The 72,089-nt window shown below is 30.3% G+C and overlaps 1 protein-coding gene and 1 non-coding gene across 2 annotated transcripts; both read right to left on the reverse strand.

Moving 5' to 3' along the window:
- Positions 1 to 16,967: 16,967 nt before the first annotated feature.
- Positions 16,968 to 17,073, reverse strand: LOC149518020 (small nucleolar RNA R71). Its single transcript, XR_016343883.1, has one exon. It is a non-coding gene; the product is annotated as a small nucleolar RNA R71 (small nucleolar RNA).
- Positions 17,074 to 24,412: 7,339 nt separating this feature from the next.
- On the reverse strand, positions 24,413 to 32,532 carry FAS1 (chromatin assembly factor-1 (FASCIATA1) (FAS1)). The gene is made up of 12 exons (XM_089763614.1): positions 31,790 to 32,532; positions 31,593 to 31,692; positions 29,672 to 29,819; positions 29,470 to 29,593; positions 28,908 to 29,269; positions 28,500 to 28,817; positions 26,632 to 26,713; positions 26,427 to 26,564; positions 25,897 to 26,307; positions 25,546 to 25,686; positions 24,857 to 24,902; positions 24,413 to 24,771 (listed from the first exon to the last, which is right to left on the reverse strand). The coding sequence occupies exons 1-12, from the start codon at positions 32,273 to 32,275 to the stop codon at positions 24,614 to 24,616; spliced, it is 2,514 nt and encodes an 837-aa protein (XP_089619740.1). The 5' UTR covers positions 32,276 to 32,532; the 3' UTR covers positions 24,413 to 24,613.
- Between the last annotated feature and the right edge of the window lie 39,557 nt (positions 32,533 to 72,089).

A 72,089-nucleotide genomic window follows, 5' to 3' on the forward strand; every position in this document is an offset into this window, starting at 1 on the left:
TAGAAGTTTCAACCAAGTAATGGGGAATGCTTGTCTAAATGCCTCCTACGGCTTTTCCACAAACATTCAATCATTCATTTAGCTAAGACATTTATCAAACACATAGAAATCTATGTCATGAAGGCATTTTATTATTAAAGGATTTTCATCAAACATGTATTAAACTACTAAAAATGAAAGAATTAGAAACATACATATTAACCAAACACTACACACAATCCATAAAAGTAGTAAACTAGCATGCAAATAAAATTTAATACAACCAAATCTCATCAACATACATCAATCAAAGCAAGCGAAACATAGAAATAAACCAAAGGGAGGTTTGGCCAACCTCTAAAAGCTCTCCAACGGTAGATATTTTGCTATTCCTTAATCTATCTTGCTCCAAACTAGCACTATTAATTTAGTTGGTTGCATTTATTAGATCAAGCATGGATTTATGGAGGAAAACAACCATGGAAAGGGTTTTTCCTCTTTGAAAAATCACAAAATCAAAGAAAACTAATATGGAAAATTATAGAAACTAACATGAAAATGCATGAAAGGTATAGTAAGATTATAACATCCAAAGCTTTTCAAAAAGTTTCTCTCTTTTTTTTTTCTTCCCTTTCACACAACCAATGTTGCTACCTCCTTCTCTCATTTTTAACCCTAAATGATGAATATAAAAGCCATAAAAATGCAAACTAGCCCTTGATCATTTTTTTCATCCAAGGGCTCTTACCCTCCCCTAAGTTTATTCATCAAGCAAACACCTTTCACCCTTGGATCTAGTCTCTTGAAAGATCAATGACTCGCACAAAAATTAGATAATAGTGCAGCTGTAGCCATGAAAAAAGTCCATTTTATCCTCATTAAAAGTTTAATCTCTTGCATGGTTTTCTTAGAAACCTATGATCCTATCTTTTTTTTATGATTTTATTACACCAAAAATCATGAAATACTAGTAATACCTAATTGAAGTTTTTTGCAAAAAATCAACCTCGAAAAAGGTCAAATTATGAAAATACCCATAAAAGGTAGTTTGGTAATTTTAGACTTTTCGAGGCGTAATCAAGGTTTTTAATGCGTCAAAATTCAGGAAATAATATTAAAATATGATTTGGAGCTTTTCATGAAAAATTAACTTCAAAAAGATCAAATTACAACAATACCCCTAAATGACATTTTGATAATTCCATACCTTTTGAGGTGCAATCAAGGTTTTTAATACATAAAAATTCATGAAATAATATTAAAACATGATCTAGTGTTTTTCGCAAAAAACCAACCTTAAAAAGGTTAAATTATAAAAATACCCTTAAAAAGTATTTTAGTAATTTTGCACATTCTGAGGTGCAATCAAAGTTTTTAATGCATTAAAATCATAAATTTCAATTGCAAGCCTTGTTAATCATATTATGTTATGAATTCTAAAGATTGATCCAAGTTCAATTTGAATAATTTTGACCAAGATGACTCTGTTTGGCCAAGTTTGATAAAGTTTGACAATGAGGCATTCATGTCAATTTGATCCTAATTTAGTATTGAAAATTCATCAATATTAAATAAATAATGGATTTTAACTAAGTCAGACTTTAAAAACCTCACAACTAGGTGAAATTTGTCCAGACAAAATTAGGTATCTACATCCACTATTTACAAAGAATGATAAGGGCTGTTCAACTTCAGCTTTAAACCCAACCTTTTTTACTAAACACATACCACTCATGGATGAACCTTTTTTCGTAGAGCCTAAACGTAGACTATCCATGGTGGCTTTTTATCCTTTGGTATTGCCCACTAATTTGAGTTCATTTAGGATTACATTACTAAATGTGAGGCACCTAATCTTTGAACTATCTATCAAGCATCACCATTTTGTTCTTCCTATTTGGAAAGTGGTGAAAAGGAAGAAGTTAAAGTGGGTAGATACAAGAATGAAATGTAGTGTAATTATCTAACACCATGTACAATCAAGCTACTGATTTTAAACAAACATTTCTTGGGAAGCAATCCAAGCTTTTTTTTTTTTGTTACTTTTATGCTTTTCCTTATTTTCATTTGCTTAATGTGTTGTTTCCTTTGTTTTGTAGGTATTTTCTTTTTTTAATAGGTAGTAATAAAAACAGCAATTGTGAACTTCAATGACATATCCATAAAGATAAGAGAGTTTCATTCACCCTCTTTTGTGTTTTATTTCTTACTACTTACACATTAAGGATTGTGTGTCTTTCAAGTTTGGGGCTATAAAAGAATTTGCTTAAAATTTTCTAAAATTTTTAAAAAAGTTGCTTGAAATGTGCTTAAATGTTTTTGCTTAAGTTATTACTATGTTTTTTTTTTACCAATTCTTCATAAATCTAATAATAAATAGAGATTGAAAATGAATATAGCTTTAGGAAATAGTGAGTATTGTGCGAAATATAAGATGATTCCTTGGATTAGTAATTTTTTTATTATGAGTTTTAATTTGTTCGTTGTATTTAATCATTGAGTTGTATTTTTTATCAAGTACATGATTATATGAGCATAAATATTTTTTGCATTGGTCTTTAAATTAGTGTTTCATGTTCTAAAATTTGTTTTGATCATCCTCGAGGTGAAATCCTAGAAGACACAGGATGAGGGAAATGATAGAGGCTATCCTTAAATAAATTGAGCCTTTCAAGCCTAATTTGATTTAATTCTTCCATAGTCACCTTTTTTAGCCTAAGAGTTCTTTTCTTTGTTATGAAACCACATTAATAAACCAAGCCTTGACCTTATATTTTCCATCTTTTAATCCCTTACCCTATGTGCATTAGGACGTTCATGCATTATCTTTGAGTTTTGTATCATTTGGGAAAAAAGAGAAAGAGAGGAGGAAAAAAAAAGAAGCATGCTAAAAATAGCTTGTGTTCCAAAAAAATTGAAAAAGAAAAAGAAAAGAAAGAATATTGAAGAAAAAAAATAAAATGGTGTAAAAAAAAAGGATATGCAAAATACAAAGTTTGGGGTGATTCTTTAAACAAACTCTACTTTTCCCCTAAAAGCTCATTTTTGAATGATCCTAGAAAATGTAATGGATAGTTATGGTAATTGAGCCTAAAATTCCTTTTATCATACCTTGATCCTAACCTTTGATGACTAGCTTATTAAAGTGCTAATTGATCTTTGGTTAATGTCTATCTATATTAGTGAAGAGAAATAAAAGAAATAAAATATGAAACATGTCCACTCTTTATTGATTTTTTGTTCAAAATTTCATGTTTTGCATAATCATCCTTAGATTCCATACAATGATATGAGATAGATACACAATGGAACTCATATTAAAAAGGATCTTATTCTAGGAAGATTCTTATAGATTAGTCGATGCTTATGATTTTTCAATAGCTATATTTGTTAGGAATCCATGAAGAATATTGTGTTGAATTGGTCATTAAAAGTATGTGATGATTCTTGCACAAAATTGTCTTGCTTAAGGATGAGTAAAGATTTAAGTTTGGGGGTGTGATAATTCTATAATTTTATAGAATTATCATATGAGTTTCTAGTGCAATTTTGCTTGTTTCTTGAGATTTTCATGAAAAATATACTCTTAATTCTATAATTTTCTTGAGGATGAATTTACTTGCCTTAGATCATGTTTAAAGCCAATTTGAGTAATGGAAAAACAAGTAACTGACTGCCTTTAATTAAGAGTGTATCGCTATTAATTTTAGGAGTTCAAGTTACCTACTGGATGTATAGCAATTGACTGCTATTTGCATGATAGTCGATTTCCTAACAACTTAGAAGCTCATTTCATGTACTAGATAACACATCAATCGATTCTCTTTCCTAGTCAATAGCTTAAATTGAGTTGGTCATTGATCTTGAGCTGCAATTAAGCAAGACATGGATGAAATCAAGTATATCTATGAGAGTTCAAAGTTGAATCTAAGTGAGCAAGGCCCTAAAGACTTTATTAAGCTGAAAGAAGAATGAAAAGAATGAAAGAAAAGTGTTTACAAGATCAAAAAATGATAGGCGACAACTGTGTGGTTTTGTGAGCTGAATGGGAGCTTAGAATTGGATGAAATTTGGCCAAGAAATAATGAGTTAAGTGGCCATTTTTCTTGCAAATTTTATAAGTACTTTAAATTTCTTACAAATTTAAAGTTTTCTTAATGCAATTTACATTTTTACTTGATTTTCTATTCAATTTCTTGCATTTTCCATTAAGTTCTCAAATCTGTTTGGCAGTTTTCTCTTCTAACACTGTTTCAATTTTCTCATTCGATCTTCAAGTTCTTGATATTAATTTTTGCTAAATTTTTTTATTGCATAATCTAAATTCATAGCACTCCAATTCTAGAAAACTTCATCATAAGATTCAATTTATATATATATATATATTTGCTAAAAATCCTACAAGTTGCAATCTGGTTGCTAGCAAAACATAAGAGAAAATGGCTGTGACAACGCTTGTGGTGGCTTCATCTCCATGCTAGGTAGCAATCTATTGCTCTTTCTTTATTCTTACTTGTTATTTCATGTGTTTAGATGTAGATTTACCCTTTCTTGCACTTTAATTCATTCTTTTACATATTGTTTGGCTAGTTTAAATGTTCATTCCTTTGTTTTCTCTGTTTTAGATTATGAAAGTTAATTAAGTTCATTGAGCTTGTTTTGTGTATTTTGAGCTTATTCTTTTTACTCATTTTGAAGTTCACTTATTGTTTTAGATGCCTTTAGTTCCATTTCAGTTCATTCTTCCATTTGAGTTCTAGATCTAGGATTTATGATGCATTGATTTCAAATTCTATCTTTAGATTTAATTTTTGATTTGATTTTAGTTTTTTTTTTCATGCATTTTACTTGATTTCAAGTTAGATCTAGGGTAGTTTACTATTCTCTAATGAGTTTTATTTTAAAACGTATAAGCCTTATGTTCGATATTATTCATTTCATATTTTTTTTCTAGTTTGATATTCACACTAGTAGTAGTTTTGTATTTTTTGTTTTTATAATGTGTTTCACAACTATTTTCTTTAGCTTAAGAGTATTTTAGCTTATATTTTCGTGTTTGATAGAGCTAAATATAGTTTGAGTAAGTTGTCTCTTAATATTTAGACCTAGGTAAATACCAAATCAATCCTTGAGGGAACGATACTTAACTCATAACTTTATTACTTGATACAGTTTATAATTTTGCAGCATACCAGGGGCCATGTGCAATAAAGAGAGAGAAGATTTGAAGGAATTTTGATCACTTTTAAATTCCCCTTGAAATGCCACCTAAATTTTGAAATCCTCACTTATTTTTAGCCAAACTTGTAAATTTATTTTTGGAATTTTAAAAACCTTGATTGAAATGAAATTCCTCTTTTAAATACCACATCCAAACATATCCTTAAATTCTCAATTTGATGATTCAAACTTTTTCTATCTCAAATTAAATGTCTACATTTCTTTTTTTATTCTTTCAAACTAACATTTATTTTTCCAAAATAAAAAGCATTTTTGTAGGCTTTTATGCTTAGTTTATGTAATTTTTTATATTTGTTGTTCTTTGGAAAATTAATAAAAGTGGAAAAAAGAAACAACAAATAATTCCACATGAAAAATAGATTGTCACTAGTTGTAGTTTGCTCAGTTCTATAGCATTAAGGGTTAATTCTAACTAATTAAGTATAAGAATGGAAAATTTAGAGTAAAAGAGTCCCAATTCAAGTTTGCTTGTAAAGCATGTCGAAAGGTAATTGATATTCTGTAAGCACACAAATCGTACGAGTTGTAAATTAATATCATTCCCACAGAAATTGGAAATAGAGTGATTCAAATACTGAAATTGGCTCACTTTTCTTATACTTGGAGAAATCAGAATAAAGATGTAATTACTTATTAAGTACTCAAAATAATCTAAACAATGCAATTAAGCTTATAAACATGGAATAGCAATGAATTGATATGAATTTAAACCTAAACTAATGCAAACAACAAGTGAATAGATAAATTAAGATGCAAACAACTTGAATTAAACTCAACTAAAACCTACCAGCAAATTAAACTTGAAAACTAAGCTTGCAAAATCAAATTAAACTTCCATTAACAAAACTGAGATGAATTAATCTAAATTAAACTAGATAGCATGCAATAAACAAGATAAGACTGAATCTAATCATGCAAGAATGATTTAAACATGTATGAATGCTAACATGCAATAAATAACAACCTCTAATGTAATTATATGTAAAACCAGCAACTAATGACTTATATAGTAACTAGATTAAATAACTGAACCTGTAAACCTATGCAAGATTACCAAATTAAATTTACCAGCTTTAATTAAATCAATTAGATTACTTATTAAACCTAACAGTATGCAACCAACACAAATTAAATTTATCTAACCCGAATTAATTCCTAAAACATGCAAATTAAACCAATTGAACAACTATTGAATTAAATTAACCTTAAGAACATGTAGCTAAATAAAAAATGGAGCAACTAAATCAATACCAAACTAAGGTGTATAAATTAAATCTAGTACGATGAATGATACCATGAAATTATGAAGTTACGATGAAACCAGAAGGTCAATTACTATAAACTAAGCAAGATTAAACCAAAATGGACATCAACTTAAATAAAAGCCAAGAACAAAATTAAATGTAAACAAGAACCATCAAACCATAAAGCTTGTATTAAGGATAATAAACCAGCAAACAATTATCATAAAAATAAAAGAACCGAATTGAAAAATAGAACTGAATTAAACTAAAAACTTAAATAAACTAGAATTAAAGTAAAGAAAAGTTTAAACAAAAAGAAGATGAAGAACTATAAAGATTTGTCTATCAACCTAACCATGGTCTTCTTAAAGCCTAAAGCTAGCTATTTATACACAAAAAACTCTAAGATAGGTTTAGCCAACTTGGATTTTTGAAGTAGCAAACTTTTTGGTTTAAATAAAATGAACTTCTTGAATGAAAGAGCCCTTTTTAAACTTAATATTGATTGAATGGAAGTGGAACTCTTTAAAAGAACTCTTCTAGACCAAATCTTGACTTCTAGATAGTAAGTAGCTACTACCTTTTCTTTTCTTGATATGTTGTACTTCTTTAAAAAGAGAAGAGAAGAAAAGAGATTTCTTTGAAACAAAAAAAGATGGTTTTGTTTTAATGTTTTACATACCTTCTAAAAGTTCTCCATGTAGCATGTATCTTGGCATCTTCTTACATGTCATGATTTAGAGAGTTCTTCGAGAGTTTTCTTTCACTTGGGAATCTTAAAAGAAAAATCTAATTTCTCTTATGCAACCCCATTTCTATTCAACCTTTATATCTATGCAAGTCTTACTCTGATTCGAAATAAGTGCAATCCAAGCATAAATAAGAATTCCAAATCAGGGTAGGAAATCCAAAGGTTGCTTGGTTTTTTCCAATATGAACAAAATTGCCAAGACATCATGCTGCATAAACCTATAAGTCATCTTTCTTGGCCAATGAGAAAAAACTTGTTGTCATTGATAGCACCTAAATATATATTATTTTTACATGTTAAAATGGATGCAAAATTTAAAATTTTGTTGATTTTTAGTGCCTTAATGCCTATTTTGTGATTTTTAGGCTTTCAAGCTTATAATGAGGAAAACATGCAATCCATACATGAAAGAGATAATTGACTATGCAAGATCAAGGGTTGGCCAAACCTTATTGGTGCAATTCTTTTAACTATGTAACAAAAAAAGAGTTTTACTTGCACATTGCTCTCCCTTCTATTCAGCCAAAGAGATTTAATCCATGAGTGACTCTTTTACTTAGGCATGAAGTAATTTCGATTGCATAAGAACTCCACATGCATCCGGTTAACTCACTTCCAAAAAGAGATCAAGTACACATGATATTTAAAGAATTTCAAGCTACCATGGATTCTTACATGATTAGCCAAAGGTGTTTTTATCCAAGAAGAACTCTTTTTTATTATTCTTCAAAGATTAAACATGCTAAAAAACTCTATTCATTAGGCCATTTCAAATGAAAGAAAGGATAAAGCTTAGTTTGGAAGCTTAAGGACTCTCTAAATCCTTATCATATTTGACAAAGAGTGTTTGTGTTTATGATGACTCTTTGTTCAAACATTTAAAGAGTTTTTATAAAAAAAAAAAAAAGACTTTGCAAGATAATTATCAAGATAATTGAAGGAAAAATCAATCTAGTCTTAAAACCCTAAGCTTTAGTAGAACCTATCATAGAGCTATGATCAAGATTAAAGCTAAGCATGATCCAACAGACATGATGAAAGCCAAATAACCCCATTCGACCAAACACTCTTAAGATTGAAGAGTCCACCCTTTTCATGCAACTTTGAAGATCAAGATAGCTTTCATCCATTAGTATTTGAATTTAAATTAAAATCTTGAAAATTTATCCCCCTTGACCAAATCCCTCACTGTAAATAAAGAGGCCATTCACCCCCATTCCATGATCCCTCATCTCATTCTTCCCTTCTCTCTTTAGTTTTTGAGTTTTTTTCCTTTTAGTTTAAGGTAATGCTTAGGTGACAGGTTTGCCAATAACCAAAGTTTTATTCTTCAAATTATTTCAATCAAAAAAGTAATTTTTCAAGATTTTTTTTTTTTCATTATTCTAGTTCCAAATCTTATTTTTACTCTCTTAATTTCAACAAAGCATTCTATTTATTTTAAAGTTTGATTTACAATCTCTTATACTTTCTACAAGTTTCAACCACTAGTCTTTTGGATGATGTACAAGTTTATTTTTATGCAAGCATTGTTTTAAGATTTTTACATACATTCGACAATCTCATTCTTTCTTGTTTTCAAGTTTTAACTTCTTCTTCTTTTAGATTTACTTTCTAGCTATTTTTTTTACTTTTGAAATGATAGTTGATGAAGTCGACATTCAAGCCTATATTGCCTTTAATATTTTCTTTTCTTTACTTTACAATCAAACTCAAGTTTTCATTTGTTTAGATATAGGAATCTAAGATCTTGCCATTAGTACTTGAAGAGCAACCCAACATTACAATCCATAATCCCATGAGAAGTGATGCTGGAATACTTTGTTAGCCTTGAATTGATCTTTATTTTGAAATGAAAAAATATTAAAGCTAAATAAACTTGACCAAGATTTTGAAAAAGGATTTATTTAGTGCACGTTCTTAAGTTTTATATTCTGGTACTAAATAAATAATATGATTTTCAAAGTTTAAACAAACCTTTCTTGGTGTCATATTTCTCAAACCAAATCTATCTTTAAAAATTATTTATTTGAGCTTAAATGAAAGTCCAATTGTTGTTTTTAAAGTGAACTTATTCATTTTGGACTTAATATAATTTTGATAATATTGGTTTTGAGAAATAGATTAACTTAAGAAAGCTATTTTATGAGAACAAAGTTTTCCAACATTGAACTTGTTTTATTTTTCTGTATTAATTCACAGAGTCTTAATATTTGACTTTTATAGGGTTGGAAAGCTCTTTGAGTCTACTTTCTAATGGATTAAACAAAATCAAAATCCAAATTTTTTAAGAAAAGATTTTGAATTTTTACTACACACACTGCAGTTGTCAGAAAAACTGCACAAGGTATAATTTTGAAAATTCACTATAATACGTACACAGTGAATTAGGTGATGAACTTTATATCAATAGAAACCTTTTTATGTTTAGTTTCTAAATCTTCAAACAGTTTGTGATTTTGATTTGTATAACTCAAGTTATGATCAAATTAGTGAGTAGAGTGTAAAATAGGAGATAAACACCCAACCATTGACAAGATCAATCCCTTCATGAAAGGGTAAGGGGATCAATTAGTTCTAAGCAGAAACACTCCAACGGTTACTTTTTGGTGCTTCCAATGGCTATTTTCTTCTCCTGAACACTTATAATAGCTACCTCTTCAATTTCTCTATAAATTAGGCACTCCAACACACCAAAAAAATTGATGAATCAAGAGAGCAAGAGTCAACAAGTAATATTTTCATTCTCTCAAATAATCAAGAGTTTTGGAGCTTCAAAGTCTATATCTTTGCATTTATTATATCCAAATTATTTTTGTTATTCATTCATCATTTTCTTGTCTATATTATTGTATGCTTCAAATTAGCAAACACCCAACCTTTGAGAGGTTCTTAGAGTTTGCAAAACACTTCAAAAATTTTGTATTGTGTGCTTGTAAGCTTAAGGGGGAGGATAACCCTTAAGAGTGTGTAGTGTTGAGTTTATAAAGCTTTGAGAAGCTTGTTTGTAATTTTCAACACATAGTGGATTGGAGCCTTGGTGTGGACAACCAAGAGAGAGGACGTAAGTGCCTTATGGAGAAGAACCAAACCTCTATAAATCATTGTGTTTAATTTCTCTATCCCTATCTCCTTATAATTTATTATTGTTCATATTTGACTTTAAGTTCATTAATTGTTATTGTTTTCATTATATTTCAATCAAAAGGGCTTATTGTTTTAATTTTCATTCAATTATATTGAAATCATTATTTGGGAAGAATTTGGAGAGATCCAATTCACCCTCCCTCTTGGATCACCATCTAACCTATAAAGCTAACAATTGGTATCAGAGCTTTGGTCTCTTTTTTTAGGTTTAACCACCTTAAGAAAAGATCCTATGGCTCAAATTTGGTTCCAAGATAATGAGAAAGTCTTCAAAGCTCCTATGGTTGATAAATTTGAATTTTGTGAATGAAGAAAGAGGATGAATATATTCACAATAGCCCAAGATTTTGAAACTTGGTTAATGATAGAAAAAGGGCTTGGAACTTATTTAAATGATGCAAACTATATGAGGCAAGTGATGGATGATGCAAAGGCCAAGTTCATTCTCTATTAAACTTTAGATGATTACAATTTCAACTTGGTCTCAAAATGCTCAACCTCAAATGAGATATAGAGAAAGTTGGATGAGCTACATGAAAGATAAATTTCCAACCAACATCCAATATGTCTCATGGCTATTGAGGAACCAAAGGTAATCTCTAACTCTTGTGATTCAAACTCTTATACTTTTGATGAGTTACAAGATGCTTACAATGATTTAGTAATTGAGTTTGAAAATATGCATTTGAAACATAAGAAAATGATTTCAAAATTGAAAGTTAAAAATGATCTTTTGATGAATGCAAAAAATGTTTTAGAAAAAGAAAATGAAAAATTAAAAATAGATTTAAAAACCTCTCTAAGTAGAAATGAATTTTTAGAAAAAAAAATTTTGATTTGAAAAAGAAATTTGATGAATGAAAAACAAAATCTTTTGAGGAATTCATTTAGTACTAAAATGATTAAATACAATTTTTGTAATTTTCATGGTCATACTACACATACTTGTCCTATTAAAAGAAAAGTTCCATTTAGAATTAGGTAAGTATGGGTTCCAAAAGGAGCAAGAGACTTGGTGACTAACTCTCAAGGACCCAAAGCAATTTGGGTATCAAAAAACAAATAAGATTGTCTCTTGTAGATGTGCTAGGGCAAGGAGCCACAATGTGAGAATGAAGATTGAATACTCTAGATACACAACAGAGATGGGTAACCTCTAAACTTTTATTTGAAAGAATTTAATTTTGGTTACCTATTTTTGATGAAATTTGAATGCTTGATTGATTATGTAAAATTTGGTTAACATTGATTACAAGACATATGTTGCATAATCTTGAGAAAATGTGAGCTTGCATTCAATATGCATTTATTTTGCTCTAAAGTATGTTTGAGATGCTTGATGAAATTGTTTGTGGTGTTAAATTGCTTGAGCATACTTTTGTTGATAAATTTTTTATTGATTTGTGATTATTAAACATGCTTATATGACCATGATGTTTAAAATTGCCTAACTTGTTTATAATGCTTGAATCTTGTGAAATATTGTTAAAACTTGATTATTTTATTTTTAAATTGTTATAACTCTTGATTTGTGAATTGATGAACACCTTGTGCTTAAGTGGTATATATTGATTCTTTGTTTATTTATGTTTTTGGTCAAGATATGTGCTCATATGATGATTCGTTTAACTTGACCTTAATGTTTATGATTTGAAAATACTTAAATTTTTTTATCTCTTTATTTTTAAAATATTTTTAAATATACTTGCTCTTGTGCTAAATTGATTCATTAATTTTGTGAAATATTTTGGATCTTGTGCTCAATTGATATATCTCTTGATTTGTGATTTTGAATATGATGAACTACTAGATTATAAATGATATGTGTTATTGTTTCATCATTATTCTTGTCAAATGTGTGCATATATGATAAATGTGATCTTTTTTTACTTGACATGGTTGCAACATGACTTAAGTAAATGAATTTCTTATGATGCTTATTTTTAGCTTAAGTCATTGTTGATTATGGCCCATAATTTGTGTAGACATATTTATGCTTTTGTGCTAAAAATTTTCTTGAATATGTTTTTTATGATAAATATGTCTTGAGTTTTTAGTTTTGATATGGCCTAAAATTTATTTTAGCATATTATTTGGTGATTTATTGAATGTATATGAATATTGAATATGTCTTCTTTATGTTCAATATTTCTAAATGATCTAGAAAGGATTCATGTTTGGCACATTACAAGAGAACTTTAGCTTTAGTGCCAATATTGTGATATTTGATGCTTAACTTGATATATGGCCTCTAGTTTAAGTGTATATATCTCTTGCAATTGGCAACTTATGCTTAGTGAATAAATTTTCTTTTGCCTATAATGACTTCGAATATGGAATTATTTTTCTAACAATTGGTATAATTTTTATCAATTGATTTTCTTGATGCTTCTAATGAAAATCCTTTGTCAAGAATATTTTCTAAGTCTATACTATGAAAAGTTGAAATGAGCATAAATGAGCCTAGATTTTTGGAATTTCTAGTATAGCAAGCAAAGCATGTCATCCTCATCAATCAAGCCTAGTTTTGCTCAAATGAAGTGGATTAGAGAATTCAAAGCCAAATGAGCACAACAACAAAGCTTGACATGGATGGAGGTAAATGTATCAACTTTATGATATGATGTATGAGTTTGAATACATATATATATGCTTGCTTTAATATGTGTAAATATATGATTTTGTGGTTGAAGATATGAACACATTGGACAAATTAATCACCAAGTTACTTGATAAAATTTGTCTTAATATTTTTTTTTAAAGCTTGGATTGATTAATTCACCTTCATTAATATTCATGCCTAGTTCTTGATTGCTTTGATTAATAGTTTTAATTGCATGAATATTCGTTTGAATCTTTGGACATGGATATGAGTTAAATAGATTGATTTCTTTGAACATGTTCATTGATTGAGTCCATTGAGATAGCATGTACTATATTGTGTCTAAAGGTTTGCATTTTTTTTATTGCTATACATGTTTTGAAATGTTTTTGCATATGCTTGTGTGATTCTGTTTGAAATAAATATATGTTTGATTACTTGCATATGCTTAGATTAAGTACATTGTTATGCATTGAAATAATTTGGATTATAATTGAACAATTATGCTTTCATTATTTCTTTGCTATAGCATATGTGCTCATCGTGTTTGGAAATTGCTTGAATAATCTTTGTTATGACATGATGATAATTGAACCTCATTGCTCATTAGTACTTATGATTTATTATATACATATGAGCTTTTGGTTTTTGTTTGGATAGGACAGCTTATGAAAGATTACTACTATCATTTATGCATGTATTGAATGAATCTTTCATATGCTTGAAGTATGTTTATTCTATGAAAGTTGTTGAATAAAATTGCTAACAATTGGTAACAATTGATATCAAAATTGCTAAACTTTTTTTTTAACTTTTATAGACACTTGTTTATATGCCTATCCTTCATATAGCTTGTACCTTTCATGCAAAATTGTGTGTGTCTTAAATTGATTAATCCTTATTTTGAAAATGAGGAGAAATCTTATAATACAATTTTGCTTGATTTGTTTTGTGATAAAAATTGGTATGCTTCTTGATGACATATCTTTAACAATTGGTATCTTTAACAATTGGTATAAGCTTGTATGCATGTGCTTGAATTTATGCTTAATTACTATTGATGTTTTAGGTTCTAAGCACATCTTATGATAGCATGATTTATGAGTAGATTGCATATCATTCATTATCCTTTGCTCATAAATTTCATGTAGTACATTTGATGACTTATGCTAAAATGCTAAATTTGGATACACTTATGCTTTTGTGCTTGAATACATGTATGTGAACTTCATTGTGCATATTACACTTGATTACTTGCATTCAAAATACTCTTGATAGTATTGGTATCAAGCATTTTGTCCCTTGCCTTGAATTGATCTCTCTTTCTTTTGAAATGACAAAAAAGGGGAGAGAATTTAAAGATATTTCTTCTTATTACAATTGATATAGGAGCTTAAACGTTTGGTATATAGAGCATAAACAAAAGGGAGGAAAAATGTTTTATGAATATATTTATTAATGATGCGTCTTTGTGTTTATTTGCTCATTAATATCCTCATGTCTTTTGGCTATGACAAAAAGAGAGAGAAATATCATATAGGCAAATTTGCTTGTGCTTGACATGCATATGTTTGATTATGCTTATTTCATATATTTGACTAGCATATGTTTGTTAAGTTGTGTTGGATTAGGATGCATAAATTGAAGGGGAGTTTTGCCATTGGATTAGGATGCATAAATTAAAGGAGAGTTTTGCCATGCATTGCTTAAAAAGGAGTTTTCCAAAATGCCTTTCAAAATCTTAAATGTTTCAAAAAAAGTTTTTCATCAAGCAAATTTATCTTTAAGTTTTTTCATATAAAAAAGGAGGAGATTGTTAGCCTTGAATTGATCCTTATTTTGAAATAACAAAACATTAAAGCTAAATCAACTTGATCAAGATTTTGAAAAAGGATTTATTTAGTACATGTTCTTAAGTTTTATATTTTAGTACTAAATAAATAATATGATTTTCAAAGTTTAAACAAACCTTTCTTGGTGTCATATTTTTCAAACCAAATCTATCTTTAAAGATTATTTATTTGAGCTTAAATGAAAGTCCAATTGTTGTTTTTAAAGTGAACTTATTTATTTTGGACATAATACAATTTTGATAATTTTGGTTTTGAGAAATAGATTAACTTAAGAAAGCTATTTTACAATAACAAAGTTTTCCTACATTGAATTTGTTTTATTTTTCTATATTAATCTACAAAGTCTTAATATTTAAATTTTATAGGGTTGGAAAGCTCTGAGTCTATTTTCTAATGGATTAAACAAAATCAAAATCCAAATTTTCTAAGAAAAGATTTTGAATTTTTACTCGACACTCTGTAGTTGTCAGAAAAACTGCACAAGGTGTAACTTTGAAAATTCACTATAATGTGTACACAGTGAATTAGGTGATGAACTTTATATCAATAGAAATCCCTTTAAGTCTAGTTTTTAAATCTTCAAACAGTTTGTGATTTGGATTTGTATAACTCAAGATATAATCAAATTAGTGAGTAGAGTGCAGAACAGGAGATAACCACCTAGCCATTGACAGAATCGATCCCCTCATGGAAGGGATCGATCGATTCTGGGCGGAAACACTCCAACAATGACTTTTTGGTGCTTCCAATGGCTATTTTCTTCTCCCAAACACTTTCAATGGCTACCTCTTCAATTTCTATATAAATTGGGCACTCCAACACACCAAGAAGATTGATGAATCAAGAGAGCAAAAGCCAACAAGCAATATTTTCATTCTCTCAAAAAATCAAGAGTTTTTAGAGCTTCAAAGTCTATATCTTTGCATTTATTGTATCCAAATTATTTTTGTTGTTCATTCATCATTTTCTTGTCTATATTATTATATACTTCAAATTAGCAAACACTCAACCTTTGAGAGATTCTTAAAGTTTGCAAAACACTTCAAAAATTTTGTATTGTGTGCTTGTAAGCTTAAGGGGGAGGATAACCCTTAAGAGTGTGTAGTGTTAAGTTTGTAAAGCTTTGAGAAGCTTGTTTGTAAAGCTTTGAGAAGCTTGTTTGTAATCTTCAACACATAGTGGATTGGAGCCTTGGTGTGGACAACCAAGAGAGATGATGTAGGTGCCTTGTAGAGAAGGACCGAACCTCTATAAATCATTGTATTTGATTTCTCTATCCCTAACTCCTTATAATTTATTATTGTTTATATTTGATTTTAAGTTCATTAATTATTATTGTTTTCATTATATTTCAATCAAAAGGGCTTATTGTTTTAATTTTCATTCAAATATTTTGAAATCATTATTTGAGAAGAATTTGAAGAGATCCAATTCACCCCCTTCTTGGATCACCATCTAACCTATAAAGCTAACATACTTTCATTATCATTACTTGATCTATGTATTTACAGGCTATACAAAAAGTAATAATCAAGTTTTTAGTGTCGTTGTCAAATATTATAGTGTTGTTTTAATATCAATAACTATTTCTTAAACTCTTATAATCTAAACCTTTTTTTTCTTTTATTTACTTTTATTTTCCTTTTCTTTGATCTTTTTTTTTTTTTTTTGCATACGCAAATCTAAAAGTATTGACTTACCTCTAGTTGATCAAGAAATTAAAAAAACATTAGAAAAAAAAAAGTAATCAGTACCACCTACACCAACACCAATGGTCAATGCAAATAATGAGGGCAAAGAACCTTAAGGGACTATATAGTTCCTAATTCAAATAGTTTTCAACCATCCATTAGAAAGCTAGCTATTCAAGCAAACAACTTTGAGGTCAAGCCTTTAATAGTACAAATGATCCAAACTTATATGCAATTTAGAGGACTATCTAGCGATGATCTTAATCTTCACCTTTCTAATTTTCTTGAATTATGTGATACGTTTCGCTATAATGGTGTTTTTGTTGAAGTTATTAGACTAAGACTATTGTTTTCTCTCAAAGACAAGGGAAAAAGTTGGTTAACATCACTACCACCTAGTTCCATCACCACATGGGTACAAAGTTTCTGGTAAAGATTTTCCCACCAACCAAAATGATAAAGCTAAGGAAAAAGATCACCACATTTCTACAAGCAAATAGTGAAACACTATATGATGCATGATAATGATTCAAATTTTTTTAAGAAAGTGCCCACATTATGGATTACCTTAGTGGCTGCAAATACAAATTTTTTAATGGTCCTACACACCCCATGAGAACCACTTTAGACTCAACTGCTAGAGGGACAATTATGAGCAAGACCTCTAAGAAAGCCAATGAACTGATTGAAGAGATGGCTGCTAACAACTACTAATGGGGCATGAAGAGAAAGGTAAGTAAAAACTCAACTAGTTTATTTGAAATAAATGCTATCACTTCCATCAATTCCTAGTTAGTCGCATCACCAAGAAGATAAAAGTCTTAAGAGCCCAACCCCAAACCAACTATGTGAATGCAATCTAAAACCCTTTTATGTCTTATGATATATATGAAGGATTGCATTCTAGTGAAAGATGTTAGTTCAAGATAGAACTTGTCCAATACATCCAATAATCTAAGCCTAATCATAATCCTTATAGTAATACCTACAACCCTAGATAGCAAAATTATCCAAATTTTTTTTAAAACCAATCAAACTATTAACCCACCAATAATGAAAACAATAACTACCGCCCTAATCAACCAACTTACAACCTATCCTAAGAAAAAAAACCTAAGTTTTGTGGATATGTTGACCCAGTTGATGCAAGCCAACAACATCTAAAGTCAAGCTGCATCAATTAAAAACCTTGAAAACTAAATAGGTTAATAAGCCCAAGCCATAGCCAATCGCCCTATAGGTACTTTGCCTAGCAATACTGATCCAACCCTAAAAGACAAGGTAAAGAAGGATATAATGCTATCTATTCTTTGAGAGATGATGGGATTGAGGATTCTGATAAGAAGGATGATTTTATAGATGAACCTATAGTGGTAAACCTTTCCAGTTTTATGAAATAACCTGAGTTAGATTTTGTAGGAAAAAAAGACATTAAAATATGAAGAACTTCTGAGATTTGAAAGAGAAATTTTAGAAGGTTTTGATCTCATGGCATTAGAGGCCCCTGAAAACAATAAACAATATAGGGAATACCCTAAGGAAGAAAATGTTAAGATGAAATATAAAGAAGATTCTAAAAAGTACATTGAAGGGTCTATTAGAAAAGGGCAAATGCTATTACAAGTAGAAAAAGCACTATTAAAAAGCATTCAACCTGAACCTAAGGAAACAGTTTAAGAAGAGGTAGTTCAGAAGAAGATCAACAACAATAACAACAAGACCAATAGGAAAAAACCAAAAGAAAGTGCAACCAAGCCCAAAAATGATTGTCAAAATGTATAGTAGTGTTTTAACATAACACCACCTACCCCAAGGACTATTAAAAAAGAGTTGCTCAAATAATTAAAAGAAGCTACATTTTTTAAAGATTGTAGCCCTGAACTTTAATAACTTCTACTTAGAAAGCAGAAAGATCCATTTATTACTCCTTACAAAATTGGACATTTAAAATTTGATAATGCTCTTTATGATCTTAGTTCTAGTATAAATCTAATGTTTTTGAATATTTTATACAACAAGTGTGGAGAGCTGAAACCTATAAAATTTTACCTTAAATCTACTGACTAGTATATCAAGTTCCATAAGGAAAGTTGAAAAATGTGCTTGTGAAAGTTAGTAAATATATTTTCCCAATGCATTTTGCTATTTTAGACATGGAGAATGATGAAGCTCCATTACTATTAGGAAAACCTTTCCTATTGACTATCAAAGCTTTACTAAATGTCTACAACTCTAACCCTACCATTAGATTTAAAAATAAGATGTTGCAGTTTGTGACTGAAGGGTATGGTGTGTATAGAGATAGAGATGATGTAAATACAGCCAAGGTGAAAAAAAAACCTTAGGGAGTTTGACCTAATAGATAAACCTCCTAACCCTATGATTCAAAACCATTTGGCAACCCTTAGCTCCAACCATGTCAACTTTGTGAGGAACTCAAGCTCTATGTATGTTATTCTAGCTAAAAAAGCTAGAACACCTTTTAAGATCAATTCGGTTTATGGCATTTCTCAGAGAAAGAGGCAACAAGGTAAACTCCCTTCTAAAGGGAGAAGATGAGTCATAAATTTAAGGATGGTCAAACTTGACCAAAATTGATGCTTTTTAAGAGGAAACCCAAATTTTATAGTTTATGTTTTTTTTTTTTTCTCTTTATTAGGATAGGAATTTTTTTGAGTTGTTTTTTTTTGTGCGGATAAAATGAAGCAAGGATGATGCCTCATACAAATAGAAAATTTGACCTTAAGTAAGTTTGGGTAGTATTTTTTTTCTTTATTTTCTGTTTGATACATTATTCAATTTAAGTGTGGGGGAAAGAAAGCTTTTTGAACTTAAATGCTTTTTGAAAAATGTGATCCTATTTTTATTTTCAAACCAAATTAACATTCCAAGTCTTATTATTATGCACAATTAGTTGATTTTGTATTATATTCCAAGATTGACTAAAGTATGATATGTATTTGATTATGAATATAGTCGAACTTGAAAGGAATTCTTAAGCATGATTTCTCTTTGTGTAACGCTCCCAATCCCACATCAGCAGGATGTGTGGATAAGGAATAATATATATGTAGAGACTTAATCCCAAACTTGTGAGGTACTTTTTGTAAGACAAAACCGTGAGATCTTCGAGTCAAAGCGGACAATACCTCGCAGGTTGGGTAGGGGTCTCTATAAATGGTATCAGAGCGATCACCAGTCCGTAATCATGGGAGTCACTAAGTGTTACACGGTGGAGCTGTGGGAGTCACTAAGTGTTACACGATGGTCTGGTGTGATCTTGGTCCTGTGGATGGACTCAGCTTGACAGGGACGTCAAGCATTAAAGGTGAAGAGATTGTAACGCCTCCAATCTCACATCAGGAGGATATGTGGATAAGGAATGATATATATGTAGAGACTTAATCCCAAACTTTTGTGTAGAGACCCGTACCCAACCTGCGAGGTATTATCCGCTTTGACCCCAAGGTCTCACGATTTTGTCCCACAAAAAGCGCCTTACAAGTTTGGGATTAAGTCTCTACATATATATCATTCCTTATCCACACATCCTCCTGATGTGGGATTGGGGGCGATACAATCTCTCCACCTTTAATGCTTGATGACCTTGTCAAGCTGAGTCCATCCACAGGACCAAGATCACACTAGACCATCGTGTAACACTTAGTGACTCCTACGACTTCACCGTGTAGCATTTAGTGACTCCCACGACTACGGACTAGTGACCGCTCTATTATCATTTTTGTAGAGACCCGCACCCAACCTGCGAGGTATTGTCCGCTTTGAGCCAAAGGTCTCACAGTTTTGTCCTACAAAATGTGCCTATCAAGTTTGGGATTAAGTCTCTACATATATATATCATTCCTTATCCACACATCCTCTTGATGTGGGATTAGGGACATTACAATTTTTATGGAGATTTGCACCCAACCTGTGAGGTATTGTTCGCTTTGACCCTAAGGACTCATGGTTTTGTCCTACAAAAGGTGCCTCACAAGTTTGGGATTAAGTCTCTACATATATATCATTCCTTATCCACACATCCTCCTGATGTGAGATTGGAGGCGTTACAATCTCTCCACCTTTAATGCTTGACGTCCCTGTCAAGCCGAGTCCATCCACAGGACTAAGATCACACCAAACCATCGTGTAACACTTAGTGACTCTCACGGCTCCACCGTGTATCACTTAGTGACTCCCACGACTGTGAACTGGTGACCGCTCTGATACCATTTGTGGAGACTCGCACCCAACCTGCGAGGTATTGTCCATTTTGACCCGAAGATCTCACGATTTTGTCCCACAAAAGGTGCCTCACAAGTTTGGGATTAAGTCTCTACATATATATCATTTCTTATCCACACATCCTCCTGATGTGGGATTGGGGGCGTTACAGTTAGGTGCGGGTCTCTACACTTTAGATATGGGTTTTATGCATATGTTTCTATTCTCTTTTATTGAAATGCTTTGATTCTTGTGACAGTTTGCAAGATGTGGATTTGCATGAAATTTGAAGCTATGAATAAGTGCTCTAGAATTCACTTACTCAACCCTTGAAGCGAAATCCAAGACTATATTTGACTCAAGAGATGATCTAGACAATTTTTTAAACCGTTTGAGTCTTTTTCAAGCCACACTGTTATAATGCATCCCCAGTACCTTAAATTTGAGCCTATTATATTATTCTCTTTTCTTTGTTTATTTAGCCACATAATAAGCCAATAAGCTTTTTCTGTGATTATTATCCTTTCTTTTGTTTACCTAACTTAGTTGTACTTACTAATGTATTATGGACATGATTATGATTTTGAAAGGAATGGAAGCGCAAGAAATGAAAGTAAAAAAACGGCAAAAACAAAGGCAAAGCCTAATAAAGCCAAAAATGGCTATATTTAAAAAAAAATGCTATGAATAAAGAATAAAATGATGCCTTAAAAGTTCAAAGTTTCAAAAAAGAGCTTTCAACTTTTCAAAGTCCAAGAAATTCAAAGAAAGTAAGCTTAGGGTTTTGAGCCTAAAATCATATTTTTTCCTACCTTGACTCAAGCCTTACATTACAAGCCTAAAAAACCTTTTGATCTTAAATCAAGTATGTAAGTCTAACATAAATAGAGAGGGAAGGGGAAAGTGAACAATGAAGTCTATTCTATCTTTAAAATGAAATGTGATGAAGTGTTTTGCACTCTTTTTTACTTGAGTTATATTCATGAATTAAAGATTTGGTAAATGTATATGTGTAAAGAACATAAATATTGAGAGCTTGTTTTTGAAAGAATTTCTTATAACTCTATGTTTGTAGTTAGCTTTGTATTATACAATAGAGTATGACTAAAATTTTATGTAATTTTTAACCTTGCATGTATGTATAATAGTTTTTAGTTTAGTTGATTTAAAGTTTTAGCTTGAGGCAAATAAAGATTTAAGTGCGGGGGTATGATAGCACTTTAAAATATAGTGTTTTACATGTTAAAATTTGAGCAAAAATTAAAATTTTGTTGATTTTTAGTGCCTTAAGGCCTATTTTGTGATTTTTAAAGTTTCAAGCTTATGGATGAAGAAAACATGCAATCCATGCATAAAAGAGATAATCAGCCAAGCAAGACCAAAAGTTGGCCAAACCTCATTGGTGCAATTCCTTCAACCATACAACAAAAGAAAAGTTTTACTTACACATGGACTCTCTCTTGTATTTGATCAAAGAGATTTAATCCATGAGTAACTCTTTTACTTAGTCATGAAAAAATTTTGCTTGCATAAAAACCCTACATACATTTGGCTAACTCACTTTCAAAAGGAAATCAAGTACACATGTGATATTTAAAGAATTTCAAGCTACCATAGACTCTTACATGATCTGCCAAATGTGTTTTTATCTTAGAAGAACTCTTTTTTGTTATTCTTGGAAGAGTTAAACATGCACAAGAACCCTATCCATTCAACCATTTCAAATGCTAGAAAAGATAAAGCTTAGCTTGCAAGCTCAAAAACTCTTCAAACCTTTATCATATTCGGCCATGAGTGTTTGTGTTCATGATGACTTTTTTATCAACCATTTAAAGAGTTTTGATAAAGAAGGACTTTGCAAGATAATTATCAAGATAATTGAAGGAAAAATCAATTTAGTCTTGAAATCCTAAGCCTTAGCTGAACCTATCATAAAGCTATGATTAAGATTGAAGCTAAGCATGATCCAACAGACATGATGAAAACCAAAAAGTCCCGTTCGACCACATATTCTCAAGATTGAAGAATCCACATTTTTTCTACAACTTTGAAGATCAAGAAAGCCTTTATCCATTAATATTTAAATTTAAATCAAAATCTTATATGCTTATCCCCCTTGACCAAATCCCTCACTATAAATAAGAAGGTCATTCTTCCCTTCTTTTTTCACTTTTTTTAAGTTTAAGGTATTGATATAGGTGACAAATTTGCAAATAACCAAAGTTTTATTCTTTAAATTATTTCAATCAAAAAAGTATTTTTTCAAGATCTTTTCTTTCATTATTTTTGTTTCAAATCTTGTTTTTATTCTCTTACTTTTTTTTAAGCATTCTCTTTATTTTAAAGTTTGATTTACAACCTCTTTTACTTTCTACAAGTTTCAACCACTAGTCTTTTAGATGATCTACAAGTTTATTTTTATGCAAGCATTGTTTTAAGTTCCTTACAAGCATTCGGCAATCTCATTCTCTCTTGTTTTCAAGTTTTCACATTTTGGTTTTTTAGATCTAGTTTGTGATTATATTCTTTTACTTCTCAAATGACAGTTTATGAAGTCAAAATTCAAGCCTATATTGCTTTCAATCTTTTTTTTTTTTTTACTTTGCAAACAAACCCAAGTTTTTATCTATTTAAATATAGGTATCTAAGATCTTGTCATTGGTACTTGAAAAGCAACCCAACATTATAATCTATAATTCATTGACAAATAATATTGAAATACTTCCATTATTATTACTTAATTTGTACATTTGCAAGCTATACAAAAACCTGCAATCACAATCAATCATGTCATCCATAGCAATCACATATATGTGCACCTACATAAGTTATCATGGATTTATATTCAACTTAAATCTTCAAATTTAACCTAAATCATAGTCGAACATGTCTTGCTTCTTTCTTGCATGAATTTTCTAAATTTTTCACCAAAATTAAGCAATTATAACTTTTTTAAGTTGAGCAAAACAAATCTTATTAAGCAAAATATAGCTCATTTAAATACTGAAAATAATTCTCTTTTACAAAATTATTAGAAGATTGTAATAGTTAGATCCGAAGTTGAATCGGTTGAATGTTTTATTGATTGATATAATTATGAGCATTAATTCTGATTTAAATGCAATATTTGTTATAAATATAAAATAAATATGACAAATACTTAGACAAATAATTAGACAAATAAATGCATTTTAATTAATAATGAGTACTTCAATTATTAAACGTTTGCATCTGACCACTTACTAAATATTTTTTATAAAATAAATAATAATTTGAACAATAAAAATGTTAAAATTCGATCAAATCCTGTTCAACCAATCTAGTCTAATCCGATTTAACCAAAATTTGAACGATTTTTGACCGATTATACGAAAGAAGAGTTCAACTACAAATCGCACCTTTCAGTTCGGTAAAAACCCGAGAATGGAGCTCCCAAATGATAGTGTTAGCCTTCATCCATGGACTTCATCATGCAAGGGAAAGCGTTTACACTACAAGACATGCTTGTTTTATGGCGAAATCAACGCAACTTAATTTGTTTGGTAGTAGTTTTGGTCATGGATCCCTCCAGTAAGCAGATAAAAACTGTTCCATGAATTACGAATGCCATTTGATAGAAGGACGCTTCTAACTTCCGGAAGACATTTCAGATGTATTTCGTTTAAATTTTCAAATTAAAATTATAATCCCTGACCAAACACGAAAAACCTTACTCGAATTGCAAAGTTAACGAGCAACATATTCAGAACATATCAGATGCAACATCAAAAACTCCATACACCAGATCAACCAAAGTTCAACAACCCACATAACTTACAATTCATACCATAAGTTGAGTAAAAACAGTCGAGTGAAGGAAATCAACTCCAAAAATGACAATGCTATGTATGGTTGTATGTACACTGTTGCTCCTGGGCAGCAGAACCTGGTTTCAGTAATTGCTGAGGAGAGGTTTCAACAAGGCTGATATTCATGTCAGGAGACAAGCACCTTTTCGAGAAAAATGCAGCAATACTTTTGGTTCGTGTACCACCCTTCTCTGTCAGTTGAGTTAAAAAAATGGTTCAGCCAAAAGAAATTAACAATTAAACTAGTTAAGGGAAACCAAAGAGATGCATAAAAACCTGGTGAAATTGACATGCCAAGCTTCAGTAAGATTTCTTTCTTGACCTGCAGAAAAAGGTCACCCCCATATCAGTAGAACATATAGTTTGCAAAAACTCAAAGCAGACGTGACATGGGTCATCTAAAGACTGTTTCTATAATGACCCAAACCCTTATGGGCATGGAAGTGGTTGATTAAGTAAACCAAGTACAGTGTTATATCAGAAGGAATTCTCAATGCATGACAGTTGCTGCTCAATGGAAAGGCCTGCATCAAATGTATGTTACACCAGCTTTGTTTGGAAATTCAAGTCAAAGTTTGAAATGAACCTAATTTTAAGCCTCCCTTGTTAAGGACCAGCCACCATGAACTTTCAAGAATGAAAATTAATCAGAAAATTTACAAACAGTTGAAAAGGCCAGAGGAGAAAGAAAACTAGGTGAAAGATATGCAAAACAAAAAGATTTAATTCAGCTAATTAATTCATGAAAATGGTTTACAGTATCAAACCATTAATCTTACATTTCCCTCCTCTATCACATTCATTATTTTGGGTATTGTGAGGTTTATTCAACACTTAAAACAAGCATTCCCAAAAAGGTATTATGTCCTCCATGTAAGCACTCGAAGAGAACAAAGTAATAAAAAGAAAACAAGAGATGCCACCGGCAGAGACCCAGATCTAAAATGAGGAAATGAATCACTTACCTGCCACCGATTATCGGAGAATTCTGATATCTCACGCACTTTGCTTCTTAACTGAGACTTTGGAATTGAAGGAAACTTTTGTTGCAAAGACTCTACCAACCTATTCATGCCATAGGAGGAGCATGACTGAATTGTAGATACCTAAGACCAGCAAGATCATCATTAGCAACAAAACACTGCATTTGCACTAGCATTTTTGACAGAAGTTAAAGTTCCAAGCTCCTATCATGTCACAAGATCACCTTACCACCAATATCATGATAAGATTCATGAACAGCAGGGAAAATATATTCACAAGCATAATATTCAAAGGATATCATACATTAAACTTTGATTGAATGTACAACTTACAAATAGAGGCAAATCTGAGTCTGGAATTGGTGCCACAGATAAGAATGGTGTTGCACCAGCCTTTCCGCTTGACAAACAAGCTTCTTGATTTTCATGTACCATGATATCTATTGATAACTCAACAGGTGGCCCACCAGGACATACCCGCATGCTCAGTGCTTGCAAGCATGTTTGCTCTAATTTAGGGGTTCCATTTAGATCTTCAGCCATTAGCAGCGAGGCCTTCTCATGCAATAAATTTAAAATAATTAATGGTTGATTTTTTCTAAGTGCATGCTCAGTTAAATTGTTTAGATATTTCTGTTGCCAAAGCAATGCACCAAACTCCTCATTCTTCTCTTTCTCACTAATATGGGAACATTGGGTCTCCTCAACTGGAACATCAGTTTCCATCCTGTCTACTTGTACCCCCTGTATTCAAGCCTCAAATAAGCGCTGTGAGCCCATGGTTATTGAGAAATAATAGAGGATTCTTTTTCAGTTTAGAATCTAGTAACAAGACAGAATATCTTCCACGTCAGTTTTTTTACCTCATTTTCTGAGAGATATCCATCTGGTACAAAAAATTCATCCTCAATTTCATCATCATCATCATCAGCTCTAGAGCATCCTTCAGAACTTTCCTCTTCATCTTTATCACAATCTGAGAGGCTTTCACCAGGCTCCTCCTGTGAAATGAGAATGTTATTTCCAGGTTTACATCTAAATTCAGTCTGAACAACAAGCCTACAGTACCTCCTCCCATTCTTCATCACTATCAACATCGTAATCTAAATCTGGGTCCTTCCTCCATGGGCAGCGAGATCTCACAACATTGCTGAAGATACAGGAAAGCCACAAATTATCAATTTAATTATGCAATTCAAAGCAACGAGCATCAAATCAACACCTTCACAATGAAAACTAACTAAATAACATTCCTATACCCTTTTTTCCCCTTAAATTATTACTATTGCCTTTTAATATTATTCCGTTTAAGATGCCACAATAGAAATGCAAATAGATTTAAGAACTCATCATATTTTACCATACAATCATAACAATTAAAAATAATGGGATCCACAAAACAAACAATTTGATACTTTACATTTTTTTCTTTGATCCTAAAACAATGAAGAGTCAACAAATGATGTTTTGAACAGGATAGGGAGCACACAATACAAAAGAAAGTTGCAGATGCAATCACTGGAAGCGGAACACATGAGCAACAAAGAGATTGATAATTTTTAATCAATGTTCCACTTCATTTTCCATTGCTTTTTAAGTAAAAAAAATCTACTGCTTGGACTTAATTGAACAAGATTGCAAGAAACCATTAGGTGATTCAAATTGTTGATTACCTTTCATTAGGGATTCTAGAAAGATGCAAGAGGTAAAGAAAGCGTTGATCACACTAGTGTAAAGATCATTCCACTAGCTACAGTACTAAAATGACATTAAAGATTAGAGCAAAAATAAAGGAGTTATCATAGAGAAATCCATGCAGGAGTTTTCCTCATTTGTACTTGGCTCAATTAAATTTAAATGAGCTTGAATAATTATTGAGTTCAAACCAAGGTTAAGAAAGTGAGTCCAAACTCGGCTCAGCTTGTTAAATGAGCTCTACACCAAACACGAGATCAAACCAAGATCACAATTTAAACCACAAAAAGCAACTTAAAACACACCAAACAAGTAAAGCTTGAAACTCAAATTTTTTTGCCTCTTATAAACAAAATTTTAAAAAAAAGGCTTAGAATCCATACTATTTGCAGGCCAAATAACATGAGGCCTGAATGACCCTTGACAGTTTCAATGGTATCCTAAATGAACAAGATCCCTTTCAATTTTGGTGCCAAAACATGAGGGACACATTTATAAATGTCATCTCCTTTACGCCATCAATGTGGGATTGACTGGGAAAAATAATACAAGATTTCTCCACATTTACCACGTTCCTAACCATATGATTTCTCCCTTTTCAGGCAAAAAGAACTATTTTACAAGAACTTTTTAAAAGATAATGGATGATTTGTAATCTATACTCTATCTATATTTCAATGAAATCAAAGCCAAATCATGATTTGAATTGTTTTAAAGATATTAAAGCTTAAAGTAGTCAAATTGACAAGGATAAAACAAATATTTTGACAAAGGATTTAGTGGATTTGTTGATGAACATTAATGAGTCAAACTTACAAATGTTTGAACATCAATCTTTTAGACCATGCCTCAAAGTAGTGTTCATACTTGCTCATGAAGCTTCATAAATGAATACAAAAGAGCTTTAGCCAAGCTTGTTTAATAGGATTGAATGAACACACTAGTTACATCCCTACGATACAACTTGTACAAATCAGAAAATCTAAACCACAGCACAGAATGATTAAAATTTATCAATTTATTCAAGGCATTTTTAATCAATTAAGGGAAGCTATTTTGAAATTTCACAAATAACAAAAGAATACAGTTTGAGGAAGTGGTATTTAACATTAACACATTGCTATAATAACACATTTCCTTTATTTAATAATGCACCTTTCAACTAGATACTAGTCTTCTAGACTTAATATAGCTTAACTTAAAAAAAAAGAAGTGATGCAAAAGCAAGAATACGAGCCTACCTTTTCTTAGGCCAAATACCATAAAATGCAGGTCTGTAGCTCTTATCAAACTGCAACAACTGCTTCCTTACAAAGCACTTCTTAACATCAGGAACAGAAATGTCAGCATCATTAAGGTATGATCTGTCATAAGAAATCTGTTCTCCCCATCCATCTACAAGCCTTTCAGCAATCAATTCATCATGGGATAACCCTTTATTAGCAGTTAACTTAAGTTCCTTAAACAGTTCGGTCTTAGGTTTCGTACGCATGCCCCACCACTGTTTTTGATTTGATCGAAGAGAATGACCTAAATGACGCCAAGAAGATAAGTGCAACCTGTAAAGTACAATAATAGTATGTGAACTTGAAACAAAATAAAACCAATGCCTGAAAAATTATACAACTTAATAAAACAAAGAAAGTCACCTGCGGAGATCATCAGTATTAGTTTCTTCTCTGGATAAAAGAGTGCTGTCCATGGAAAGAATAATTGCTTCAGGCACCTTTTCAGTCTTTGGGGTGGATGTACTAAATGCGGTTGGCTTAGTCAATTCCTCAATCTGGCATGATGATGTTTTACATTTTTTGAGAAAGCGTTCCATAACTGAAGCTTGCTTTTGTATCAAAAGTTTCTTTTTCAATTCTGCCTGTTCCCTCTCACGCCGCCGTTGATCTCTCTCAGCTTCCTCTTGCTGTTTTCGCAGCTGCTTCCTCATCTCAGCCTCCTCTCTTTCACGTCGCCTTTCGTCCTTTTCTGCTTCCTCCTGCAACCGTTTTCTCTCCTTTTCCTGAAATAAATTATGGTCATGAACATCTTAGTAAAAATGATCACTGACTGTAAATAGCACATAGGTAATTTTGTTAACCCAACACTAGTCACTGTCCTGCAAATAATTCAGATTTACACACTCCATTAGCACAGTCCACAAAACTAAAAATAAAAATATAGATAATAATCAGTTCCCGCATGTTGAAATTTTGCACATACATTTTGCAACTTTTCCTTCTGAAGTTCACGGTCCACTTTCTTCTTCTCCTTCTCAATTTCTCTTTTATTTCTCTCCAATTGCTTTATTAACAATTTTTCTTCTCGCTTTGCTTCTTTCTCAGCCCTACAGCAGCAGATGAAACCTTTACTGTAAAGAAAATAATTTAAGCACAAAACTAATAGAACTGTTATAGATACGTGCATCTCAGCACCACTCTTCTGTGACATGCTACTCATTAACAAGCGAATGTCTGCCTCACTTAATACTTTGACAAGCTTTTCTGATGCTTTCATGAAATCATGCTTGTAGTTCTGACCATTCTCTGACTTTTGTAACATAGTTATCATTGCTGAAATGAGAAACAAATATCAGTAACCTACTTGAAGCATAAATTAGCATATTACAATTGAAAAGTTTCTCATCATATTCTATGACAGAAAACACGCCAAAGAATTAAACATCAAATCAATTCTTATTTTTTATCATTATGAAATCAATTCAACAACACATCCCTCAGTCAAAAGCAAATAACATCTAAATAAGTAGGTAAGATGGCTAACAGGGCATATAATATGTCAATAGACAAAAGATGCTGTAAGAAAATTTTTTCCCCAATTAACTTAGGGTAAGCTATTAATATTCCACATCCCTACAGTGCAAGACAATGAATTATGAATGGATTAATTAATACATCTGTTATTACCTATAAAACTTTAACAGGGCCTGAAAAGTTCAAGTGAAAGAAGATATCAACAGGAGCTACTTCAGAATGAGTAAATTCCGCCTCACACCATTAGGGAAAGGAAATTAAGATTTGCATAAGTCAATATTGTTTAGCCAAACTCTAATATGCACACTATTGAGGGATTCCTTTCCTTGCACAAGGTGTTAGAACATTGGAAGTACACAAAAGCCTGGAGAGAAAGGGGAAAACAAAAAAACCAATGGCCTAATGCTTTAGTTATAAAATATGGTCACAATAAATACAGCCCATTATCAAACATAAACATTTTTTACAGTTGGAGCCAAGATATAAGCATCCAATTCTCTTGCCATGGGTATGCGATCTTGAAAACCTTCCTGCATATCACCATGTACCAGCTATCCTTTAGATGGCATTCAAATGAATAACTCAAATTAGTACTCACTGTAACTGTGACTTCTTTTTTTTATTTTTTTGGTACAGAAGAGGGGCATAGCCCATGGGGAAGGGGAGGAAGTCTTGGTTCAAATCCAAGACCTCTATATCCTCCTAAGAGCTCCTTAGCCATTAGGCCAAAGAGTTGAGGACAGTGGCTACTAATTCTGACACTACTGTAGTTAGTTGTTACTGAACAGTAAAACTTTCATGTTATATATGGACAAAAGATTACAAAGATGTCAAAATAATCATTAAGCAGTTGAGGTATCAGTACATCTTTCAATATGGGCAGCTAATAGCAAAATTTTCTTTAAAATGAAAAACAATAAATCTGGAATTTGTATGACAAGTTGGGACTGCTTCTGATGAGGAATTCCTCTTTAAACCTCCCAAAACTCAACATCAAAATGATGACACTGACATGAAGCTGATGGAAGATGCTCCTCTTTCAAAAGTACAATACTCTAAATTATCTTCATATGCAACATTAATATGAAGCTGTTAAAAATCTACAAAGGGAATTCAAGGTTCCAATGGAGATGATATTCACAACAGTTCAATACTTTTGGCAAGGATTGATTCATGGTCAAACTTCTAAACACCATTAACAGCATATCTGAAATTGCAGCAGAGGTACTAGTGAAGAAAGACGATTGGAAGGCATTCGTAACTAGATGGGGAAAAGAACTCCAGCTGACAGGATTCTTCAAAACTTGTTCTCTAACATAATTGCCACTAGCAACAGAATTAACGTATTTGCCACTTGAGGATGGAGTGAAAATCAAGGAAAGCTTGATAAGGCAAATCTAAATTACAAGAAGAGAAAAGAAACACACACAAACAAAGAATTGCTCGCGGTAAACACAGAATTCACATCACTAATCAAACATGAATGAAAAGAATCAAGAGAATTCAATAGCAAAGAAACCCAGCGAATATCAGAACAGATTCAAACATGCAGTCAGATAAATTTCTCCTTACCGGAAACAGCAGTAATCCTTTCATTAATCTTCTTCCTACAACAACGCCGAATTTTTAATGTGGCACGCACAGATTTTGGCATCAATTTTGCATCTCTCGTCTATCAGATGAGAGTGTAAACAAGTTAAATATTATACATGAGAATTGTAAACGTAAAAAAGCAACAAAAACCCAAAAAGAAGAATAAGAAAAAACACCTCCCAACACCAAAGAGAAGAATGAGAATCATCCTCCAAAACATCAGCATCTTCATTACCCAATCCGTATTTCAATCTCTGCCCTACAAATAGCACCGCGCTTTTCACCGCAGCCAAACTCACATTTCCCAATTTGTCCTTGACCTTTTCATGAATTGCCTCCACCAATCTCGACAGCGGCAAATCGCTCTCCTCCATGAGAACCGCAACAACTGAATTCAATGAACAACCCGGTTCAACTAACCCCATGTCGGACCCCATTCCAAAACCCGATTTTTGCTCCATCACTTCTTTGTAATACCCAAAAAGCCCCTCCATTTCTTGATTCAATCCCTTGATCTGGGTCTCTCTTTGTTCACCGCTCAAAGTCTCCGAAACCCACGACGTTCTCTTTCGCTTCTGGGTCTTCTTGGGTTGATCTAGACCGTCTATTTTGGGGACTTTCGAATCATCATCACTGTCTATTACCAGCACTGAATCAGCCATTGCCACCGAGAAGCACCAAATCCTAACCCTAGAAAAGGAAATGAAGATTGATTTTTACAGATAAAAGAGACAACAGAAAGAAGGAAGAAAAGAAACTACTTTTTCTTCTTTCTTCTTTTTGGACTCAACGGCGATGATGATAATAACTCAAGATTTTTCAGATTCCAAATTTGCTGCTTTACTTTAATGAGCTTTTTGTATTAAAAAAAATGATAATATGAAATGAAAAAACTTTGGGCAACATATTTTTTCCCGCCTAGAGTTTGGCTCCAAAAACAGTTTAATGAAACTTGCCGCCTCAACATTTTGGGATTTGGCGGGTCAAAATGCTACGCGGCCCAGGCACGATCAATAGTTTCGGTCAAAGGATTCAGCCTTGGGCTCGAAACAGGTGTAAAGGACGACCGCACATGCTCCCAAGCTAAGTAAATCACTTTTAGAAGGCCCCGGGTGCACCAGGCCCAGCTGCGAGTAAATCAGGCTTCAACAGCCTCAAGTGTTGAAGCAATTTTTCAAAATAACTTGGAAGACTGATTGATTAGACTATGAGATAGTTCCTTATAGAATTTAAGCTCTCATGTAATCTCTTTATAATTTTGAACTCTATAATAGTCATTGGATTGATTAAATTTTAGTCATTAATTCATGAAAGTTTTAATTATAATAGGGGTTTTCCTACCTTATTGATATATAAAAATACTTGAGTAATATAAGTTACAATATTTTGAACATTTCTCTTTATCTTTCAAACTTTTTTACTTTTGAGTGCATTTTTATTGTTCTTTTGAATGCCCACTCTTTTATAGTAATTTAAGCTTACTTAGGCAAAAAAAGAGGGGATTTTCAACCTACCTAAGGCTGCACAGAGTTTTGGCATAAATCTCGGACTTATGATAATTGGTATTAGAACCAAGTTCTGCTTAAAGATTGTATTCAATTTGTATTCAAAGTGCTCGAAGAAATGGCATCTCAAAATAATATTGCTAGTCAATAGCATGAGGTTTAGGAAAGAACAAGAAGATAAGCTTAAGGGACATCATGTTGACCTTAGAGACTACTTAATCGAGGTGGAAGTAACCGTGTTGGACATTAAGGAAAAGCTTGAGGAAACAAAAGAGAAGATCAAGGAAGAGTTCCATGGTGCCCTTAATGAGATCATAACATGTTTACCCAAAAAAAATAAAGCCTTACAAGCTGTAGTGGAAATGATGTGTAAGCTGTAGTGGAAATGATGCATAAGGAGATGAAGGAGATTAAGGGGGAGTTCACAACATGCAAAGCAGTCATAGTGAGTGACGTGCTAGTTGTAACAACTAAGGATCAAATATAGGTTTCTAAGCCAAATGAGTACAAAGGAGCTAGGTTTGCAAAAGATATAAACAATTTTTTTATGAGGAATGGAGTAATACTTCCAAGCTATGGGTATCAAGGTTAATGCCATTAAGGTAAACACAACCTTAATGTATTGGGTTAACATTATACTTTATGTTGTTAACACATGTGTGATGATGCAAGCCATTAAGATGTTGTTGTCTGGATTTAAGAGGAGTTCAAGACAAAGTTTAAACAACAATTCTACTAAAAGTATGCTAATGATAAGGCACAGTCAAAGATGCCTAGACTCATTCAAAGGGCCAAAGTGAGAGAATATGTTTGGGAGTTTTCAAAGTTGATGCTCCAAATTTCAAACCTTAGAGATAAAAAAATGTCTATTTTATTTCATAGATAGACTCAAACCATGGGCCAAATATGAGTTTAAGCAAAAACATATCTAGGATCTAGCCAAGGCCATGATAGTTGTTGAATCTTTGGTGGAGATTTGGCTACATAACAAGTCCATGTCATCCAAATCTAAAGGCAAGGGCAAAGGTTGTGGAAATAGAGATTGATAGTCTAAGGTTGGGGATAGAGGTTAATAGACCAAGAATGGTTAATGGAAGTCATCAACTAGAAAGTAAAGGTCAAAATAATAGGTCAGTGAGGATTAAAAGCCATTAGCTTGCTACATATGTCAACGTGCACACATATTGTGATATTGCCCAAGAAAACCAAGTTGTTTACCATCAACAAAAAGGCTGATGATGAGATAATAAAGGAAACCATGAAGATTGGTTCAAAGGGTGCTAAAAGTAGAAGTGACTAATGTTCATAGACATGATGGTTGCGGGTAAATAAATTAATGCACTCGTTGATACAAGATCATTTCACTTGTTTATATTTAGAGATACAGCCTAGAAGCTAAACTTTAATGTGCAAAAAGGGCTGGTTCAATTAAAGTAATTAACTCTATGATGGTAACAACAATTGATGTAGCACATAGAATGGAGCTACAACTTGTGGCTGAAAAGACAAGAAATCCATTGAGATAATTCTTCTAAACAATTATGAGCTTGTTGTTGGTTTAAAATTTCTTAACTGGATAATTGTACTTTTTTATGTCTTTTGCCAATTATATTTGTGGATTATACCATTGATATCCATGCATTGTGCTAGTGAGATAAGAATCGAGATTAGAGACTAAGATGTTGTCTACCATATAGCTAGCAAAATGAGTGAACATGAATAAAGACACTTTTCTAATAGCCTTGAAAATGGATGAATCCAGATATAATAGTGTTGACACCCTTTGAAAGTGCTAAAAGTGCTAAAGTTTTTTAGAGCCATGATGCCTATAAGTTGACAAAGAGAAAGATAGATCACAAGATTGATCTGGTGCTAAACGTCGAACCACCAGCTAGAAACACATAGTGAATGTCACCCCAAAAGTTAGAGGTGTTGCAAAGATAGCCTAAAGAGATTATTGATACAAGTAAAATTAGACCATTAAAAGCTTCATATGATGCCCTAGTTTTGTTCTAACTGAAGCATAATGGGCCATTGCGACTATGTATAGATTACAAGACACTGAACAAGTTGACAATGAACAACAAGTATCCAATCCCACTCACCGTAAATTTGTTTGACTAGCTTGGAAATGAAAGGTGGCTTCTCAAGTCAAACTTGCAATCAAGGTAGTGTTAAGTCAGAATTGCTAAAGGAGATGAACCCAAAACATTTGTGTTACTTGTTATGGTTTTTATGAGTCTTTGATGATGGTATTCGACCTAACTAATACGTTGGCAACCTTTTGCACCTTAATGAACAAGGTACTACATCCATTCCTAAATCGATTTGTTATGGTTTATCTTGATATATTATGATTTCCAACTAGGCACTAAAGGGCATGTAAAGCATATTAGGCAAGTGTTCCAAGTATTGTAAAAGGAGAAATGTCATTCTTAAGCCACATCATTAAAGCTGGCAAGATCTGGATGGATGGAAGTAAGGTGCATGCTATACTAGATTGAGAGCCACCAACTAAGGTCACAGATTTAAGATTATTCCTTAGGTTGGTGAATTACTAAAAGTGCTTTATTAAAAGCCATTCTACCATCACTACACCATTAATAGACATGCTCAAAAAAGGGAGAGTGTGGGACTAAAGTCAAAAGTGCTAGCAAGCTTTTAATCAATTAAATCATGTCCATGTTAGCATGCTCAAATCGTATCATTAAGATCAAAAGGATCTAAGATGAATAAAGTAGCAATGTACACCCATGGGGATGAAGCCTTCATATAACAAAAATATCAAGTGCATATTAATTGATAGGGTTTTGATGCAACAAAATTACAGACCAAGACATAAGTATTTAGTACAATATAAGGGATTTCCCAACAATAAGGCTAATTGGTAACTAGCTAAGGATCTATAACAGTTTGAGGATCAGATCAGACAATTTCACTTAGAGGATACAATAAGGGTGTTGCAAGATTAGGTGGAGAAGAATATCATGGCCCGTGTGAGCACACCAAAGACCCAAGCATGATCAACTGGTTCAATCAAGGGGGTTCAAGCCCTAGGTGCAACAAGCACAAGGTCGCATGCACAAGCTCCCTAAGCCAAATAAATCACTTTTAAAAGGGCCTTAAACACATCAGGCCCAAGTGCAAGCAAACTAGGCTTTAGTAAGCCTAAGTGTTGAAACAACCTTCTAAAAGGATTTGAAAGGCTAACCAGGTTATGGGATAGTTCCCTACATAATTTAAACTCTTTTACATAATCTCTTTATAATTTTTGACTTTACAATAGCCATTTGATTGATTCAATTTTGACATTTGATTTATTGGGGTTTCAAATATAAATAAGGGGTCTCCTCACTTTCATTGGATGTACAGAAACACTTGAGCAATACATATTACAATATTTCCAACATTTCTCTTGTCTTTTAGGTTTTCTTATTTTTTAGTGTTCTTCAATTGTTCTTTTAAGTCCTCACTCTTCTAGAATGATTTAGGCTTATTTAGGCAAACAAAGAGGGAGTTTTTGACCTAAGGCTACATGAAGTTTTGGTATAAGTCCCAAGTTGGTGACCAAAATACTAAGCCTTGACACATATCATTTGAAATCAATAGTAATTGTGGTCGTATCAATTTCCAATTGAGTTCGATCCACCATTCTCATCTTAAAGAAAAAATTTCATTTTACTCTTGATTTTTCATTGTAAGCCTTTTGCCAAGATTTGTTCAAAATTAGCAAATGGGAATAAAGTGGAATGTGATGAGAAGAATGAGCATGAATAAATATTTTGAATTTTTTTGATATTTTATGAAAAAAAAAAAATTATTGAATAAAAAATATTAACACATCCTTTTATATTAATATAATTCTTAATATAGTAATTAATCAAAATTATTTAAAAATATTAACATATTTTTTAATATTAAATTATTAACATAATTCTTAATACAATAATTAGTTAAAAATATTTTTAAAATATCAACACATCTAGCATATATATTTTCATCTATGTTAGAATTATGACATATGAACACTGGCACTTCAGCCGCATCAGCCCACGTTAACTCCATCTCATGGCTTTTCATCTCCCTGTTAAATGAATCTCTTAGAATTTCAAGGAAATTTTTTATTTTTTTGTAAATTCATATATTCTTTTTGAGCCATTTGGCATGTCAGTCGTTGCTGTCATTTGTTTTCCTTATCCCTTATAGGATATTAAACTCTAAAAAAATCCTTATCCTTTATTTTCCGATCTCCATTAATGTTTTTTTTTTTTTTTTGAAATTCATCAGCCATAATTTGAATCTGATCATGAAGACCAGGGGAAAAGCTGTCGTCGTTAAACCAAAAATGCCCAAATCTTTTCGTGTTCCTCATCCCCTAATTTCCATTTAATTGCTGTTGATTTCGCAGGAATTATTGTTGTTTCATCTCCCATTTTTCTTTTACTTAAGCCCAAAAGGATTCGAAAAGCCCATATGTTGTCGTTTCAATAAGCGTACAGATTCTTTTATCCCTAAAATCAATTTGCGAAAAGCTGAAAGGATTTGCAAAGCTTGCAGTCTAGTTTTTTTTTTTGCGATTTTTTTGCAAAAAGATTGAAACTTACGCTTGCAATTACTCGTATACAATAAACAAATCTTCTGCTTATTTGATAATTTTTCGTTAAATTTCTGTTCGAAGTTTAACAAATTTTAAATTTTTTTTTTTTTTTGCAATTGTAGGATTTAAAAGAATTATATCCAAGGGTTTGTGCGCTTTTTTTGAAAATAGACTGAAACATTCATCTTCAATTACAGGTATAAATTCAACATCTTTTTTCTGTTTATTTGGTGTTCAATTGTTGAATGTAGTATGCGAGCAACTTGCTTTAAAGTTTCAAAGTAATTTCTTTTTCAATTGTTTACAATCGTTTCATTTCAATTTGAAAGGAAAAGAAAAACAGAAAATTTCTCGTGAACATAACTTGCAAAGTAAAGACCCTGTGGATATCGTTTAGAATGATTACATTTTATACTTAAATTGAGTTGAATTTTCAATATGGCATTGTTTTTCCAAGGTCTTTCATTGTCGAAATAGTATAATTCCATTTAAGCAACGAATTTAGAAAGCTATTTTTAAATTTAGTTTCTTACCTTCACTTCCCCATAATTTTTTTTAATAAATAAATGTTTGTACTGCCTTCGTTTATTACACAAAAATTGCTCTGTTAATGGTTATAACATTTGTTTGAATTTTGTTTTAATTAAATATATCCGTTGAATAGCTGAGAAAGAACTTACTCTTTCTATGTTTAATGCTTTCTTAGGTTTTGTTTTGTTAGTATGCTGACAAATTTACTTCTAAATTTCATCTTCTTCTAAAGTTCTTTATCAGAGTGAAGTATATCTTGAAAGGGTTATTAAACCATTGTTTAGTAGTTTCAATGTAATTAGATATTTGAAATGCATTATCCTTTTAATGATTTTTTAACTGTTACCACATCTTCTACGAGTTTTACTTTACTCTTTAGATTTAGCTACTTATATATTTTTTGATATTGTTTGTTCCTTTAAATGTATAAATTGCAATGTGAAAAAGTATGAATCTTGATTTTTTTTTGGTTGATTGAATGTTTTTTCAGTCTCAACAAGGGCAAAAAAACGTATAGCTACATTGTAAATTGAAGTTTTATTCCGTTGAATAATTGATTTTTTTTTTTTTTGTATTTAATAATTTTCCTATCTAAATAAGAAGATTACATTCGTGTTGTTTTCATTGCAAAAAATGTATTTTCAATAAAAGGTTTTGTTGTTTATATCTTAACAGAAATGATGCATTGCCAAATATTTAACATGTCAAGTGTCAACTTCTTTTTTTTTATTTTGGTAAGAAAAATTTATTTTTTTAATTAAGTACATATTATTTATTTATATAATCATACATTAATTTAACTAACAAATAGTTAGTTTAATCGGTTCAAATCGTTCTTCTTGATGAAAAGGTCTTGAGTTTGAATTTTGTCTGTGATCATTTGTTGAAGTTATCTCGAATACATGACATGCATCAATTTATCTTAAATTATCAGATATAATATATTTTATCATAACTTAAGGGACTGAATAATTTATTTATCTCAAATTTTTTTTACCAAAAAAAAAAATCATACATTGATTTAGTATTTTATTAAACAAATAATTGTTGATTATTGATTTAGTATTTCATTAAACAAATAAATGAAAAAATTCTTACATATTAAAACAAAATAAAAAGTATTTATTTACCAATTAATAAAATTATATTAATTGGAATATTTTTTAATTTTGATGAAAGAAAATAATATATTTTTTTATTTTGATGAAAGATATTTTTTAATATATATTATTTTTATAATATATATATATCCGCTGAGGAGAAAAAGAAAAAAACAAAATAATATATATTTTTTAATTTTGATAAAAGATAGTTTTTGGTAATTGAAATATTTTCATTACCAAAAAAACAAGATAAACATCAGCTACAAAAGAACCTATCTTGTAATCATTGGAGTCTAATGAGAGCTTCCTAATCTAATGTTCCAATTATTACATCTATGTTTTTAACATAGATACCAATGTTTATCAGAGAAGACAATCTAAATTACATTTCAACAGTAATAACCTGTAGATTCTATCAACAGTAAGAATAGCACTACCAAGCTTTCATAGTTCGTTACTCACCAATTGTGATAGTATATGTTGAACAGATGGCTTTTAACAAATACAGCTACTAGGCCTTTACCTTAAGGTTCTAAATAAATTCCACTAGAACTCAACCTGCCAATCTCTAATATTTTTTTTTTCATTTTTTAAAATGAAAATAATAAAAAATATTAATAAATGTTAATAAATTTTTAAAAAATAAAAAATAAAATACGTGCATCAACGTGTTATTATTTGTATTGTATGCATGACATAATTTTTACGAAAAATAAATTCGGATCTCCGAATATGAGATTTTAAGATATTTGAAGAAGCGATACTTAAAAAATTTTTAGATGAGAAAGAGTTATTTTAAAATTACCAACGTACTGAAACAATTTAAAGAATTATTTTAATAAAAAAGTTTTAATTTATTTTTCTTGAACAAAATTTAAACATCAATAAAAAAAATAATTTTCAATAAACAAAAAAATAAAAAAATTATTTTTTAAACATAAAAAATTAGACTATTTTTTTTCAAAATCAAAGGATAACACGTAGTTAATTGGTACCGTTTTAAACGGACGCTGTGAGCATGCTAATCCTTCTTCATATGTAACGAATTTTTGAAGCCAGACTGTTTCGCAGACCATAAAATTACTCTTTTAATAAATTTTAATTAATTTTAAAATTTTATTAAAACGATACATTTTAATAGATAACCAATCACACTTAGTAAAAAAAAAATTGATAGTAACTTTATTTTTTATTATTTCGTTTTCAAATTCATCGGACGAATATAAAACCGTTACGACATAGTAAAAAAATTATTTTACCCTCGAAACATTAAAATGCCCCTATCAATTATGTACACAATAAAACATATACATATATGTACAAATAACTGATTTTTTTTTTTCATATCAACATTTTAATCTAATAAAAAAGTCATCCTTTTTTTTTTTTTTTAAATGCCATTACAAAACAGTTATATGTATATATAAGTATATTTATTATGAGTATATAGGCATTGTCCTTTCATCCCCAATTGTACATATGCAAAGAGTAAGACGATAGAAAACATAAAGGTTCTTCCTATATAAAATAAAATAAACAAAATTAAAAGATCGAAAATGGTGAGAAAAGAAAAGTGAAGAAATAGAAATTAAATATGTTTTTAATTTCCATGGGCATGCTCGATATGAAAAAGAAAAAAAAAAGTCGTTGAAAAACTTGTTTTTTCCCATTCAATTGCTTCATAGAGTTTAAAAGTGTCGAATGAAAATGATGTTATTTTATTGTTATACTTTTAATAAATGGATATAAAAATAAAATCAGAAAATTTTTTAAGGAAGAAAAATCTTATAAATTTGTAACATTTGAGTCGTATTTCTTTTATTTTCTCTTCTCCAATCTTTCTAACTTGGAATGTTTTATTTTCACTAATAGTGATAAATTACAAATGATAATTTTTTTTATTTTATTTCGTCTTATATTCTATACCAAGTAAGAGTAAAATGTTAGACTTTTCTGTAACTATGAACAACCATTAATTGAAATTTTAGTTTATAAAACGGGTGATAGAAGTTAATTACTCCGAAGAGAAACATACGAGCAAGCCCAATTAAGTTAAAGTGATCGGTTTAATTACGAGCTTTCACAACTCATTTAAATTAATGGGGTTAGTCGGTTTGTGTAGGCCTTCATCCGATAAAAGCCTTGATGGGGTTCTGTTAGGGTTCCGTATAAATACAAGTATTTTACACATTGAGAAATCGAAAAGAAAGACTTGACATTGATCTAAGAAATTTTTTTTGAAAGATAAACTAGATAATTTTATTAATCAAGTAAGCTGAGTTACAATCTGCATTAATAATAGGCAAAAGGAAATCAGGACATTCTTCTATCCAATAACAGTCGACCTCTAAGTTTACAAAATACCAAGGCAGATCTTGTGCCACCCTATTACCTGTCCTTCGAATACGAGTTACTTGGACATTGCTGAAGGATTTTATGTGAGCAGGAGCCTTTTCTACAATAATACCTATTGGCGATAGGTCCATGTCTTCTTTTTACAGTTGTTGTACCACACTCAGAGCATCTCCTTCCAGTATAACTCTTGTGAAACCCATACCTTTAGCAAACACTAAAAGCTCCAACAACGGCCCAACCTTCCACAGTCCAACGACCTATTACTCCTTTAGCTCTGGAAGCAAATGCACCCAGAACAAACCCATCAGAATCTCGAATAACTGTCCCAAACCACCTGTTCTATGTTCCTTGTTAAAAGCTCATCAAAATTAATATTAATCATTGATGTGGTCAGTATTTTGATATTTGATTTCGAGGGGTTAATTAAAATTAACATATATATTTTTATTTATTATGCTATTTAAAATATAAAATAAGTGTCAAATACAAGTACATATTTAATATAGATATATTTTTTTTTTCAAAATTTTTCATATATTTGAATTTCCTTACTTCCATATCCACTTTATCATATGTGTCCAATGCAAGTATTTAAAAAAAAAAAAACCCAAACAATTAACATTGTTTATTTAATATTTTATTAAAAAAATGAAAATGATCATAAAAATGTAAAAAGAATAAGTACAATAAACTAAAAAAAAAACACTTTTAACATTTGATTCAAGATTGGAATCTCGTTGAAAAAAAAGAGAGTTAATTTATTTTTTTAAAATATACAAAAGTGTGATGCATAAGTGTGATTTTATATTTATGATAAATTTATTATTTTTAAAGATTTATGATAATGATTATGAATACAATAAATGATAAATAATAATATAATTAATTTCTCTTAAATTGCAATGTTCATAGTTAGATTAAAAATAAAAATTAAATTAACAAATACCAATTTTAATATAAGAATCAATTTAATTTAATAGAAACATATGAAACAATTATAATATATATATATATATATACATATATATATATATTATGTTAAAGGAATTTTGAAAATTTTGAGGGGCCACTAGCCCTAACGGCGATCCGCTATTGGATGTGGCGATGGTTGCAGCTCTCTGTCTCAGCAAAAACAGGGTTCTCTTCTCTTAATTGAGCTTTCAAAAATTCATCCCTATAAGATCTTACAAAGCTGGTTGTTTGGTGCGGGTTTGCCATTATACCACCATGTATCTCATCATTCCTTATAAGTCAGATGGCCCACGCAGCTACGAGTAAAACTGTAAAAGTTTTTGGTCTACTTGACTTGCAACATGTTGTGTCCATTCGACGGTACTTTGATTGGCGTAATTCTGCGAATTCCAACTAAAACCCAGCAAATTCCATACTGCACTTGACCCCGATCAGTCACGTACTACATGTAGGACAGCTTCCCCCCCTGCTTCACATCTTGGCAGCCTCCCTGCACTGGAATTTTCTTTCTCGCTAAATTGAGTTGAACAAGTAAAATACTGTGCTGCATTCTCCATTCACAGACCGCTATCTTGCTAGGTACAATAGCTATCCATAGTCTTTTCCAATTGGCTGTTACTATGTGATCACTTGCATCGTTATCTTCCCCATTAAAAGCTCTACCATAAGGCAACCGATATCCACTTTTAACAGAATAAGACCCTCTGCTGTCTTAATGGCAAACTAAAGTATCTGGTTGGCCTATTTTATTGATTGGCAAAGCGCGGATGGCTTCAGTATCATTTCTTCTTTTCACATTTTTGTGTCACGATCTATTAGTGCACTTATTGGTAGTTTAGATTATGGTGCATATCACATAGAGTTAATTATTGATAAATAGACATAATTTTTGTATTAATTTTATTCATATTTTAAATAGTTATATTTGAATAGAAATAATTATTATATGACGAATAGTTATAACCATTTAAATATAAATAGATGATTGTTCATATAAGTCATGATTATACAAATGATCATAATCATTGAATAGGGATTTATGTTTGTTTATTCATTGTAAATGAATCTTTTAGTATAATTATTTTCATTACTTTTAATTGGAGAGTTTGAGGTTTAGTTATATTCTAGACGTATAATTGCTTTTAAAAAAGTGTTCTTAACTTCTCAAAGCTAAAATTCTTTTCTATTATTTCTATTATCTTATTTATTTTTCCTAACAAGTTAAAGACAATTATGAAATTCATATTTTACATGAAGAAGATACAAGTAAAAAAAAATTGGTGAAGTTGGCAAAACCGACTTTTGAAACAAGCATGGAAAGTTTCAAGTATCCAAATGGTTTCTTGGTGATATAAATACACAACACAAGATAAATTTCTTGTTATTATCTTTCTAGTTTTTATATTCTACTAAAATAATTGATGATTAATAATTCATAAAAGACCTTGAGTCTAATTGAATTTTGTTTTCTTTATTGACTATTCTTTTAATCTTTTGATTCTGAATTAAATTATTTAATTTATGATTCATGATTTTATGGTATGTCATATGGGGATTTTCTTGATCATGGCATTACATGGTAATGAGTATAAAATGGTTATGGAGTACTTGCTAGTTTTGCTTATGAATCTTTTATAGCCTTATTATATTTTGGTAAAACCATGGTTAAGAAAACAAAATGATAAAATTCTCGAGAATTATTTTAAGGCATAAAAGAAATTATGAATTTATAAATCCTTTTGGAAAAGAAGCAGGTATATGTGTTTTTATCATAAAAATCATATTTTATGGTCTATATTCCATGATTACGTTTTGTTGACAAGAGAATAATACATGGTTCATATTATTTAATTTATATAATATTTTTCAACAAGAAATAAACATATTATCTAAGATAACTTCAATTCAATTGGAGAACTTATATAATTCTTTGTAAATAGTTACAATGCTTTTCATTTGTTGGGTTAAAAATTTCATGTATTTTATACTTTGGACACAAAATTTATAGTATTATGTTGTTATACATGAAATTATGATTGTTTTAAATGAAATGAACCATGGTGGATATGGCTTTAGTGTCCTTAATAAAATAATTTTATAAGTATCCAGGAGTTCGTATGAAAGTATCAAAAAGAGACTATAGAAAGCATTAGTTTACTAAAAGAAAATAATTTTGAGGGTGATTATATTTGATATCATACTTATTGATGTACTCTCTCATATTGAGTTAACATATAAAAGTTTTTAAACTTTATGAAAATGAAATATTGAGATATAGAAAATTTGCTAGTTATCTTCACTAAGTGTGGAATTGGAGACCTTTTACTTGAACAAAAGCAACAACAAAATAGTGAAAAGATAAATGTTAACTTGATTATATATGATAGCTTGATAATTAAATAGAATGTTTTTAAATAAAGAATGCATATTTGCACATGGTGGGTTTGATGGTTATTTATAAATTTTAGATAAAATAAAAATTGCCACTATAGTATTGTATGATTTGAGTATAATTTTACTATATGTAAATTATACAAGATAATAAGTGTAGTAAACTTATTAATGAAAATTTATTAAAAATGACTTTAAATATTTTAAAAAGATTAAAATGGTTTGGTCTATCCATTCAGTTTATCCAATTGTATTAGAAAAATAATTGTATTAAAGATAGATAAAAGTGTACAAATAAAATGGTTAAAAATTTTATATTAATAAGTATAAAGTTGTGGCCACAACCAATACTAACTATTTCTTAAAATGACAAGAATGAGGCAATAATGTCTATAACATATAAATGATATGCAAAATGATAAGTTTGGACATGGTAGCCTATGAAGTGATTATATTAGAGATGCAATCTCAATTGAAGGTAATTATCATAAAAGAAAATTGAATTTCAAGATATTTTATTAGTAGTACTATAAGTATAATTTGTTTAAACCCTTACTATTAGACACTAATAATGATAATCCAATTATGAATTAGTAACCTTTAATTTACAAAGTTTAATGGGTAAAAATAAATTATTATTATGTGTCTGTTAAATACTAATAAAACTCATTCAAATTTTAGAAACTAGTTTGATCAGTTGCATTGGGAGGATGAGTTTTTTTTATTTTTAATAAAGTTTATTGTTTAAATGTCTAAAATAATGGAGACATTATAAACACTCTACTTATATAAATATAAAAGTGGTGCCCCTTCAATAAAAAGAATTGAGGTCTCTAAATGTTTACGAATAGGATAAGCATATTGTCATAATAATGCTAAAACGATTATAAACCTTTGACAAAAGACTAAGTAAATATTATGTGTTTTATATCTTTATTAAGAGTTGAGGTTTAATCTACGGATACCATTAACTTCATTAGAATTTTAAGGTATATACGCTAATTGAAGATTTAAATCGAGAGAAACTTTCATATAATCATAATATTTATTTGTTTGAAAGGTTAAAGATTAAAAGCCAACATTCCAAACTAGTGGAAGATTGTTCGTAATTTAGAATATAGGACATTTCACATTGGACAAAAAGAGTTAATTATTGGTGAATAGACAAATTTTGTATTAATTTTATTCATATTTTGAATAATTATTTTTGAACAAAAACAATTAGTATATGATAAATAGTTATAACCATTTGAATATAAATAGATAATTGTTTATATAAGTTATAATTATACAAATGATCATAACTATTTGAATAGAAATTTGTCTGTTCATTCATTATAAATAAATTTTTTAGTATAATTATTTTCACAACTTCTAATTAGAGAGTTTGGGGTTTTGTTGTATCATAGAGGCATAACTGCCTTTAAAAAAATATTCTTCATGCTTCAAAGTCGAAATTCTATTCTTTTATTTATATTCTTTTATTTATTTTTTCTAACACCATTCACCCTAGCATTTGTTTCCCCCATTTTTTTATTATAATTGTTGGGGAATATTCCATATAGAGGCAGCCAAATGTCTTTCCAAATCCTAATTGCTTGACTAACCCCCTTTCCATCGAAGTCTTCTTTCTAAAAGCTCTAAAGCTCCCTAAATGCTTCACCAAGTTAAGAAAGAATTATTTCCTAGTTCTACATCAAGAAAATTACCATCAAACAAATATTAGCTTTAAGAACTCAATGAACTAACGATGGGGGCTTTTTTAACAATCTTTGACCTTGTTTGCATAACATAGCTTGGTTGAATTTTTCCATGTCTCAAAAGCCCAATCCCTATTTTTTTTTTGGACATACTCATTTTATTCTAACTTAGCCAATGCATTGCTCTTGCACTTTTCTTTTGACTCCACTAGTAATTGCTAAACAAACTATTAAATTCCTTATATCGGGACTTTGGCAATGTAAAATAATTCATGGCATAAGTAGGCATGGCTTGCAACATAGCTTTGATGAAGACTTTTTTTCCACCATTGAACTGAACCTACACGTCCTACCTTTTATCTTCTTTTTAATTCTTTCTTTATGATCCATGAACCTTTTTTTCCTTTACCTACAATGGTGGGCAAACCTAAATACTTTTCAAGATTTGTGAGTACTTGTATGTTGTACACTTCATTGACAGCTTCTTTTTACTTTTGACTCGTCTTATCGCTAAATAATAGATTTGATTTTTGAAAATTGATCATTTGACCTGAGTTTTCTTGGTATACTTGTAGCATATACCTAATCCTTTCATTTTTTTTTGTTGGCTTTTGCAAACAAAAAGCTATTATGAACGAAGAATATTTGAGTGGCTTACGATTTGTATTGGCTTGCTTGAACACCTATTATCAATCTGTTTCATTGGCTTCAACTAGAAAAATTGATAATCCTTCTAAGCAAAATAGGAAGAGGTAAAGATAAAAGGTCACCTTGCCTTAGTCCTCTTTTTGGAAAAAATTTATCATTAATGCTTACATTAACAATAATAGAATAGGATATAGAAGTTACACAGCTTATATTAAGAGACACACAACTATCATGAAATCCTAATTTTAAAATCATCACCTTAAGGAAATTTCATTCAACATGATCATATGCTTGTTCATATCCAACTTTAAAGCAAATAAACCTAATTTTCCTTGTCTTTAAGACTTAAAAATATGAAGCAATTCATAAGCAACAAGTACATTATCAGTGATTAGTCTTTTTGGCATAAATGCACCTTGTGATCCACTAATGTAAGTAAGTAGGAGGATTTTAAGCCTATTAACAATAGTTTTGGCTATGATATTGTAGATAACGTTACACAAGTTTATTAGTCAAAATTGATAAATGTATTTCGAGTTTTTAACCTTACGGATCAAGACAACATTGGTACTTTTGACACTATTTAAGGTTTATTTTCTATTAGAAAATGACAAGCAAAAATTATTCACATAAAGTCCTACAACATGCCAATATCTTTGAAAAAAATAAAAGCAGGCATACCATATAGACTTGGTGCTTTAGTGGGGTGCATGTGTTTGATTTCTTTCCAAATCTTCTTTACTTTGAGTTCTTCTAAAAGAGGTTTAATCATTTCATATGTTACTTAGGGTTCAACAACTTCAAGAATTTCATCAAGTTGGTGAATTCTTTGTGAGGTAAATAGCTCTTGAAAAAATTTAGTGTAATGTTCTAGACATCTTCAACCTCTTTTCTCTAATCTCCATTTGTATTTTCTAGCCCTTTAATGATGTTAAGTAATTTTCTCATAGAAGCTTGAGCATGGAAAAATGTAATGCTTTTATCCCTATCCTTTAACCAATTGACTTTTGACCTTATATCCAAAATGTTTATTTTTTTTCAAGTAACAAGTTCAATTTCTCTCTAATAGGTCGCCTTTGATCCAAGTTCACAATTGTTGGGTTAGGTTATGGTAATGTTGCATCTCTATATTTAGCTTGGCCATGTTTTTCCTATTTTGTTGGAACTTTTTATGTGCCATCCCTTTAATTATACTCTAGCTTTATGAACTTTCTCTATTATGTCCTAAGTTACTTTTGCTCCTACTTGTTTTTATGATTTCCTCACAACCTTCCTTTTTGGCCCAAAAGCTTTAAAGAAAAACCATTTTCTTCTATGTTTTGGTCTTTTTTTTTTTTCTTGCATCCTTTTATGTCCACAATGGGCAATGGTTTGAAATCGAGACTATTAAGTGCTTTTCCATGTACAACTGAGAATTTTTGCACCAGTTTTCACTTGCTAATGCTTTATCTAATCTTTATTTTATCAAAGTGGTGTTATTTTTTCCTCTTTCCCAGATGAACCAATTTTAATAAAACCTACATTAGTTAAACCATTTTTTTCCATTAAGTTTTTCTAGATCTTCCATTTGTTGTTTGGACCGAAGTCAGTTTCCATTCTTTTCATGATCTCACATAAACTCATTAAAGTTCCTAAAGCATAACCAAGGCTTATTTGAATCTTGTGATAAATTATGTTGAAGAGTGATCCAAAATTAAGTTCATGTTTGGGCTCAATGTCTAATTTTTTGGATATAATTGGTAGTAGTTGTTATATGTGATTGGGTGATTCCTAATATTCAACCACTTTCTCCACTTTCTCATTATCTATTAATTTTTGAGTTTTTTAGTTTGTTAGCTATCTTATAAGTCTATTAAAAGGATAATTGAATTTAATAGAAATGTAGAGTAATTTATTTACAATTACCTAAAATTAGTTATTTCTTTTGTGTCGGTGGTTTAATCTAAAAAAACCTAACTCCATCCCCAATAAATTTTTGGTATCACAGCTTTAAGATCTTTACCCATTTTTTGTATCCATTAAATTGTCAACGATGGCAATGAATGGTAGTTCAAATGTAGCCCAACCTCTTATTCTCATGTTCGATGAAAAATGTTACTTCTTCTAGGGCATTAATATGAAGACACTCTTTAAATCTTAAGATCTTTGAGATTTTGTAGAGATCGGATATGACGAGAATGATAATGATGATGGATGGCTAAAAGACAACAAGAAAAATTATTCCAAAGTCCTATTTATCATTCAACAGGTAGTTCATGAAACATTTTTATTTAGGATTGTAGTAGCTAATACTTCAAAAGAAGCTTGGGAAACCTTGCAGAAAGAGTTTTAAGGCTTTTGAAAAGTTATTGCTATGAAACTTCAAACTCTTTGACATGAGTTTGAAACTTTGATGATGACAAGTAAGAAAACAATGTAAGATTTTCTTTCTAAAGTAATTTCTATTGTTGCTCAACTGAGATCTTATGGTGATAAGATTACTGACGAGACCATTATTTTCAAAGCTTTACGAAGCTTAACTCCAAAGTTCTATCATAAAGTTTTTGTAATGGAAAAGTCTAAGGATTTTTTTATTTTTTCATTTGATGAACTAATGAGTTTTTTGCAAGCTCATGAGACAAGGCTGAACATATCACAAAAGAAGACAGATGAGAATGTAGTTTAAGTGAAAGGGGAGAAAAATAGAAAAAAAGTATCTATTGGCAAAAGACGTGAAAGAGAAGGCTTTCATGGAAGAAGACATGACAGAGGTAGAGGAAAAGACCATTTCGATGGACAAAAAGGTAGTTTGTTGATGAACAAAAAAGGAATAAAAACTTTGTCCAGTGTTACAATTGCAAGAAACTTAGGCATGTAAAGACAAATTATTGAAATCAAGTGAGCTATATGGAGGAAAGAAACAAAGAAAGTAAATTATTCATGACCTATTTACCTACTAATGAAGTTTCAAATGATGTTTGATTTGTGGATAGTGGGTGTTCAAATCATATTACCCCTAATAGATTGTTATTTAAGGATTTGGATGAGTCACAAAAGTTACAAGTCAGACTTGAGGATAATAAGTAGATGCAAGTTGAAGCAAAAGGTACCATTACAGTAGGGCAAGCAATGGTAAAATAAAATTACTTTATGATGTCTTTTTTGTTCCTAATTTGGCTCATAGTTTGTTGAGTCTTGGACAACTAATGACTGATGGATGTGCAATTATGTTTGAAAATAGAGTATATGTGATTAAAGATAAATTTGGGCAACCTATGGTGAATGTGCATATGATAAAAAAAAAAGATATTTCCACTTAAAAATTTCTAACGTGGAAAAGCAAGCTCTTATTGTTAGTAGAAAGGATGAATCAAAATTGTGATAGTTACTAAGTAAGAAAGTTATGGTTATTGGATTACCTCATATTGGATCTCTTGATTTATGTAAAAGGTGTATTTATGAGAAACAATCAAGAAACTCATTTCCAAATGGATAGTCATGGAGAGCCTCTAAATACCTTAAATTGATATATGTTGATCTATGTAGACCTATGAAAATTACATTCATAACAAGAAAATGAAAGATTAATGATAATTTTGTAGCAGCGTTTCACTTACAAACGTCATTACCTTCCATGTTTTTATCAAACTTAAGGTGTTTATTATCAAAACACCACTAAATATTCAAATAGCAGTGTTGTTACTTATAAATGCCACATAAGACTTGATATTAGCAGCGTTTATCGAACAAAATGCCTTGAATAATCCTATTTTATAAATTTGAGTGAATACTAAAAGCATTTTTGGTAGAAAATGACTTGAATAATCCAGTTAAAAAAATTGATAGGAAATTACTGAAAGCGTTTTTGGTAGACAACGTCTTGAATAATCCCCTTATAAAAAATTGTGTGCTATTATTAAAGGCGTTTCCTGTAAGAAACGCCTTTAATAATTTGACGAAAAAATTTCACAGGATTATTGAAGGTGTTTTTGGTTAAAAATGTCTCTAATAAATATCCTATCAAAATTTTAAGATATACGGATGTTAACTATAAGGTTGCAAGTTCGATCCCTCCCTTTAGCCTTTTTTGGATTTTTGTAGGGATTATTTGTAATGGATTATTCTAGGCATTTTTTGGGCAAAAACACCTTCACCAATCGATTTAAAAAATTTTAGAGAGAATATTGAAGGCATTTTTGACAAAAAAACACCCTTAATAATCCATAGGAAAAATATGGAACGAATTCTTAAAGACGTTTTTGGCCGAAAGTGCCTTTAATAATCCAATCAATAAAATTTTAAGTGGGATTATTGAATGTGGCTTTTGTCCAAAATGCCTTTAATAAACCATACAAAAAAGTTGTAACGGATTCTTGAAGGTATTTTTGGCCCAAAATGCCTTTAATATTCCACATAATAAATTTTTAGGTAAAATTATTAAAGGCAGTTTTGGTCAAAAAATCTTCAATAACATTTTATTATGGATTATTCAAGGTATTTTCTTGCTAAAAGCACTTTTAATAATCCATAGGAAAAATATGAAACGGATTCTTGAAGACGTTTTTAGCTGAAAACACCTTCAATAATCCAATCAATAAATTTTTAAGGATTATTCAAAGTGTTTTCTTGCTAAAAACACTTTTAATAATTAATAGAAAAAATATGAAACGGATTCTTGAAGATATTTTTTGCCGAAAGCACCTTCAATAATCCAGTCAATAAATTTTTAGGTGGGATTATTGAAGGCGATTTTTGTCAAAAATGCCTTCAATAATTCATACAAAAAAGTTAGAACGGTTTTTTGAAGGCATTTTTAGCCCAAAATGCCTTTAATATTCTACACAATAAATTTTTAGGTAAGATTATTGAAGGCGATTTTGATCAAAAATGCCTTTAATAACATTTTGTTAAGGATTATTCAAGGCGTTTTCTTGTTAAAAATGCCCTTAATAATCCATAGGAGAAATATGGAATGGATTCTTGAAGGCATTTTTGTTTGAAAGAGTCTTAAAAAATCTAATCAATAAATATTTAATTAGGATTATTGAAGGCGATTTTTGTCAAAATGCCTTCAATAATCCACACAAAAAAGTTGGAATGGATTTTTAAATGTGTTTTTGGCCCAAAATGCCTTTAATATTTCACACAATAAATTTTTAGGTAGGATTATTAAAGGCGCTTTTGGTAAAAAATGCCTTCAATAACATTTTGTTAGGGATTATTTAAGGCATTTTCTTGCTAAAAATGCCTTCAGTAATCCTATATAAAAAACCTTTTTTTATTGTATATATGCAGTCAGTTGTAGGTTTATGTCCAAAAAACATTTGAAGTCAGTTGTAGATTTATGCCCAAAAAACATTTGGTTTATATATGTGATACTACAAATTATATTTTGGAATTTACATCATGAATATTATTGTACTTCAATACATTAACTACACATCTGAATTTAAAAGTAATAACATTGCCATATTAATATATTTTTCTTAAATAATCGTACTCAATAATATATTGAGTACACATAATGTATTCATATAAAAGAAATATATACCAATAATAATAAACCAATACCCCAATCTATAAACTTAAATTATCCATTCAACATGGCATGTTAAAAACATTATAACAATTTGTTCCTTATATATTTACATTCAACCAACAATGTCCAACCTCAAGGTTTATCAATAAATGATAATACATACTCACACCATTCTTTACGGACTTCATCTAGTTCCTCTACCGTGAAGCTTTCTTTATTCTTTCACTAAAAAAATCAAAAGTAAATGTTAATAAATGAGAACATAATTTAGTTTTTTATTTTTTAAAAGATATAACGAGTTTATGAAATCTCTTGCATAAAACGAAGGATATAATATCCATATCCAATATTTTCGAGTTGATGAGGTACTTGAAAATTAAATTGAGTGGGTTTAGGAAACATTTATCTACATAAACTCACCACAAAAGAAGAAATTTGACATTTACCGATAATTACACCCATTTTTTCTTTGCCTTTTTATCGAATGCAGATATTACCCTAAATTGAAAAGAAAAAAATTACTTAATACATTAATAAAATTACTTATGAAGAAATAAAAGATATATAATATAATAAAGTGTATTACCTTTTTATAAAAGTTTGAATTTTTGGGTTAGGCATCGCCGTTGGATTAACTGAATTAAGTAAGTATGGCGTTAAGAATTTGGTATCAATAACAATAAGCACCCAATGATGACTATAAAATAATAACAATGATATACTCAGATTAGGCATCATATCAGATTCGGGTAAGGTTGGAATAATTATTTGTATGAATATAATTTACTATGCATTATACGAGAGCAAATAATAATCAGCTGAGCTTTTCATGCATTCAATCACATAATTAGCATGATAAGTGATTTTGCCACTCTGCTCATTAATGAAGTTGGGGTCAACGAATCTAAATCCGTTGGTCAACTATTTCACCTTGAGCTCTCTATATAGGAAGTTGCACGGTAAGAATCAATAATACTAGTTAATATTACACTGTAATATAGATTAATACATATTAAGTGTGCATATTTGTATTTATAAGCTAACCTCATATAAGTAACAATATCAATAGCTGATATTTCATCCAGTTTATAAAATTTTTTAACCTCATCCACACCAATGTAAGAAAATGATTGTTTATCAAATAACCTTTCCTCAGACTCAATGGCAATAAAATTTCCTTCGGATAAATGCTCAAGTGAATAATTAGATAACTTATTCATGGTAGCCTGAGCAAGGGTCATATTTTGAGTCCCAATATCCTACTACAATATTTAATGAAATATAAGTATTAAAACCAAATCAATAAATATAATAAAAAAATTAATATTAAACTTATAAACAAAATCATACTTTATGGCTGGTAGTAGAGGTTAGGTTCCCTGCCTGACTTGCAACAAAAGCTTGTCCTACATGGACGATGCTATCCGACTAGCCTACATGCATGCTATACTGCATTGCTACTAACATGGCCTCCAAAGTAGCGAGTCTTGCTGTTGCTCATTGAGACGTTACCCCTGGTCATCAAATTGTTGCTGTTGTTGCTCAATGATTGCTTTATATTGTGCATTTATCATTCGTAAGGTTTTAATTGATTACTAAAAAACTTTATTGGAAACACAAATTTACTAACCCCACAAACTCGACCAGGTCTTTCTTTAGCACCTAATGCTAAAGACAATGGATCTTTACCATACTGGCTTTCTAGTTCACCGAATTTAACTTTGACAACATAATCATCTTGAAAGACAATAATAAGATGGGCTGTAACAAGAAATCTATACGAGCTAGTATAGAGTCATACATATAACCATAATGCCAATCATATATGATATTAAATAAATAGTTATATATACAATCTTTTTTTACATTTCTTTGGTTGCTTAATCTGCAAAAGATCCATTCTTCCATAGATGTCCTTATTTTCAAACATCCCATCTAGAAACTTCAGTGCCAGAGCTCATTGATTCGTATTAAATTATCGTAATATAAGAATCAGAATGTATGAATGAATGTTCATAAATATTCACTAATGAGTATAAAATAAGTGTACGAATACTTATAAGCTCATACTTCATATTTGCTTATCCCTTTCACACTGTCTTATGGTGATATAGTTGTTTGGCCTGAATGTTCTGTTGGTTTTCTTTGATTTTTTACTAAAGAAAAAAATTACGTCAGTCACATATGAAGATAGCGAATATAATGCATATAATCTTATAAACAATTTTTTTGGTAATGGGTTTGCGTACTAAGAAATCTTCTAATAGCTGATCTCGAACAAAATTTATCCAATCTTCAACACTTATTACATCTGCATGTGACGTAAGTGGAACAACCAATACATCACCTTGATCAGTCAGTGATAAAACATATTGGGTTATCAATCTGTTTTTAAAGTCTCTGAATGTTTTCGCAGCAAATTGCAACACAATAGTTTTACAGTCAATTGGGATTTCGAACCGTTCCTAAATAATTTAACAAAATTAGTATGAACACATTGAATTTCAATTAAATAATCATTTAACAAATTTTATGAAATAGTTGAATAAAAATACCACAACTAACTACCATATACCATCATTTAGATCATCAGAAACTTGTCACCAATTAGTGTATGTAATTGAAATCCTACTATGGATGACAGTACCAATATGAGTAGCCAACTTGGCAACTCCTTTAGATATAGACTGCCCATTTTGATTAAGTCAACATGAATTTTTTTGTCATTCACTTTAATTTATTTATTTCATCCCCTTTCTTTTTTTTTTTGGCCTACAAATGTATCTTGTGCATGTTTAATAGAAAGAGAATTATATTGTTTGGAGTTCATAAAACCTATGATTTTGATTATAATTATATCAAATACACCAAAATGACCATCTAAATTTAACACTATACGTAATTAAATATAGCTAATACATACTATGTACAGAAACACCATTCAGCAAACTAATCAGTAATGTCAATAGGAACACCCTTCAACGATCCATTTAAAAACACCATTCAGTAAACCATTCAGCAAACTATTTAGCATATGATTCTGTATACCAATATCATACAATGCCATTCAGCAAAATAATATCACACAATACCATTCAGTAAACCACAATATTTAAAGAAAACTACACAGAAATAGCATTCATGCAATACCAAGACTTGGACGACTACGGTTACGGCAAAATGAATAAAAATATATATACATATGTAAATAGTAAGGAACCAAAAAAATACATCATCGAATAATATAAATAATACAGTAAACAAAAAAATAAAAATATACCTGTAAATAAAGAGGTGCGCGCTGTTGATTTGTTAAAGGTTAGTGGTGACAATAGAGATAAAGAAACCAAAAGTCTGATAGAAATGTGTTTATGGGTTTGGTTTGGTTGATTAATGCATCTTTTAATCGTTTTTTATACTAGCAGTCAGTGATTTCAATGTTCAAGATAGGGGAATGAATATAAAAATTATAAGTGAAACTATTTTTTTGAAAAAAAATACCTTCAATAATCCCTATAAAATTTTAGTTGGACATTATTGAAAGTATTTTTTTACTAAAAGACGCCTTCAATAATCCCAAAAATAATTTTCAAAGAAAATATTAAAGGTGTTTTCCATCAAAAAACACCTTCGATAATTTTGAACAAAAATTATTGAAGGCATTTTCAATAGAATACCACCTTAACTGATATTTTCGTTTTAAAAATGTAGGGAATTATTGAAGGCGTATTATGCAAAAAATGCCTTTAATAAATTTTTTCAAAAAACTATAGCAAATTAGTGAAGGCATTTTTTTCCCAAAAAATGCCTTCACTAACTGCTTTAAAATGTTAGTAGTGGAATATTGAAGGCGTTTTTCACTAGAAGACCTTTAATAATCTTAAACAATTTTTTAAAATAAATTATTAAAGGTGTTTGTTCTAAAAAATCTCCTTTAATAATTCTGTACAAAAATTATTGAAGGCATATAATACAAGAAATACCTTTAATAAATTCCTTCAAAAATTAGAACGAATTAGTGAAGGCATTTTCTTAGAATAAACACCTTGACTAATTGTTTTAAAATTTTAGAAGTGAAATATTGAAGGCTTTTTTCACTAGAAGACACATTTAATAATCCTAAATAATTTTTTAAAAAAATTATTGAAGGCATTTATCCTAAAAAAACTCTTTCAATAATTCTGTAAAAAAATTATTGAAGGCGTATAATTCAAAAAATGCCTCCAAAAATTCCTTCAAAAATTAGATCGAATTATTGAAGGTATTTTTTTGGAATAAACACCTTCAATAACCATCTTAAAATTTTAGTAGTGGAATATTGAAGGCATTTTTTAGTTTAATAATCCCAAACAATTGTTAAAAGGAAATTATTAAAGGTGTTTTTTTATCAATAAACACCTTCAATAATTAGCTAAAAAAATTATTGAAGGTGTTTAATGCAAAAAATACCTTTAATAAATTCTTTCAAATTAGAATGAATTAGTAAAGGTGTTTTTCTAGAATAAATGCCTTTATTAACCGTCTTAAAATTTTGGTAGTGTAATATTGAAGGCGTTTTTTCACTAGAAGATACCTTTAATAATCTCAAATAATTTTTAAATGAAAATTATTAAAGGCATTTATTCTAAAAAAACTCTTTCAATAACTTTGTAAAAGAATTATTAAAAGTATATAATTCAAAAAATACCTTCAATAAATTCCTTCAAAAATTAGAACGAATTAGTGAATGTGTTTTTCTAAAATAAATGCATTCAATAACCATATTAAAATTTTAGTAGTAGAATATTGATTGCGTTTTCTACTAGAAGATGCCTTTAGTAATCCCAAATAATTTTTAAAAGAAAATTATTGAAGGCATTTTTTCTCAAGAAACCCTTTCAATAATTATCGACAAAAATTATTAAAGGTGTTTAATGCAAAAAACGCCTTCAATAAATTCCTTGAAATTATAAAAAATTAGTGAAGGTATTTTTCTGGAATAAATGCCTTGACTAACCATATTAAAATTTTAGTAGTGGAATATTGAAGACATTTTTCATTAGAAGACGCATTTAATAATCCCAAACAATTTTTAAAAAAAAATTATTGAAAGCATTTTTTCTTAAGAAACACCTTCAATAATTATCTACAAAAATTATTGAAGGCGTATAATGCATAAAACGCTTTCAATAAATTCCTTCAAAAATTAGAACAAATTAGTGAAGGCATTTTTTTGGAATAAACGCCTTCAATAATCTCTTAAATTTAGTAGTGAAATATTAAAGGTGTTTTCTACAGAAACGCATTTTATAATCCCAAACAATTTTTAAAAGAAAATTATTGAATGCATTTTTTCTTAGGAAATGCCTTTAATAATTTTTTTTTTGCAAATTGGAGTGAATTATTAAAGGCGTTTTTAGTAGAAAATCACTTTCACTGATATTCACTAATAAAAATGAGGGAGTTATTAAAGGCGTATTATGGATAAAATGCCTTGAATAAATACACCATAAAAATTAGATAAAATTAGTGAAGGTGTTTTTGGGGCATAAACGCCTTTAATAATCACTTTAAAATTTTAGTAAGACTCTATTGAAGGTGCCTATAATCTACCCAAAAAATATTTAAGAGAAAATTATTGAAAGTGTTTTTCTTAGCAAACGCCTTCAATAATCTAATCCAATTAAATTGTCCTCAAACTTAGCGCATCCAATCACTAACTTCAAGCTTCATCTTCATTATTCTACTATTTCTCTTTCTAGATCAAGTACAATTTACTTTCCCTTTCCTTCAGCTTTTAGTATTCGTGTTATCTTTTATAACCCTATTTTGACTATTCATTAGTTATTTACTTTAGCTTTTACTTCATTTTAGTATTCCTTTAGCTTTTGCAATTTGCGATAGTCTTTTTTATTTAAATAATTTTTTCCATAACCCACCTTCATCAAATACCCATTTGGAACCCATCATCGACTTTTTTTTCCTTTCATTTTTTTCTAGGTTTTCTCGTACCTGTGTTATCTTATTTCAACCCTAACTACAAATACTCTAGGGTACTATCTATTTTAGCAGTAGAGTTTTAAATGCTTAATATCAGATAATCGATAAAATACTTCACAACAAGGAGTTCTAGTCTTCTGTAAGTATTGATCTTCTTATTATCTTTTGTTTAAAACATAGTAAACTTAAGTATTTTATATGTTTGTTTCATATAAATTATTTATGTACATTTGGTTTGATAATGCAGCAAGTAATAAATGAATAAGAGTTAGATGCAAAAGTCAAGATTAAGTCAAAAGTACAGAGATGGAGTGGAAAATTTTCTTAATTTTACATTTAAAAATACAAGTGAAGATAATGTGATATTATGCCCATGTGTGAAGTGTGCTATTATCGATTGGCAAATGTGTGAAGTTATTTTTAAACATTTAATTTGTATTGGATTTGTCTCGGGATATGTTAATTGATATTTTTATGAAGAGTCTGTCCCATCAAGATCTTTCAAGAGTTTTTTTAACTTCAAGGGCTCCCCAACACTAACATGATCCTTTTATAGTAGATGACATTAAAGACATGTTGCAAGATGCTTTTAACATTCATAACCAATATTTTCGTAATCTGTCTTCTTAAAATGATGGATTTAATCAGTCCAATATTGAAATGAATGAATTTGGTGAACCTAGGCTAGGTGTAGGTGACCAATAACTAAGAGAAGAAGCATCAAAGTTTTATTGGTTGCTTGAAGATATGAATGAAAAATTTTATGAGGGATAGAAGCATTCAAGGTTATCTTTCTGTATTCATCTTTTTCACTTAAAATGCTTATATGGATGGATGAAAAACTCTCTGACTTTATTATTAAAGTTTATAAAAAAAATGTTTAATTTTGCAAAAATTTTAAATCTTGTAAGGAATCAAAGAAGATGATCAAAGATTTGGGTCTTAGATATGAGAAAATTCATAGTTATCCCAATGATTGCATATTGTATTGGGATGATAGAAAAAATCAAGAATCTTATCATTTATATGGTATTTCTCGTTGGGTAGACAAAAACCTCAATGAAAGGTTAAATGAGGATGGTGATGAGGTCTATGTTAAAAATAAGCCTGTTAAGGTTTTATGCTATTTTTCATTAATACCAAGACTTCAACAACTCTTTATGTCTTCTAAAACTATAGATTCAATGAGGTGGCATTATGAGAAGTGAACGGATAATGGATTATTGAGGCATTCTGTAGATTCTTTGGCATGAAAATCATTTTGTTTTAGGTTTTCAGACTTTGCATCTAGCCCTTGAAATGTTATGCTTTGACTAGCATCTGATGGATTTAACCTATTCAAAATGATGAGTACTTCTTATAGTACTTTGTCAATTGTATTGATTCCTTACAATTTACCATCATAGATTGCTATGAAGCAACAATCATTTATATTGTCTATGATAATTCACGGTGGAAAAGGTTCGAGTAATGATATATACATATACTTACAACCTCTTATTAAAAAGTTAAAGCAATTATGAGAAGGAGTTGAGATTTACAATGCATAAAAAAAAACTTCAATGTGCATGCTGCTTTATTATGGACTATTAATGATTTTTCTACTTATGCGAATTTATCTGGTTAGAGTATAAAATGTTGTTATGCTTGTCCATATTATGCTGCACAGACATATTTGAAGTGGTTACCTAATGGTAGGAAGTTCTGTTATATGAGAAATCATTGATGGTTAGATGATAATCATCGATTAAGATTTCAAAATTATCTATTTGATGGAATTGAAGAGTTGAAAAGATCGCCTTTACCAATTAGTGGGTCTAATATCAAGTCAAAGTTAAAAGATATCAATTTCACTTATGAAAAAATGACTCCATTAAGAAAAAGAGTGAGGGACATCTTTGAAGATGTCTGGCCTCATATTATGTAAGTTGGTGATCTTAATGCTCAAAGTAATGAAAAGGATAAAGAAGAAGATGACCCCAATGAGTCTGAGTTATAAAAAAAAAGTATATTTTTTAAGTTACTTTATTGGAAATATAATTTATTACGCCATAACCTTGATTTGATGCACATAGAGAAGAATATTTGCGAAAATTTTATTAAGACAATTCTTAATGTGAAAAGAATATCAAATGATGACTTAAAGAGTTAGCTTTACCTAGTTAATATAGGGATTCACCTTGACCTTCATCTGAAGTTACTTTCTAATGGCAAATATCAATTGCCTCTTATTTGTTTTAGGACTTTTAAAGCTGAAAAAGATATATTTTGCAAGGTTTTGAAAAATTTCAAAGTTTTGGATGGCTATGCATCAAATATATCGAGATGTGTGAATCTGAAGGAGCGAAAACTTTTTCATTGAAGTCACGTGATTATCACATTTTGATGCAAGACTTACTTCTAATTGCTTTACGTTCATCAATGTTAAAGCAAGTCACTTCTGTGGTAATTGAATTGAGTAACATATTTAAATCTCTATGTGGGAAATGTATGAATGTGGAAGAGCTTGACAAACTTCAAGATCAAGCCGCGATTACTTTATGCCATTTAGAAAAGATTTTCCCTCCAAACTTCTTTACTATTATGATGTATTTGGTTATCCACTTTTCATATGAAACAAAAGTCGGTGAGCCAATTTATTATTGATGGATGTATCTATCGAAAGGCATTATTTGTTAATAGATTGATTAGATTGTTATTGATGATTATGCCACTCTAGTTAAAAAGATATATGACTAATGTTTTATGCGATAGGTTTTTGGAGAGGTTAAAGTCTTATTGTTACAACAAATGCTATCTAGAAGGTTCTATTGCTGAAGGATATTTAACAAAATAGTGTATGATATTTTGTTCTCGTTATTTGGAAATGTTGAAACGAGATTTAATATACCATCGAGAAATGTTGGTATGCAACATACTGACTTTGCCTACAGTTATCCTTTTAAAAGTTTTGGACAGCTAATAGGCAAAGGTGAAATGGTGGAGTTAGATGATAAATCTTAGGCACAAGCACATCGATATATTCTTTTCCATCATGACTCAATTGAATCGTTTCGCACATAAGTTTTTTAGCAAGAAAATTATTCATTCCATTAAGCATAATTTATTATATTTTTTTATTGTTAATACTTTATCATGATGTTTAATGGTGAGTATAGAAATAATTTGAGAGATCCTACACATTATTGACGATCAAACCCTCGAGAGCTTGATAAATTATTCACTGAAAACTTTCATGAATAGTTAGGAGCAACTGTAATTAATATCATACTTCCCATTATGAGAAATCTACATGGAATGCTTATGGTATAACTAACATTAATAACATATATATATTTATTCCACTTTTATAGGTTTGGAGTGGAAGGCTTGTTAGTGAAGAGGTGAAGTGTCTTTCATAAGGTTTGAATAGAATTGTGAAATGATACAAAGGTTTCATCACCAATGTATTTATATTTCACACTAAATCATGTGAGAGATTTAGAAGTACATAAATTTGAGTTTTTGTTACTTCATCAACTACTAGCTATGTTAGTGTTAGGGACACAAACACTCTAGAGGGAAATGTTGACTATTATGGCATGATTAATGACATCATTGAGTTGCATTATTATGGCAAGTAGAAAGTTATCTTATCTTGGTGTGATTGGGCCGATATGAATAATATAAGAAGTATTACGAAATATCAGTATGGATTTACACTTGTGAATTTTTCTCGATTAATTCACACTAGACAAAAACTCATCGATGAACCTTATGTTTTTTCATCTCAAGTCAAACAAGTTTTTTATTCTGAAGATCCCAAAGAATTGGATTGGTTTGTTGTTTTTTAAAATACACCTAGAGCCTTATTTGATATGGGGTTAGATACCAAAGATGATGTTGAACATGAAATTGAATGTTATCTTTTTGTTCAACAAAACTTGGATGAAAACATCTCCAATACCTGCACTCAGTGGGTCCGTGAAGATGTTACTGAAGACATTTATAAACCATAATGGATCATCTATATTTTGTAATTTAAGTGTTTAAGACATAATGTAGTAGATACTTGTATGTAATTAATGTTGCATTCGTTATTGTATATTTATTGTATTGTAAATCATATATATTATCTTTTGATTTAATTAAATCGATATGTTCTTTATATATCATAGGTTATGATTTCTTAACTTCTCAATGTCTTTATATATGTTCTAAACTAATATCTTTTATATATTCATTTTTATGATGCAGGTAAGCTACAATGAGAAAGAGTAGATTGAAAGGAATACATATTCGAGATATTGGTTCAAAATTGTCTATGGCACCTGTTGATATTGGCTATGGACTGAATTCTTTAGAGGGGAATGAACGTACTGTCGGATCTAACTCAGTCACTTTTAAGCCTTCAACTATTATTGGATCTGGTAATATGAGAGGTCCAGGTTTAGATAGTATCCTGTCAATTGATTATACTTTAAATTTGAATGTAGGTATCATATACCCCATATTTAGAATTCGATTATAATGATTAAAGTATTGGCATTTTAGAAATTGATTTTTTATTTTTACAATTGATAACAATGGTCAATGGAAGACCAGAGGCTGAACAACTTTGAAGGAATTGCTTGCACTACCTCTAAACGAGCATATTGTAATGTTGCAAACTCTAATAGGCAACCAATTGGTGAAGAAGCTCAATTGTTGGCTGGATTTCTAGGCATGCTTGCCTGTAATGGAATGAAATTACCTATTCATTATGAAACATGGCATAACGTTCCAGCAAAAGTTAAGGCCAATACTTTAAACTTTAATGAGGTATTAGTATAATTAATTACATGTAAAAATATATATTTTGTTTACTTATTCAAACTTTTTTTACTGTATTATTACAGTTAAGATTTGTACTTGAAATACCAACTTCATTTGTGCTTTAGTTATTAGGAAAGAAATGAAAAGATTATAAGCATAATTTAAAGAATAAGTATTGCGATCGAAATCTTATTATAGGGGCGACGATGGAAAATCTACCCCATAATGTGATTAGGTGGCAATATGAACAATTAGCTAGATTTTGGTTCTCAATAAAAAGAGAGGTACTAATTTATAACTTTGTATAGTAGAATGAAATAATGAAAGTGTTTTGTACTTTAAGTTGGTAATATTTGTATTTCTACCATATACGTAACTATTTTTTATGACAAGAAAAAGAACAGATCGAGATTGGTAGCAAAAAGCAATAGAAATATAGCCACATAAGTGGATCAAAAAGTTTTGCAAGAATGCAAAAAGAAATAGTAAGTTTATGATTTTAAACTTATTCCAATGAATGAACTTTTTAAGCTATTAAAAGGTAAATATGCAAATAAACAGTTATTGTTCTATTTTAATAGTTTTGATAGTTTCAATACATGATATTAAACTTATCCAAAGTAGTGAACTTAGTTGACATGGATGATATGTATGAAAAAGTTATTGTTTATGTCTATTTAGGTAAAAATACAAAATTGTTGTTATTATTCTATTTTAACAATTTGGATAGCTTCGATACTTGATATTAAACTTGTTCGATTGATTGAACTCGGTTTCTCCAGTTGATATGGGTGAACAAGTTATCGTTTATGTCTATTTAAGATTATTTTTGCTTTTAAAAGGAAAAAATACAAATTAAACTTTTGGATAGCTTTGAACAATTTGAATGGCTTCAATCCATGATATTAAACTTGTCCAAATAATTGAATTTGATTTTCATGATCGATATGTGTAAAAGGTCAAAATGCTTTTATTGTTTGCATCTAGTTAAGACTATTGTGTTGTTAAGGGGCCAAAATATAAATTTATGGTTATATTTATATTTTAACAATTTAGATAGATTAAATTAATGATATTAAAATTATTCAAAATTTTTGAACTTGATTGACAAGCTTGATATGCATGAATAAGTTGCGGTTGAACTGTATTTAACAATAACATATATTTTTGTATAGGAGATTAAGATGGTGGTAAAATTGGACGTGTGAAACTTTTTTGCTTAAGATACACAGAAAAAAAAACAAATCTTACATGAATGTCGAAATATAAAAAATTGTTGTAATTTGTAGCATCTATTTAACAGAAAGTAAATATTTACTCTTTTTAACATATTATCAATTAATCATTAAACTTGATAATTATATATGACTAATTTATAAGAGAAAGCGAAAGAAAAAATGGTTGCTGAGATTGAAGGAGCATCTGATGGTTCTGTCAATATACCAGAATTGAAAAATCAAATATTCATAGAAGTTGCTGAAAAAGAAAGGCATGGATAAGTCCAAGGCCTTGGATTGGGTCCAACATTATTTACCTACTATGGACGTAGCTCTCAGTAATTTATATTATCAACTGGTCAGTCTTTATGATACATTTCAATATTGAGAGAAGAGTTATAAACTATGCAACAACTTTTTCAGCAAATGAAAGTAGAAAGAGAATAGGAGTATGCTAAAATTAAGGAAAAAAATGCTAGAATGGAGTAAGAGTGTGTAAAATTTTAGCAGTTGCATGATCGATTCGATCATCTTATGAATTTTGTGCAACAACAATTTTCAGAAACTGATCTTGGTGGTCCACCAAGTCAGGTATTATATTTAGTAAATATTTATATTTTTTAATATAAAAAAGCTTACTATGAAGTGTTAAAAATTGTATGGTATTATTCAGAAGGTTCTTGAGCACATTAGTGACCAAGCTGAAAAAATTCCTTCATCAATTGATAGCTTTCAAAATCTATACAGTCATTAATTTCATATATTTTAATTTTTTTTGTTAATGTATTTAAAAAATTTGAATGTTATTATACTAATTATTAAACTTTGTGTTAATTAGATACATATTTGAACATGATTAAGTTTTTATTAATTTCAGTTTCTGAATTTAAGTTCATTTTTATTTCATTAACATTTCTTGTTAATGAAAATAATAAATATTAATAAAAAAATTTTATTTAAAAAAATAAATTTCTTAATTTTGCGACGTTCGCATTCAAGAATGTCGCTATATGAATAATTTAATGGTGTTTGTACCATAAAATGCCACTAAAAGTAGTAGTGCTCTTGTTAAAAAACGTCGCTAAATTAGTGATATCTTTTTGATACAAAATAGCGGCACTTATCATATAAACGCCATTATAATAGGGACAATTTTTTTTTTTGATAAAAATGCCACTAAATTAATGGCGTCTCAAAGATACAAATGCCGTTAAAATAGCAACATTTTTTAGATATAAATGTTGCTAATATAGCGGTATTTTATAGAAAACGCCTCTATTTTTTCTAATGCGTGTATAGCCAACACTCTGAATGATGTTTTTCACAAACGCCACAAATCTTTTAGTGGTATTTTTAAACGCATCTAAATGTTAAAAAAAAAAGCCACTAAAAACCTAAGCCCATGTAGTGATTATTTGGTAGGAGTTAGTATTATTTGCTATTTGCTGATGATTGTAGTCAAATGAGTTGGGTTTATTTTTTAATCAACAAGTCAAAGACTTTTGAGAGTTTTAGAAAATTCAATGCTCTTATGGAGAAGCAAAGTGGAGCTTTCATAAAAACTCTTCACATAGATTAAAGAGAAAAATTTTTATGTATTTTGTGGGAAAAATGACATTCATAAGAAATTAACAGCACCCTACACTCTATGGCAAAATAATGTAGCTAAAAGAAAGAATTGTACGGTTGTGGAAATGGCTAGAAGGTTGTTGCGAGTGAGAGGACTAACGAATCATTTTTGGGTTGAAGCTGTGGCAACTGCTGTTTACTTGCTGAATCTTTCTCCTACAAAAGTAGTCTTCAATCAAACACCTCATGAAGCTTGAAAAGGTACTATACCAACGGTAAACCACTTAAAGATTTTTGGTTGAGTTGCATATGCTTTGGTTAATTCTCAGGCTTGTCACAAACTTGAGAAAAAATCTAAAAAATACATTTTTGTGGGTAGGATAATGCACTCAATCTAAAGCATATCGTCTATATAATCCTCATAGTGCCAAGGTGATTATTAGCAGAAATGTGGTCTTTGATTAAGATACAAGTTAGGCATAGAATGACATAAATGAGACAACATAAATTATGATTCCAAGTGAAAGTGAGAATCCAAGTGAGAATGCAACAAATGAAGATGTTGAATCAACCCCTATGAACTCTCTTGGTAGTTTTTATTTATTGACTTCCTTATCTCATTCCTTACATTCAACCTCAAGACATAGTAATTCACCTGCCTTGAAAAAATTATCAGATGAAACATTTCTAAGAAAGTTTAGATTTTTTAAGGATATTTATGAAACTTGTCAATTTGCTTTTCTTGTTTCAGATCCTACAATTTTTAAAAAAGTAATAAACTATGCAAAATGACAGAATGCATTGCAAGAAGAGATGATGGCAATCTAAAAGAATGAAACATGGGAGATGGTAGATCTACCTAAAGACAAGAATGCAATTGGCCTCAAATGGGTGTTTAAAAATGAAATACCACATTAATGGAACCAAACAAAAGTACAAAGCCCAATTGGTGGCAAAAGGATACTCGTAGTAACAAGGTATTGATTTTGAAAAAAATTTTCTTTAGTTGCTCAATTTGAAACTGTGATAATTATTTTAGCCTTGGTTGCACAACTTCATTGGCTTGTTTATCAATTTGATGTCAAGTCTCCCTTTCTAAATGAAGACTTGAAAAAAAATGTGTATGTCAGTTAACCTGAAGGGTTTGTGATTAAAAGCAAGGAGACAAAGTTGTACAAGCTAAAAAAGGCATTTTATGAGCTGAAGCAAGTGCCACGGGCAGGATATAGTAAGATTGATAGCTATTTTTGTCACAATGGCTTCACAAGGAGTGAGAATGAGCCTACTCTTTATGTGAAAAAAAAAGGAAAAAATGATCTTACAATTGTTTGCCTTTATGTTGATGATATTATTTATATGGACTTATATGATTCTCTTGTTGCTGAATTTAAATCTAACATGATAAAAGAATTTGAGATGTTAGACATGGGTTTTTGTATTATTTTTTAGGGCTTAAGGTGAAGCAAGGCGAGAATGAAATTTACTTAAAAGATTTAATTTGCTCAATTGTAATCCAGCTGCCACACCCATGAACATGAATGAAAAGTTACAACTTGAAGATGGTTCAGAAAAGGCTGATGCAAAGACTTTTAGAAGCTTAGTAGAAGGTTTGATTTATCTAATCCATACTAGAACAAATGTTGCATTTTCTGTTGATGTAATATCCAGGTTTATGCAAAGTCCCACAAACATCATTTTGGAGTGACAAAAAAAGTCTTATGTTATATTGCTGGAACTAATGATTTTAGGATTTGTTTTTAGCAAATTACAAACTTCAGGTTATATGGATTCATAGACAGTGATTGGGTAAGTTCATTGGATGATAGAAAAAGTACTTCGACAAGTGTTTTCACTCTTAGATCAAGTACTATCACATGTAGTTCAAAGAAACAAGGTATAATAGCTTTATCATCTTTAGGAGCTAAGTATGTAGCAGTAACTTGAGCAACTTGTTAAGCAATTTGGATTATAAAACTTATTGCAGATCCTTATTAGGTTCAATATAGAGCAACTAAACTTTTTTGTGACAACAAGTCAGCAAATGCTTTAACAAATAATCCAGTAGTTCATGAGAGAACAAAGTACATTGACATTCACTTTCACTTAGTTGCAGATGGCATAATCAAAATGAAGCATTGTGGAATGGACGAACAGCTAGCAGATCTTCTCCCCAAAGCACTTTCAATAGAAAAAATTTTGTACTTTAGATTATGCCTTAAAGTATGTGATTTTGAATTAAGGGAGAGTATTGAAGAGTGATCCAAAATTGAGTTCATGTGCTCAATACCTTGGTTTTTAGGATATGATTGGTAGTAGTTGTTATACGTGGTTAGGTGATTTTTAATATTCAATTACTTGCTCCACTTTTCCATTATCTGTCAAATTGTTTGAGTTTTTTACTCTGTTAGTAATCTTATAAGCCTATTAAAAGGCTGATTAAATTTAATAAAAATGTAGAGTAATTTATTTACAATTATCCAAAATTAATTATTTTTTTTACATCGGTGATTTAATTTCAGAAAACCTACCTCCTTCCTCAACAAATTATAGAGCAGCTCTTATAATTTATTTCTTTTGTTTGTGTCTGGCTCCTCATAGAGTCCAGTGATATGCCTTGGTCAAACTACGAGGCTTCTATATGATATTTTGACTAGCTTAATAGCTGAGTGGCATTTCTTTTTTCCACTTCATTAACATGTTACGCCCGAAGCAATAATCACAACAATACATAAGCAATAGACAACAATCAATAATAAAAAACGTAAAAAAAATAAAGTACACCAAGATTTATGTGAAAAACCCTCCAGTGTAGAGGAAAAATATCACGGACCACCAAAAAAATCTTCACTATCAAATAATAAGTATACAAAGTTCTTCTCTAGCTAAAACTAGAGTTAATCAACAACTAGAGAAACAATTGGAGAAATCTCACTAAATAAGTGACTCAACAAATACACCCTGGATTTGTTTCTAGAGAGCTTCAAACCCGATTTTCACCGTTCAGAATGTAGAACTCTAAATCATAAACCTCTTAACAAGGTTCTAACTCAATTAGACTACGGATCGACTTTTATTCAACTAACTCTCCCTTTTCCTTTTTCTCTATGCTTTTTCTATCTTTTTTTCTTTCTCTACTTGGTTTTCAACACCCCCTTAAAACAACCTCACCTTTTTTTATTAAGTAGCTAGGGCTTTGTGTAAAATAAAAGATCAAGGCCCATGGCTTTTACTTGGTCTAAAATCACTTACATGGGGCTGGACCCCATTTTCCTAACAATCTTTCCCTTCAGCCCCATTAGGAGGAGATTCATCACTATAACAATTTCATTTGGAACTTACCTTGGCCAAGGAACTCATTTTGGTTAAGTTATTGCAAAGCTCAAGCTTTTCTCTGAGAAGTATCTTAGTCAACATATCTGTTACATTCTTATCAGTATGGATATTTTTCAACAGTATCTGCTGTTTTTCAATCATTGAACGTAACCAATGATATCTAACATCAATGTGCTTTGTTTTAGCATGATACATGGCATTTTTACTCAAATCTAAAGCACTCTAACTATCACAAAATATCATATACTCTTTTTTATTCAATCGTAATTTAAGAAGAAAATGTTTCATCCAAAGCATTTCTTTACATGCTTCGGTTGCTGTAATATGCTCAACCTCTGTAGTTAACAAAGCAACACACTTTTGTAACTTAGATTGCCAAGATACAGCTTCTCTTGAAAAAGTGAATAAATACCCTGAAGTAGATTTCTACCATCAAGATCGCCTACCATGTCAGCATTAGTAAATCCTTCTAGAACTGGTTGTGAAACTCCATAAGTCAAGCACATTTTTGAGGTACCCTTCAAATATTTAAAAATCTATTTCACTGCTTCCCAATGAACCTTCCTCGAATTAGAAAGAAATCTGCTCACTACACCAACTGTATGAGTAATATTAGGCCTTGTACAAATTATAAGATACATTAAAGAACTAACTGCAGAAGAATAAGGAATACTAGACATAGCTAGTTGCTCTTCTTTAGACACTGGATAAGATTTTTTACTTAGATGAAAATGGTTGACAAGTGGACTGCTAACTGATTTAGCATGTTGCATGTTGAATCTACCAAGCACTCGTTCAACATACTTTCCCTGTGACAACCATAGCTTTCCAGCTCTTCTAACCCAGATAATGTCCATACCAAGAATCTACTTTGCTGGACCTAAATTCTTCATATCAAAAGACTTAGACAATTGTTCTTTCAACCTGCAAACCATACTAGCATCTTGTCCTACAATCAATATATCATCAATATATAAAATAGGATAATGAAGTTACCATTAGGGAATTGTTTAACATACACATAAGAATCCACTGCTGGTCTTTTATAGCTATGACTTACCATAAAAGAATCAAACTTCTTGTACCACTGTCACAGAGTTTGTTTCAAGCCATACAAGTTTTTCTTCAATTTGCAAACTAAGTACTCTTTTCCTTTCACTTCAAAACCCTCAGGCTGATTTATATAAATGTCCTCCTATAAATTACCATGCAAAAATATAATTTTAACATCAAGTTGCTCAAGCTCAAGATTCAAACTAGTTGTTAATCCCAGTACCACTCGAATAGAACTCATCTTTACAACTGGAGCAAAGATCTCATCAAAATCGATGTCTGGTTTCTGAGAAAAACTTTTTCTACCAATCGAGCTTTGTACCTCACTAGTTTGTCATCATCTTTTTTCAACTTGAACACTCATTTATTCTTTAATGACCTCATCCCTTTTAAAAGTTTAACAAGATCATAAGTATCATTTTTTTGTAATAACTTCATCTTTTCTTTCATTACTTTTAACTAGTGCTCTTTATTTGGAGTAGCCTGCACATCTTGAAAGTTTTATGGCTTCCTTTCACTAGTAACTAAAATAAAATCTAAACTTAGATACCTGATAGATGGCCTACGCTCTCTAATAGATCTCCTGGACTGAGACTCTACATCACTTGATGTCGAAGGTAGATCTCCCTACTCAACACTCTCAGGTAGAGAAGATTGCTTGCCCTGCTCAAAACTAATTGCATCTGGCTCATCACCAACTGTGGTTGGCTCGTTTATATCCCCAAGCTCTGTTTCTTACTTATTTTCACCATCTGTGACTCTTTCCTATGAAATCCCTGTTAGTGTTGAAACATCACACTCAATAGTAACCCGTGTAGTCTTTTCATTTTTCTCAAGGTTTGCTATGATTTCTTTTTCATGAAAAATCACATCTCTGTTTTTGACTGTCTTTCTCTTTACTGGATCTCATACCCTATAGCCAAATTCCTCATCATCATATCCTACAAACACACTGTGTGACTTTACTGTCAAGCTTTGATCTCTGCTATTTCGGCACATGCATGAATGTTTTACACCCAAAAATTTTTAAGTGAGAGTATGAAGTATCTTTCTCTGTTCACACTCTTTCTGGAATGTCAAAGCCCAAAAGAACTGATGGTGACCTGTTAAGTAAATAACAAGCTGTGTTGACTGTTTTACCCCATAATGGCTTTGGTAATTTTGCCATCCTCAACATACATCTGACTTTTTCCATAATGGTGCTATTCATT

The sequence above is a fragment of the Durio zibethinus genome, chromosome 7 (assembly GCF_047325235.1).
Source record: "Durio zibethinus cultivar Kanyao isolate XHJ-2024 chromosome 7, ASM4732523v1, whole genome shotgun sequence".
In the NCBI taxonomy this organism is placed as follows: domain Eukaryota; kingdom Viridiplantae; phylum Streptophyta; class Magnoliopsida; order Malvales; family Malvaceae; genus Durio; species Durio zibethinus.

Excerpts from the sequence above, each read along its gene's own strand:
- FAS1 (XM_089763614.1), bottom strand. The coding sequence starts at position 32,275 with ATGGCTGATTCAGTGCTGGTAATAGACAGTGATGATGATTCGAAAGTC. Across the intron at positions 29,820-31,592 it reads AAGGATTACTGCTGTTTCCG|CAATGATAACTATGTTACAA; the intron begins GTAAGGAGAAAT and ends TTCTCATTTCAG. Across the intron at positions 28,818-28,907 it reads AATACTGATGATCTCCGCAG|GTTGCACTTATCTTCTTGGC; the intron begins GTGACTTTCTTT and ends TGTACTTTACAG.